The 72,089-nt window shown below is 41.9% G+C and overlaps 1 protein-coding gene across 1 annotated transcript; it reads left to right on the top strand.

Moving 5' to 3' along the window:
* The first annotated feature begins 14,051 nt into the window (after window positions 1-14,051).
* On the top strand, window positions 14,052-66,970 carry TMEM233 (transmembrane protein 233). Its single transcript, XM_063454605.1, has 3 exons — window positions 14,052-14,356; window positions 60,138-60,272; window positions 65,149-66,970. The coding sequence occupies exons 1-3, from the start codon at window positions 14,177-14,179 to the stop codon at window positions 65,158-65,160; spliced, it is 327 nt and encodes a 108-aa protein (XP_063310675.1). The 5' UTR covers window positions 14,052-14,176; the 3' UTR covers window positions 65,161-66,970.
* Window positions 66,971-72,089: the final 5,119 nt, after the last annotated feature.

The following is a 72,089-nucleotide window of genomic DNA, read 5'->3' as shown; positions in this document are numbered from 1 at the left end:
TTGCCACCTTTCTTGGAAAAAAACTACCAGCCTTAATCATTTGTATAATTAATTAGTTATGCATGACCTCACATGATGTAAATCACAAGGAGTGACATCAGAGAAATTCTGTAAAATCACCAACAAACTACTCACAGTCGGATTCTGCTCTATTGATGGATTGCTCCCATTGTCTCCTTGGCTCCCAGTGTCTCAGTCTCACAAGTCACCCAGTGTCTGTGTCCCTATGTATCACAGTGTCAGTGTCCCCATGTCTCCCAGTCCCCTAGTCTCCCAGTGTCTCCATTTCCCCCAGTGTCTCAATGTCTCAGTGTGTCCCCGAGAGACATGGGGACACTGAGAGACATGGGGAAACTGGGAGACATGGGGACACTGAGACATTTAGGGAAACTGGGAGAAATGGGGACACTGAGACACTAGGGACACAGACACTGGGAGACATGGGGACACAGAAACATTTGGAGACACTAGGGACACAGAGACATGGGAACACAGACACTGGGAGACTAGGGGACACTGGGACATGGGGACACTGGGAGACATGGGGACATAGTGTCTCCGTGTCCCAATGTCTAAGTGTCTCCTAATGTCCCTATGTCTCACAGTGTCCCTATGTCTCACAGTGTCCCCATGTGTCTCAGTGTCCCCATTTGTCTCAGCGTCCCCATGTTTTCCAGTGTCCCCATGTTTTCCAGTGTCCTCAAGTGTCTGTGTTCCCAGGTCTCCCAGTGTATGTGTCCCCATGTGTCCTATTGTCTCAGTGTCCCCTAGTGTGTGTCCCCTAGTGTCTGTGTCCCCTAGTGTCTCAGTGTCCCCATATGTCCCCATGTGTCTCAGTGTCCCCATATGTCCCCTAGTGTCTGTGTCCCCTAGTGTCTCAGTGTCCCCATATGTCCCCTAGTATCTGTGTCCCCATATGTCCCCTAGTGTCTCTGTCCCCTAGTGTCTCTGTGTCCCCTAGTGTCTCAGTGTCCCCATGTGTCCCTGCTGCCTTTCCCCCCCCCCCCCCCCCCCCATCCCTCACTTACCTGAGCTGTAGAGCTGCTGCCTGGACTCTGTGCTGTGTTGCTGCTCCCCCACAGATCAGTGAGTAGTAGAGAGAGGCAGGGATATGCTGTAACTTCCTATACCTGCCTCTCTCCACATACAGTGACCCCTACTGGCCGGTGCTGGTATTGCAGAGTAATCTACATTTATTCTGCTAAAAATACATGCATTTGTATTTGCATGGCCAGGCAGCCTCAAATACCGGCTGTGCCAGTAAAATAGCAGTCAGGTGGCAAACCCAAGAGTAGTGTGTGTAAAAAAAAAAAAAAAAAATGTGTGAATATAGATGAATGTGTGTTTATGAATTAAATATGTGTGAATGTTAATGTTTATTTAAATGATTGTGAATATTTATATGACTGTGTGTAATTTAACTACATTTTTTTTAGATATGTTCAATGTTGAATTAGGCAAAAAAGATTCTAGAGTTTCGGGGGGGGGGAACATTTCCATCCCAGGGGACATGTAACCTAGATATGACTCTGGGTAGGGGTTCTTAAGTATACCCTTTTCTGTTTTATTAGAGATTGGTTTTCTTTTTAGGTGAACACAGCACGGCGGCAGGTGAAGTTATCACTTTCATGGCCATTGGAGCGATACTCATGTTTTTTTTATAAATGCACATAGGGATTTGGAATAGTGTGCAGGTAAGTTTTGTTGTTTTTTTTTTTTTTCAATATCCAATCATGTTTCTCAAATCAGTTACTCTCACCTTTATCTAACATCTGTGTATGGCATCTTTATCCATACTGACTGACACTATTTTCAGTGCAGTATTGGAACATTGGAATATCAGGCTTCAGATAACATTTACAACCTATGCCATTTTAACCCTTTCTTTAGTGATAAGGCAGAAGAAGAAGTGGAGAGAGGGTAACAGAGTGTCTCAGTTGCCCTGCTCAGTTGCAGTATTTTGGCAATGACTGAAAAAAAGACAGCAACCACAAATACAACCTCCTGTCCAAGATTGTAACTCCCATCAATCTCAGGGCAGACCAAGACATGTATGTAAAGGTGTTGCCGTGATAGAAATCTTTGCCCTAATCCTAACCATAGCCTTAGATTTAACTTTAATCATAACGTCGCCTTAATTGTAACCATAGTCCTTAAATCTTACTTTTAACAAATTAAAAAAACACCTAATCTAAATCTGCACAACTGTTTGCAGAAACCTTAAAGGGACACTCCACTGTCAAAAAAATAATACAAAATGAACAGGGTTAATTTATTAAAGGGCCAATTTCTACTGAAATCTGCAGTTTTTCTAAAGTGGAACCAAGAGGACACACTCTTCATCCATAAAGCACTTCAGCAAACTGAATTACTTTAGTTGTTTGGAGTGTTCTTTGAACGAACACATAGAAATAGGAAATAGGAATACAAACCTGTAACATTGTTTTCTAAACGATTGTATCATAAAATATGAAAATAATTGTATTTTTTTAAATGCTAAATTATTAACAAAATGTAAAGGATTTTAAAATGCGAACCACATTAACAAAAATAAACTAAATATCTAATTATCATAAATGTTAACAAAAGTGACTAAACTAACAAAAACATATCTTCATAAAAAACAATCGTAGGAGAGATACTTTTCCAGACTAATAGGGAAGCCCTTATAGACAAATGCCCTCTCTCCGCCTGATGTAGTTCTCTCTCAGAGTCTAGTAAGGCCTATAATTCTTCAGCCTGGGCTCAGCTATTAATATCGGGAAGATCAGGCAATGTCGGAGAATGTAAGACCTAATCTAACAAATGGCCTAGTCGTTCTCTCACTCTCCTTAAAAGCCTGATGAATTCTAATTCGAGTATCTATGTGTATAAGGTAATCAAATAATAAAATTGCAAAAGTACTAGGAAAATAGATGACACAAAGGGTGGAAGAACCACAGAAGGTAACTAAAAGTTGGGTCCAGAGAATTTAAATAGCATCTATAAATTACACCATCAACTCGTGTCATCTCAATGCCAGAAGGTGCACATATGTAGACAAACATTTGATGCACAATCAGGTGTGGACATACGCAAAGGCAGGGTCTTGGCTTCAATAAAGGATATGTGTCTACAGTTTCAGGTGAGACTTCCAGGACGCCATGAATGATGCAGTGCACTGTTCCACGTACAATATCTGGAGTTCAACAAAGTGGATTATGATAAAAGAAGCCATGAGTTTCAAATTAGAGGGCCATTGTTTTTTTACTTTTTCCCTCTTCAGTTGTTTGGCTTCTAATGCGGCAATATGTCTAACAAGTAAGGATGTGGCACTGGGGTCTGACATTTAACATTTATCATATCTATTCACTGATCCTGAACTGGGCTTATTTTTCTACAAAGTTATCTGCATATTCAAATAATTTCAAATCATAGGAGTAAAACAAATGCTTTTGATACTACATGTACTAATTTAATGGAAAGCAATTATCTGTCTAGGACCATATCCTTCTCAAAACATATAATTGATTCAGATATGCTTACGACAGGATTTCTCTCTGCACATGTAATTGACTTAGACGCGATTAACAGCCAAGATAAGCCTGATATCCCCTAGGTTTTTGTGATTATTCTGATTTAACTCATAAATATTGTAATATGGATACTCCATTGTCTGCACAATATGATAATGATCATGGTGAAGTTATTAAGTTACTGAACTTCGATGAAATCCTTAACATACTTTTTATATGATGCATAAAGTATAAACTGTTATAAGTATTTCAGTTATGGAAACTTTGAATAGATATATTCCCATTAGTATTTGAAATATAAATAAGGCAGATATCATTTTTATAAGTCATTCTTATGAATTAAAGTTTCACATTTTATTTTCCGATGTGTTCAAAGATTTTATTTTCAAATGTGTTTAAAGATTTTCTGAGTATGAGGCAACTTAATAAATAGCTTTTTCATGAACAACACAATCAAAAAAACGTTAAACTACATTTTATTGAACAAAAGGCTGGGTTTTAGAAATAGTATTACATGTACTATTTCATCTAAAGCCTAAGGTCTTTTGTGGTCCCCATTTACAGCTACTGGTAGATGGATTTTATTGGAACTGATAAATAGAACATATTTGTTAGAATCATAGCATTTTTTAGAGATCTCTCACACAGTGACTCCTCCTAGATGCTCTTTGTCAATGAAGCTAAGAGCCAAATATGAGATTATCATGAAGGAGCAAAAAACATGATCATTGTTACTGGTCATCAGCAGAATATTGCCCAATTAAAGTTAAGGTGGAGTACTTCCTCAGGGCTAGAGTAAAATAAACCAAAGATAAAAGCCAAGGGTCCAGGGATTCGACTGCTGGCACAGAATCCAAAAATATTTAATCAAGGCCATAATGTTGTATAATACACTCCATCAATACTAAAACATATAATGAATTCCAAAGAGCTGTAATAGTTATGATACCAGGAGTACCCGAGAACAGTCGAATGGGAAGCAGTCAAACCATCTCTAGCTCTGTCAAGCACACGCTGTGATTCCATCCCAACTTTCCGTTATCATACCAACTCATACCAAGTTGGGACATTATTCATTGGTAGAGAGTTGCAAACGGTTTGACAATTTACTGTCAGACAACTCCAGGGAACTCCTGGCACCACAACCACTACAGGGTGTTGTAGTATTCATGGGGGTTAATATATCCATCTAAGGATTTCACAAAAAGTGAGAGAGCAGAAATATTCTTGTCCTGAGGCCCTACGCCATTGGTCATTCTGTCAGTAGCCTATATTAGATTATAACTGGCATTGCAATTGTTTAATTTCTTTATGTTTACAAGTCTGTTGAAGTCCTTTTTTTTGTTTTAAGCTATTTCTTTACTTTATAATTTACTTCATTGCTCTCAAAATATTATTCTTATTTCAGTTTCTTTTTACAACAGTAATTCTACTATTAACTGCTGACAGTTTATACTTTATTAAAGTTATCTATAGTTAATTGTAAAGTGAATGTACAAGAAAATACACTAGAGGGAGCCAAATATGTGGTTCCTAATTTGTTGCAAGTAATTTGAAATTCAAACATACTAAATCAAACTATGTTTTTATTAGTAGAAATGTTATATATATAAATATGGGAAGCAAACTCTATTGAATCATTAATTAGGTAACTGTTAAATTCTAGATGAAAGCATACGAGTTTAGAACACAATTTAACATAGTTGTCCTATCAAGTCTCCAGACCAGCACAATACTGGGGGTGAACAAGGAGAGTGTATTGGGAGTGAAATATCCATCATGTTTTATTATAGTTTAAAATAAAATGGAGAAAGTACTGGGAGATCTTGAACAATAGATTGTCTACTTTTTTTAATGCTGACACTTTTTTTTCACTCTGTGCTGTGCCGTGTGTGATATTATCCTGATGTTTTGCTTTTGTGCCTGTCCTGTATTCTCTGTGACTTTAAAATTAAAACTCTTTCAATAAATATATATAATAATACAAAAATAAAAAGGGCTAGACAGGCTTCAGTGACGCAATGAGCATCAGCCCAGTGTCCCCATGTCTCACAGTGTCTCAAAGTCTCCCCATGTCTCACATTTTTTCAAAGTGTCCCAATCAATGTTTCATTTTCCATTGTCTCTAAGTGTCCCTATGTCTCAAAGTATCTCTCAGTGTCCCAATGTCCCCCAGTGTCTCTGTGTCCCCATGTCTCACAATATCTCACAATGGACTCTTAATCCTGCACTGATAGTGGATGATGGGAGTGCTTCTGAAAGGATAACAGCCCTGAGTTAATTTCATGCAGCATGCCATATTTAATATTGAATGGACCTTGGGCAAGAATTAGCTTTGGACCCTGGACCCTGTCCCCCATCTTCCGCTCACTGGCATGAAATCACACCCTACATCCCACAGCAGTAGAGAGGGCCCTGGTGCAAGAATTTGTTGAGCTTCTTATCGCAAGGGTGGCCAAAAGGTAGATCCCCATCTGTTGTGCAGCTCCAACAATGCTTTGACTGCTGGCACTCTACATATTCCCATGCTTGCAGAGTTGTATTTAGCACTGAACAGTGTTTCTGTGTTTGAATGTAAGCATGTTTTTATATGGTGTATATTAGTGTGAATGTAGAAGTATGTTTGCATGTGTTGTTGGTGTTTGAATGCAAGTATGCATTTATGAGCATTGCTGCTATTTGAATGCAAGGATGTGTTTATATATAATTCTGATGTTTAACACAGAGGTGTTTTTGTATGTATTGTTGGAGCTTGTATGTATTTATTGACATTTCAATAAATGAGTGTGCTTGTATAACGTGTTCATGTTTGAATGCAGGAGTGTATTTGTGCGTCGTGCTCGTGTATGAATGCTGAGATGTATGCACATATGCACATACACTGCCACACAAACGCAGATACACACTCTAAAAAACATGCAGACACACACTGACACACATGCAAATACACAGATACACACTGAGACATACACACACAGATACACAAACTGACAACATACATATACACAGTGACAGCAAACAGATACTCAGACACATATGCTGACAGAGATACTGACTCATACACTGAGATATACTGACACATACTGACAGACACACTTACTCATACTGGCACATACATACACACTGACAGACATACTGACACATACAGACAGACAGACAGACATACTGACACACACAGATATACAGAGACACACAGACTCATACTGACACAGGCACACACACTGACAGACATACTGACACACACACTGACAGACACACACACTGACAGGCATACACACTGACAAGCATACAGACACACATTGACAGACACATATACTGACACACACACTGACAGGCATATTGACAGACACATATACTGACACACACACTGACAGGCATACTGACACACACTGACAGACATACTTACACACACACACACACACACATACTGACACACACACTGACAGACAGACATACTGCCACCCACACACACATACATACTGACAGACAGACATATTGACACACACACACAGACATACTGACGCCTACAAACACAGACATACTGACACACACACATGCTATACACACAACCACCCTCCAGGTTCTTACCTTTTTCTGGAGGGTGGTTTACCTGGGGTCCAGTGGTATGCTGAGGCAGCTGGGAGTTAGGCTATGGCACTCTCGGCCTGGCCCCCTCCTCACTGCCTTTCTCCTCCCGTGGGTCCACATGGCAGCTGCTCTGGGGCCCCCAGGAGTAACAGGGCCCGGGGCAGCAGCCCCATTTGCCCCGTGTTAAAGATGGACCTGTGATTATCAGATAGTGCAACAAGCAAATAAACAAGAAACCAATCAGTGTAAAATATACTGGTTAGCCACAACATTAAAACCACTGTCAGGTGAAGTGAATAATATTGATTATATTGTTACGTGTTAAGAGGTGGGATATATTAGGCAGCAATTGAGCAGTCAGTTCTTGAATTTCATGTGTTGCAAGCAGGAAAAATGGGTAGTAGTAAAAAGATCTGAGTGACTTTAACAAGAGTCAAATAGTGGCAGATTACCTGAGCAGATTACCTATTGACAGATTACCTGAGCAGGGTGAGAGAACAGATCCATCGGAATGGGCTCTCTCTTCCCAAGCATTCAAGTGCATAGTCCAGAAATGGGGCCTTCCACAGGTAGACTTGATGGCAACTTCTCAAAACAGCAAGGTGAGAAGGTTCTTCTCGCGCTTCTTCGACCCTTTGGCGGAAGACAGGGATGCACTATGCTGCGAGTAGAAGTTTCATCTGGGGTATATGTTTCCCCTAACACTTCTCATTTTTCCTCTGTTGAAGAGAATCTAACAAGAACCTGTGACCACTCTAGCAATAATTCTTTATTGGCATAGGCGACCATGGTTCCCTCTGCTTCAGAAATCCCAGGATCTCCCTCTAGATCTGTCATTTCAACACCAGTTACTCCTTAAAGGTCCAGTCTTTTATCCTGCACCCCAGACTTTGAAGTTGATCGCGTGGAAGTTGAGAGGCAACAACTCTTAAAGAAAGGCTTCTCAGTATCGGTTGTCGATACTTTGCTTAAAGCAAGAAAAAAATCAACATCTTTGGCATACAGGGAGTGCAGAATTATTAGGCAAGTTGTATTTTTGAGGATTAATTTTATTATTGAACAACAACCATGTTCTCAATGAACCCAAAAAACTCATTAATATCAAAGCTGAATATTTTTGGAAGTAGTTTTTAGTTTGTTTTTAGTTATAGCTATTTTAGGGGGATATCTGTGTGTGCAGGTGACTATTACTGTGCATAATTATTAGGCAACTTAACAAAAAACAAATATATACCCATTTCAATTATTTATTTTTACCAGTGAAACCAATATAACATCTCAACATTCACAAATATACATTTCTGACATTCAAAAACATAACAAAAACAAATCAGTGACCAATATAGCCACCTTTCTTTGCAAGGACACTCAAAAGCCTGCCATCCATGGATTCTGTCAGTGTTTTGATCTGTTCACCATCAACATTGCGTGCAGCAGCAACCACAGCCTCCCAGACACTGTTCAGAGAGGTGTACTGTTTTCCCTCCTTGTAAATCGCACATTTGATGATGGACCACAGGTTCTCAATGGGGTTCAGATCAGGTGAACAAGGAGGCCATGTCATTAGATTTTCTTCTTTTATACCCTTTCTTGCCAGCCACGCTGTGGAGTACTTGGACACGTTTGATGGAGCATTGTCCTGCATGAAAATCATGTTTTTCTTGAAGGATGCAGACTTCTTCCTGTACCACTGCTTGAAGAATGTGTCTTCCAGAAACTGGGAGTTGAGCTTGACTCCATCCTCAACCCGAAAAGGCCCCACAAGCTCATCTTTGATGATACCAGCCCAAACCAGTACTCCACCTCCACCTTGCTGGCATTTGAGTCAGACTGGAGCTCTCTGCCCTTTACCAATCCATCCATCTGGCCCATCAAGACTCACTCTCATTTCATCAGTCCATAAAACCTTAGAAAAATCAGTCTTGAGATATTTCTTGGCCCAGTCTTGACGTTTCAGCTTGTGTGTCTTGTTCAGTGGTGGTCGTCTTTCAGCCTTTCTTACCTTGGCCATGTCTCTGAGTATTGCACACCTTGTGCTTTTGGGCACTCCAGTGATGTTGCAGCTCTGAAATATGGCCAAACTGGTGGCAAGTGGCATCTTGGCAGCTGCACGCTTGACTTTTCTCAGTTCATGGGCAGTTATTTTGCGCCTTGGTTTCTCCACACGCTTCTTGCGACCCTGTTGACTATTTTGAATGAAACGCTTGATTGTTCGATGATCACGCTTCAGAAGCTTTGCAATTTTAAGAGTGCTGCATCCCTCTGCAAGATATCTCACTATTTTTGACTTTTCTGAGCCTGTCAAGTCCTTCTTTTGACCCATTTTGCCAAAGGAAAGGAGGTTGCCTAATAATTATGCACACCTGATATAGGGTGTTGATGTCATTAGACCACACCCCTTCTCATTACAGAGATGCACATCACCTAATATGCTTAATTGGTAGTAGGCTTTCGTGCCTATACAGCTTGGAGTAAGACAACATGCATAAAGAGGATGATGTGGTCAAAATACTCATTTGCCTAATAATTCTGCACGCAGTGTATTACCGTATTTGGAGTATTTTCTGCGGCTGGTGTCATATTAATGAAATGTCTCCTCTGCTTCCAGGTATAAGGAACATCCTTCAGGTCCTTCAGGAAGGATTTGATAAAGACCTTAGTCTTAACACCCTTAAAGTGCAAATCTCAGCTCTCTCCATACTCCTGGACCAAAAGTTGTTTTTTGAGCCAGATATATGTAGATATTTTCAGGCAGTACTGAAATTGCATCCTCCGGTAAGATCTTGCTCTCCTGCCTCTGACTTGCCTCTGGTATTGCAAGCTTTGTCGGGTACTCCATTTGAGCCCCTAGAGCTCATGGGCAGCTTCATGGGCAGCTGCAGCAAATATTCCTCCTTACCGCAATTGTTCAGCAGCAACCTGGTCTTCATTCAACAGCTTCATTCACCATTATCGGTTGGATGTTGCCAGATCTTCTACTTCTGAGTCCGGTAGAAGTCCTATCAGCGGCATTGTAATTATGTTCATAATAAATGAGTGTTTCTGGGCATCATATTTCAGTGTTGGTTGTTTTCTGTCCCTCCCTTATATCCTTAGCTTAGGTATAACCCATATGTAGTGCTGCCATGGATATATCTGGGAAAATAGAAAATGTACTTTATACTCACCGATATTTTCTTTTCCCGCATGTATGCCATGGCAGCACTACAGTCCCACCCTTTTTGGGGCGGTTTCTTGTTTGTGGCTTTGGACTCAGACTGAGGGATAGGAGGAGGCATCTCTCTTTTATTGTTTTAATTAGGAGGTATTCCTGTCCAGTTTGGAAGGGGGCAGAGCTATACCCATATGAAGTGCTGCCATGGCATACATCTGGGAAAAGAAAATATCGGTGAGTATGAAGTAAATGTTCTATTATCCCACATAAGGATAGCAAATAGGGGAGTTATCTGATAAACAAAGATTGAAGTTAAGAGGTGTCAGCCAGCCCACAACAAGAAATCTGGGTGGCTAATGTGAATTCTATGCAAATTTGTTGCCGGATGCCAACATGCACAGCTTCAATGTGGCAGCACATTATCCCACCCCCTAGTAAAAAGTTAGTCCCCCCCTAGTTTTGAATGTGGTATATTATGTGCCCCCCCCCCCCATATATTTTTCCTAGAGTCGCCACTCTGTCTGCAAGTGTGTCAGTGTGTGTCTATGTATCTGCATGAGTATATATGTCCCTGCATTTCAACATCAACACTACATACAAACTACACAATTATATATAACCACACCACTGCATTCAAAAACCACACTACACACAAATGCATGCCTGCATTCAAACGCCAACACCGCAAACAAACACACCCCTACATTCACTCAAACATACTCCATACAAAAAACATGCTAACATTCAAACACACAAACACTGCTCAGAGCTATATACATTTTTTTTAAATGGTGGTTGTTTTTTACATTTTAAATTGTGTGGGAAGGGTGGGTGGCAGGGGTGAGGGGGGCAATCACTAAACAAAAAATACAGTCACTAAAGCACAGCATTAAGCAATAGTCTAAAAGTAGTATCATCAAAACACAATCCAGAGGTATCAATACACATGAAACAGATGTTACAGGATTTATAGAGGAAATAAAGAAAAATAAAGAAATAGATTGGGTGTTATGCCAAGATAATTGAAATATATATATATATATATATATATATATATATATATTTCTACAACAAAATGTCTTTCAGTCACGTTTGTTTTTATAGACGATAAATCATGGAAATTCTTAGACATGTGCAATTCGTTTCGGTCCCAAAGTTCCGAAATTACCGAATTTCCAAAGTGTCGAAGTGCCAAAGTCCTGAAGTGCTGAAGTGCCGAAGTGTCGAAGTTCCGAAGCACAGTATTGCCTAAGAAGTAATATACTTACCCAGTGGAAGAATGAAGAATGTTACACTGTATACAATTTTAAATAAAACCTATACAAACGTAGCTAGGATTCAGCTGTAAGCATTTGCAACACTTACAACAATCAAGTAACATACATTCATATAAAATGTAAGTTACTTAGCCAGTCAATGTAATGACAGGAATGAATAAGTAGATAACTCCCTAATTCCCACGGTATTAGGGAGCTATCTACTAAAAGGCTGAAAGACCTAAATTGGACTTTCAGCCAAATTTCATAATACTAAGTCAAGATTACTTAGTATTAGTAAATTATGCCCCTACTCGCTATATTAAAAAAAAAAAAAAAAAGGTCCCCTAAAAGGACATATTGCCCCTCCCGGCCCCCACCCCTGAGCGGCGGGTGGGGGCCCTAAAGTAAAATAATTGGGGGGACCTATTGATCTCCCCCCGGTCCCCAACCCTGAGCAGCGGGTGAGGGCCCTAAATCAGAATAAGGGAGGGGACCTAATGTCCTCCCCCCTGACCCCCACTCCTGAGCGGTGGGTGGGGTCCCTAAATAAGAATAAGGGGGGACCTAATGTCCTCCCCCCTGGCCCCCACCCCTGAGCGGTGGGTGGGGGCCCTAAATATTAATAAGGGGGGACCTAATGTCCTCCCCCCTGGCCCCCACCCCTGAGCGGTGGGTGGGGGCCCTAAATATTAATAAGGGGGGACCTAATGTCCTCCCTCCTGGCCCCCACCCCTGAGCGGGGGGGTAAATTCTTTATTTAGGGCCCCCACCCGCCACTCAGGGGTGGGGACTAGGGGGGAGGACATTAGGTCCCCCCCTTATTAGTATTTAGGGCCCCCACCCACCACTCAGGGGTGGGAGCCAGGGGGGAGGACATTAGTTCCCCCCCTTATTAGTATTCAGGGCCCCCACCCACCGCTCAGGCTTAGGAGGGGGGACCTTTTTTTTTTTTTTTTTTTAACAGTGAGCAGCCACAGGCTGCGCAATGTTTAATAGACATTTTACTAATACTAAGTAATTTTTACTTAGTATTAGTAAATTTGGCTGAAAGACCAATTTAGGTCTTTCAGCCTTTTGGTAGATAACTCCCTAATAACATGGGAATAAGGGAGTTATCTACTAAGTGGCTGCAAGAGAAGTCCCGGAGTTCAGAAATTCCGAAGAGCCGAAGTTGGCGAAGTGTCAAAGTGCCGAAGTTGCCGAAGTGTCGAAGTCCCGAATTTCGGAATGCCGAGCCGAACCGAACCAAAAATTTTCCCCATGCACATGCCTAGAAATTCTGTTGATATTACAAAGCTCTTCCACAGATATTGACTGGGAATTGAGATGGCTTTCATTCAGGGAATGAATATTACAATATTTCCTGTTAATGTTGTTTTATTTTTTTCTTAGGAAACAAGGTTTAAAAGGTATATTTTGTTGATGGCAATATAAAGCATAGACAATAATAATAGTGATGATAACAATAATGTTAATGTAACTAGGCCATTTCCAGGGAAAGCCATTGCAGAAACATTGAAATGTGATAACATTTATAGATTCAATATTGAGGCATTTGAGCAATGTATTTCATATAAAATGTCAATGCATTCTAATAGCAGAAGGTAACATAAAAGTCATAGAGAATAGCAGAACACTATACCTCTACCTGAATACAATTTGCACAGCTAAAACACATCTAATAAGACACACAGAAGGCTGGTGGGGACAAATAAACACACAGCACGCTGAGGGGACAAAAAGACAAACAGAGGGCTTGGGGGACCAAGAGACTCAAACCTGGTTAACAAGTCCTGCCTACCCTGCGTAACACTTGATGGCTCCAGCAAATCTTTTATTATTTCATTTCTAGAATACATCTTGTTGCAGTGGGTCAAGCACAGTTATCAGGGGTAGGCAACCTATGGCACTCCAGATGTTTTGGACTACATCTTCCCTGATGCTTTAACAGCATTATGGCTGTCAGAGCATTATGGGCGATTTAGTCCACAACATCTGGAGTGCCGAAGGTTGCCTACGCCCTAGATCATGTTAATCCCTGCATGGTTGTATGCTCTTTTTAGCAATGGCAGCAAAGTAACAGATACACATCCATTTATATAATCATAATATCACCATAAAGACTAGGAGAGAAATGTATTAAAATGTTCTGAAAAGTGTCCTTCTTGGAAGTACTTTTCTGGCATGAAGTCATTAATAAAATAAATGGAATGCACTACTCAAATAGTCATGCAAAAAAGATATACATGACCGAAACGTGGCAGACAAATAGTGGAAGAGACCATCAGAACGCATCATTTTGAAAAATCCCAGAAAAGTGGCAGAATATTTACCAACACACTGATAAATCTATGTATCAAGAGCATTTTGTCTGCAGTTTTATAAAAGCAGAAACTAATGGAATGTTTCTGTGGATTGTTCCAGTTCTAAAATTTAGCCCCAGAATTACTCTTTCTCCGTGACCCTTCTGTAGCTTTGCAGTCAGCTTACACTGTACGACCAAGTATATAACCTGGCTACTGCTCTGCTGATCAGGCATCAGCAGAGATGAGATCACTCGTTCCTTAAACTCCTAACTTGGATTTCACAGCCGCCCCTCATCCTCAAACAAGACAGCTGAACTATCCTTCATAGTTCCCTTTCTGTGCACTGAATCTTCCATGTCTCAAACGCCATCCAATTCAGAAATCAAAAGGGCTCTAGAAGCTAGCCCGGAGACCAACATCGAAAATGAAGCCCCGGAGGCCCCAAGGCCCAGCAATTACCTGATTCTTACGATATTTGCCTGTTTCTGTCCTGCATACCCCGTAAACATTGTCGCATTTGTTTTCTCACTAATGGTAAGTACCGAACAACATTTTCATTTCCAGTTTTACTAATAAAAAAAATATATATAGTGTATATAGAAATGAAATGATTTCTTATTATAAATTTTAAATATACAAAAAAAAAAATCTGTACTTTTTTTTACATTTAGGCTTCTGGTATGTTGACATATTGCCATTTTCATTATTATGATCTGTTAAAAAAAAATACAAAAAGTCATAAAACTAATCTTGTGTACTCAACTTTTAAAAATAGTGGATTCCTCTTTGTGACATCACTGAGTCGAAGTTAGAAAAAGCTGGAATGCAGTTAGTAGTGTTCTTGTTGGTACTGGTTAAAAGACACTTTGTTGCTGCTGGTATAGGAAGATGTAAATGTAAACCAAATGCATTAGAATTGTTTTCTCAAGGTCTGCATGATATAGAAAGACATAAGGTTATGTACTTTAAATCATTTATTGTGTTGCATTTTAATGGAAGGGAGTTAATGCCATTTGGACAAGCATTAGTCGGATTGTAACAATAGTTATAAAAGTGAAAAAGCCACCATAACATGTTTATTAAGTGCATAAATCACGTTACTGTTATTTGCCCATTAGGCAAAGCAAGAGTGTTTGTAATAAAAATTAATCACAATCCCAAGGCAGTTGTGAATTATTTCAACCATAATAAGAAACACAATAATCTTGTAATTTTGATGCAAATTGCACATTAAAATAACATGTTTTTTTTTTTTAGTTAATCAAAATGAGTAATCATTAGATACATCCTGAATACATTTAAAAGAAGTGTGACATGTCAAGCAGTTATTTTTCACCCTTTGATATTTAGGTGACCGACATTTTGAATTGTTGACATAAATCATTTCAAACAAGTTGTAAGAGGGCTTAGTTATGTTTTGTTCCAAGCTATGATTGTGATCTGCATTTGGCAGTTAGCAACACAATCCCAGAGTCTCGATTTAAATCCCCAACTCTCATGTGGACATGCACATTAATTATACCTATCCCTGTCTCTCAGGAACAGAAATAGCCTAAAGGTAGATACATACTTAAACAATAATGCATACATTTGCTAGTTTTAATTGCCCACATTGCAAAGTCTATATTCTGTGCACATTGCATGTGCTAATTATTTTTAAATTAGAAATGGAATACACCATAATATTTTAATTCATTATAGGGTTGGGGTATTTAATACATCATAATATTTTAATTCATTATAGGAGTATGTAATACACCATATTACTGTGTTTTAATTTATTATAGGAGTATATAATACACCATATTATTTTAATTAATTATAGGGGTATTTAATACACCATAATATTTAAATTCATTATAGGGGTATTTAATACACCATATTATTTTAATTAATTATAGGGGTATTTAATACACCATAATATTTAAATAAGAGATAGAGATTCTGAATTTGAGTACAGTGATATTGTTTCCCCAGATCTTTTTCATTTGTGTTGGCATGCAGCGATGTGTTTATGTATAGGGATGGTGTTTGCATGCAGCGGTGTGTTTATGTACAGAGATGGTGTATGCATTCAGCTGTGTGTTTATGTATAGAGATGGTGTTTGCATTTAGCTGTGTGTTTATGTATAGAGATGATGTTTGAATGCAGCGGTGTGTTTATGTATAGGGATGGTGTTTGCATGCAGCGGTGTGTTTATGTACAGAGATGGTGTTTGCATTCAGCTGTGTGTTTATGTATAGAGATGGTGTTTGAATGCAGCGGTGTGTTTATGTATAGAGATGGTGTTTGAATGCAGCGGTGTATTTATGTATAGGGATGGTGTATGCATGCAGCGGTGTGTTTATGTATAGAGATGGTGTTTGAATGCAGCGGTGTGTTTATGTATAGAGATGGTGTTTGAATGCAGCGGTGTGTTTATGTATAGGTATGGTGTATGCATGCAGCGGTGTGTTTATGTACAGAGATGGTGTTTGCATTCAGCAGTGTGTTTATTTACAGAGATGGTGTTTGTATGCAGTGGTGTGTTTATGTACAGGGATGGTGTTTGGTTGCAGCGGTGTGTTTATGTACAGGGATGATATTTGCATGCAGGGGTGAGTTTATGTACAGGGATGGTGTATGCATTCAGCTGTGTGTTTATGTATAGAGATGGTGTTTGAATGCAGTGGTGTGTTTATGTACAGAGATGGTGTTTGTATGCAGCGGGTGTGTTTATGTACAGGGTAGTGTTTGGTTGCAGCGGTGTGTTTATGTACAGTGTTGGTGTTTGAATGCAGGGTTGTGTTTGTTGCAGGTGCGTGCAAATATTACTGTCGTCGGTGGGCCCATAAATAACTGGGACCCTGGTGAAGTCACACTGTCTGCACCGCCAGTAGTGTTGTGCCTGCCGGCAAGGGCTGATAATAAAGCCAAATCTAATTTTTAATGCACTTGGCCAGGACAAGGGCTAAACACCTAAATAGTTAGCAGAAAATTATAGCACTAGGAATTTATCTATGTTTTCCAAATACTATAGTGTTACTTTAATGTAAGTTCACAATTTAAGTATATGAATTCAAAATCAAAACATAACCATGTTCAAGTTGCCATGTTTAAAGTGTCATATATTAGAATTGAGCATTACTAGGCTGTGAGAATATGAGTTACAGTTAAAAACTCCAGGATTTACTCCAATCCATCTGTGCATGATAACGATAAAGGCTACAGCGCAATATACACTGATGTTCCCTGCTTTGTTACAATGTGCATCTTTGTGATCAGTGTGTAACCAGATGCAGCTTGAGCAGTCAGACTCTAATCATGGGGAGAATGTCCGGTGCTGTGGCAGCTACACCTAACTTTAGATAACATGAATAACAGCAATGGATGTAGAGATAATAGGGCCTCCTTTAAGAAGCACGGCATGGTTTAGCAGAGTGGATTTAGATGGTAAACATAACTTCAAGATGTTGCATCCAAGGTCTTTGCGCCATTCAGCCTTGGAGCACTGAGGGAATTGGCAAGTGTGTTGTCCTCCCAATGGAATACTAGTAATCAGCCCCTTCTTACACGATTACTTGCTACACAAGCATGAATGGTTAGCAGGTGACAGTAAAACATGCACGTGCTGCACATCAGCTAATTAGCTACCTCTGTCAATGAAGGTTCTAGTGTGTGGCAGAACCAACACCAAAGGGAAAGCTAATTGACACAATTACTGTCTGTAATTAGCCTGAGCTTTTAACGGCCAAACCCCTCCCTTCTACAAATAGAAATAAATAGCAAAAATAAAACAAACCCCAGGGTTCATTAATACCAAGAAAGACATAATACACTGGCTAAATTCGATCACAAAGCACTTCCTGGATGGTATAAGTATTTACATAATTGATTTGAAATAGATTGGTTGTTTAAAGTGTATTATCAGAAGGCATGACAATATAAAGAGAACGTACTGCATATTGTTAATTCACCTTAGCAGGGTCAAACTAAAAATATGCATACATTGTTTTAAAAATAAAATTCTAATAAAATAAAATAAAATAAAATTCTACTTGTTCTGCAAGTTCTGCCACTAAAATGATCCACCTCATTTTTGGCCAGCACTAACATCCTCGTTCGTGCTGAGCAGTGTCAAAATAAAATGCTTCTTATAGAGAAACATTATGGCGGGGAAAGCACATTTTCGGCGTTAGAAAACTCACACATCAAAATAGATATTTGTAAATAAAAAGTTATATAACATTTTTAAATAATTAAATGCTGTACTCTTACAAATGATATGACTAAACACTAACATTGTGCTGGAATAGCTTCCAAAAGTCTGTTAAAATAGGAACTTCTAAAGCAAGCACATTCTGCTACTGACTGGACATAAGATCCAGGTTCAAAATAAACACATTTTTTTCATGAAGTATCAAGGGAACATGTGTGAGTTACAGCCTGGGTGGTGTCACATGAACCTGTCATGCAGCATGTTATCATACTGCCAACCTGTTACATACCATCACCCAATCACATTCACCCAACCACACACAGAGTCACATGTAGTCACCATCTCAGTCACACTCACAGGACACACTCAGTTGCACATATTTTTACCAACAGAGTCATATTTAGCCATCCAGTCGCATGCCTTCCCACAGCCACACTTACCAGCACTGTCATATATAATTTACCTTAATCTCATCCATATACCCTACCCACCTAGTAACCTACACCTACTAGGAGAAGGAATCAGATAAGAAATGGTAGGGCAATTTAGCTATATCCATATAGGGCACTGAATTGGCTGGCACCCAGGGCTTCAGTAATTTAACTCCTAAACAGCATTGAGCAGTCAGAATGCATGGTTATGATCTATACAACATAACATTTTGTTATGTGGAAGTCATTAGACTTACCCTTTAAATAAATTAGATGTTTTTCTTTATTAAAAAGAAACGAAGCGCTTCACCACTACTCAAAATAGTCATAGTACTTTTAAGGTAAATAGAGTTTAAGTACTTTTAAGGTAAATAGGTTTTAGACGCAGCTACTCAGCAAAGAAATTTCAGACCTGTGTGAGATCTCTGAGTAAAGAACTTTAAGTTTTTTTAAATGGGGACTGTCACTTTCCTACAAGGGCATACTGATCACTTAGGCAAATCAGTCATGGACAGGGCAGTCAAGGTCCCAGATACAGAGCCATGGTATATCTGGAGAGATCAGAGGACATCTCCATCTGACGTAGCATCATTTAACATGTTTTACTTTGGTGATAGTTGCGGGTGTATGGCGGTGTGGGCCCTAAACCTATCACACTCCTATTAACTCCTTTCACCTCTTTCCTTTACCCCAGCAGTATGAGACCTTGCAGCATGCCTGCTCTCCCTCCTCCTCTTCACAATCCCGGTGCAAAGAGATTTTGCTTCAGGTATTGAACCTGGGAGACAGAATAAGGCAAAATGTAGGTTGTGGCCAAAAGTGGGGGTGAGATGGGGAACAGACATGTTGGGTTATGGGTAGAAACATGGTGTGATGGGGCAGACATACATTTTGGGTGAGTTAACTACATACTGAGCCTGATGTTATGAGAAGATAACCAAACCCTCTCACCCACTTGGTAAACAGGGTTGGCACCTCGACGTGTATCAGCAAAATGCATTAAACGGTCAGCAGCAGTACCCAGAGCAGATTGAACTTTAACCCAGGTTTCACGGATGGAAGCCAGACGGTCATCCAAAGCAGGAATAGCCGTATCAGAAAAAACAGCCGGTAGGACAGTAGGATGCCGGCCATTATTAACAGAAAAATGGACTATGCCCAGAGGAGTCATGGTCAGCATTGTTCCTGGCAAACTCAGCCCATGGTAATAATTCGGACCAATTGTCTTGAGTGCTATTAACGAAACAACGCAAGTATAACTCCAAAGACTGGTTATCCCTCTCAGCTGTACCATTAGTCTGGGGGTGGTAAGAGGATGAAAAAGACAATTCAATCCCCAATTGCTTATTGAAAGCCCTCCAAAACCGGGATACAAACTGAGAACCCCTATCAGATACAATATTGTGAGGAATGCCATGCAGACGGACAATCTCACGTATAAAGATCAGTACCAGGTCTTGAGATGATGGTAATTTCTTGAGAGGGATGAAGTGAGCCATTTTAGAAAAACGGTCAACAACCATGAGAATAGTGGTATAACCATTAGAACTAGGAAGTTCTACAATGAAATCCATAGACAAGTGGGACCATGGGACCTCAGGAACGGGAAGAGGTTGTCACAAGCGAGTTTATGAGGTACTTTGGAAACCGCCCGAAACTTTTGGATATCCTCCCTAATACACAAGTATGTCCCGTCGAGGCCCCTGCGCTCTGCCGAACACTAACGTCTATCCCCTGTCCGTACTCCCACATCTGATGCTTGCCTTGAAGACTTCTCCAGGGCTGCACCTTTTTTGTTGAACTCCCTTCCCTTCTCCGTTAGACTTTCACCCTGTCTCCACTCCTTCAAAAATTCTTTGAAAACACACTTCTTCAGGAAAGCATATTATTTGAACTGTGAGCATGTTTTTATCCCCCCCCCACTCATGACTCCTCTCCTGCAACTGTCAAAAATAACCTACTATGTTCTCAGTGATTTCTTTTCTAGCAACCTATGTCATTACCCCTACTTATATCCTTTGTGTCACTATACTCCACTCCCTCTAGCATGTAAGCTCATTGAGCAGCACCCTCAACCCCTCTGTTCCTGTGCGTCCATTTGTCTGGTTACAATTACGTGTCTGTTAGTCCAGCCATCGTACAGCGCTATGGAATTTGCTGGCGCTATATAAATAATAAAATAATAATATCGGTGACACATTGCATCTGTGTTTGCACACACTAATACTGACTGCTGAAATTCACACACAAACACTTTATCCCTGCATCCATACAAAGACTCTCCACACTAATACACACTGGCATTCACACACCAACAGTTACCTTTATACACACAGCTTATTCTACACAAATACATTTATGTACACATTCCTTAATTCATATAGACACAAACACTACACAAATAAACTCCTATTCACACAATGACACTTCATACAAAAATACTTGTGCATTCACACATCAATATTCAATACAAATGCAGCACTGCATTTACATAATTCCCTATAAATAGAATGTAGCATTCACACACATCTGCTCTACATTCTAATCGAGCACTGCATTCACACCATTTATACAACTTACAAATAAACACGTGCATTTTATACTTACTGGCACTACATGAAATATAATTTGGGTTTCAGACATATCAACATAACACACATACTTCCCTACACTAACACATACAGTGAAAATCTAAAATTACAAACATATACAAGACTGCATTAACATTCTTGCAGTAGACAGAATGCATCCCTCTATTCAGATACAGTTTCACTACACTCAAATATATCCTTGAAGACATTCATACTAGCATTATGTGCTCAAATACAAACATGCATTCAGAAAGTTATATTTAATATTTACTTAGTACATATACATTGAACTTGAAAGGGCCAAAAAAGCTGTCAATCTGTCTCTGCTTCCCTTGATTTTTAAAATTGTGTTTACGTCTCCCCTATAATTAAAAACATTATCAATCCAAACCACCAGCTCTGTCCTGCATAGTCATCCATCTTTGTACCTGGTCACTAATTGTTTTAAACTCTGTATTGTTCTGTCATTTAACATAGTATGTGGAGGTGTTAAATAGAAACACACTTAGCAAAGTGCTGCCAACAAGTTTGTGTCTAATTTTTTGGTACAATTTATTAAATCTGTTATGTAGTTTTTTTTTATGTGATGAGATTGATTTATTCATTTTTCCAGCACTTGATTTGACTGAGAAATTCCCTGTTTAACCTCTCTTTTTTAACATCACTGTACATTTGGCGTTATTCAGGAATAACTGGAGAAAACTGGTGGAATTTACTATCAAGGAAATCATTACTTTTTATTTGTAAATATCTTTTTTTATTTGACTTCCAATTAAATATAGCAGTGGGAAATGGCATCAATTGAGACACACAGGTCTCAAGATGAAGGTGATTGGTAAACATGTTAACGTAAAACATTCAAAGCCACATAGGTAAAACCATCACTTTTAAGACACTTTCATATTTGATCAAAATAATAAGGTAATATAGCCGTCACTTGTCAGAACACATTGTTAAATATCCATCATTATTGGTTTTCCTCCTCCAATACAAAAGGAGCAGCATATGGAAAAAGGTTAAAGCAAGTTACAAGTAATTATTCTTAATTCATATTTTTGACAGAAGTGATATTTCCATTTAAGGAATATTCTGAACATAGATTGGAATTGATCAGCAAATCATACTTATTTTGCAAATGCTAACATCATCTAATCAGTTTTGTGCAGTTTAGGGATGTATGGGCATAGCAGAGGTTTACAGGAAATGTCCAATAATGAAACTTGATTACTGAACGAAAAGTCTCATAAATCTATGCTTTACATCCTGATGACATGTACAACTGCCTTATTGGAGCAACATATAGGAACAACATTTGCCTCCCTCCATTCCTCCGGTACAATACCTGAAACAAAAGAATCTTAGAAAATTCAATACAGAGGTTCACTTATATCCCCACTTAGCTCCTTAAGTACTCATGGGTGGATACCGTCAGGCCCCAGAACTTTATTTATATTAATTTTCTTTAATAGCTGTAGCACCTTGTCTCGAGTTATCCACTCACAAGTTATCAGCAAGTTTGTTGCAGCAATTATTTGCATATCTCTTGCCATAGGATCCTCATTAATATATACTGAAGAAATATAGTTATTTCAAATTTCTGCCTTTTCCTGGTCTTCATTGACTAACCCATCTCTGTTTTCAGTGTACCTACACTTTCATTTTTAGTTTTTTTAGAATTAATGTACTTGAAAAAAATTTGGGGGTTGGTTTTGCATTCTTTGGCTATCAATTTCTAATTTTCTAGTTTAGCCACTTTAATTGCCTTTTACACCACTAAGCTCTTTTAATAACTTTGGGTGTATTCCATCAGGTCCCATTGACTTATTTGTCTTTACTTTTGACAGTTGAAATAGAACCTCTCCCTCTGTAAACTCACATGTAATAAATGACTAATGTGTCCTTTCATCTGTAAATACTGAACAAAAATATTCATTGAGGCAGTCAGCTAGACCTTTATCCTCTTCTACATACCTTCCTTCTTTTGTTTTTAATCTAACTAATGCTTGTTTTACTTTCCTTTTCTCATTTATGTATCTAAAAAATGTTTTGTCCCTTTTTTACTGACTGTGCTATTTTCTCTTCTGTGTGTGACTTGGAAGCTCTTATAACTTGCTTAGCCTCTTTCTGCCTGATCTTATAGATCATTCTGTCTTCCTCACTCTGTGTTTTTTTATAATTACTAAATGCTAACTTTTAGTTTTTTACTATTTTGGCCACATCTGCGGAGTACCACAGTGGTTTCTTGAATTTTTTGCTTTTACTGACAAGCCTAATGCAATTTTCTGTTGCCTTCAGCAGTGCAACTTTTAAATTATCCTATTTCTCTTGGACTCCATTTAAATTGCTCCAGTTTGATAATGACTCCTTTACACATATTCTAATTTTAGAAAAGTCTGTTTTTTGTAACCCCTTAAGGACCAAACTTCTGGAATAAAAGGGAATCATGACATGTCACACATGTCATGTGTCCTTAACGGGTTAAAGTCTAAAACATTTGTTTTTGTGTGGTGTGACTCAGTCACTGTTCTTATATTAAACCACACTGACTGGTGATTGCTGGATCCTAAACTTTCACCTACAGTAATATCTGATACCAAATCTCCATTTGTTAACACTAAATCTAGTATAGCCTCTTTACGAGTTGGCTCCTCAATGACTTGTTTTAGAGACAATCCCAGTAGGGAGTTTAGAATATGTGTGTTCCTGGCACAAGTAGCTATTTTTGTTTTCCAATTCACATCAGGAAGATTAAAGTCACCAATGATGATAATTTCCCCCTTCATTGTCATTTTAGCTATTTCCTCAACTAGTAGATTATCTAACTCTTCTATTTGTCCTGGGGGCCTATAAATCACACCTACATGAGTTACTGTGTGATTACCAAATTCTAACGTAACCCAAACAGACTCTATGTTCGGCTCACTAACTTTTATTAGGCTAGATTTTATGCTATCCTTCACATACAGGGCCAACCCTCCCCCTTTCTTGCCTTCCCTGTCTTTTCTATATAAAGAGTACCCTGGTATTGCTATGACCCAGTTCATTTTTCTCATTATACCACGTCCCAGTAACAGCGACTAAATCTACATTATCAGTTGCCATTATTGCCACAAGTTCATGCATCTTATTCCCTAAACTGCGAGCATTTGTAGACATGACTCTAAGCGTATCATTTTTTAGCACACTTGCTACAGGCACCTTCTGTCCTTGTTTTGGGGGACAATTGGGTTGATGTTTTATCACCCTTTTGCCCCCCTCTCCTAGTTTAAATACATCCTAGCAAAACCTCTGAACTGCTCACTGAGAACATTTGTTCCCTTTTGAGAAAGATGCAAACCATCTTTTTTGTACAGTTCATTTCCATTCCAAACAGAGCTACCATGAGAAATAAAGCCAAATCCTTGCTCCCGACACCATTCACCAAGCCACAAGTTAAAGTCCCTAAAACGCATCCGCCTGTCGTTCTGAGTGTTATGCACAGGCAGAACTTCAGAGAATGACAGTGTGGAAGCAACCTGCCGTATATTATCCTTTACCTCTGAAACCTCATTGCAAGCCAAGTCATTTGTCCCTAGATGGACAAGTACATCCAATTTCCCTTCCTGCTTTGCTCGCTTAACAATATTACAAATACGTCTCCTGTCCCTGTGAGCAGTAGCTCTGGGAAGACATCTCACAAGACCACCATTGTCCATCTCCACACCTCTTATGATGGAATCCCCCAACAACAACTGCTTTCTATTAGGCCTCACCATAGTCTCCAAGCCTGTCTCCACAACACCACTACTTAGGATAGAGTTCTTGCAGCGCTAGGCGTGTCTTCAACAGTTACCTGAAAGCCTGTAAAACATGTCAAATAACCTTCACATGACATACCACTAAAAGACCACTACCATAACCACTTCAAAACAGAAGTGGACATTGCAGTTGGAGTAACCTTTAAGTGACAATGGAAATTTTATACAAACACTGTGTACCATATATAGCTGAAATATTTGCTTATACATATATACAAGTGTACACCATGGTAGCGAATATAGGACATCACTAAAAATGGCAATGTGCTGATTGAAACTGGACTACAGTGCTGTATCCACCTTTTGTATCAACCTACTGTTAATGTGAGTAGTTAAAGCACTGAGCTGCATTGAAGCAGCAGGAAATGTAAACAAAGCCCCATCAGATTCTCGCCAGGGGCTCCCCCTTGATGTTTAACATGCCCTCCTGTAACACACATATACGGTATATAAAGGTATTGCCCCTTGGGGGGCCGTGAGCCGAAATGGCTGACTTGCTGTTGAAGGCTGTACAAGGGAAACGAGGTGAGCTTATTGGCCCCCCCTTCCATGGGTACCTCAGGACCCTAGAGCCAGGGACCCAGTCTTAGGTCCTAGAGCAAGGAGGCTCTATACTGCCCAACCTGGCCAAGGTGGTTGTGATGGTACAATCCGTTACTCCGTCAAGCATTCCCTTCTTCCCAAAAAAAAAATCACCAAGTAATCCATAGAGTAATAAATTGCTGGTCTCGCCAAATAATCCACACATGAGCCAAGGCTTAATGCTGGAACAAGACTGACTTTTAATGACACACACTCTGCTTTTATGCAATTCTCCCCTGCAAGAGAGACACCCACAGACAATTATGAATTACCCAATCACACAATGGTTACATCCCACACATATTCTCCTCTTAGCCTGAGAGGTAACCCAATTATACGAGTTTAAAACATACTTTTTACCTAACATTCATAACTCTAAAACCATACATCACATTCACATAAAAATTACATATTCACAATTAATCCATTCAGGGGAACAACATATAAAAAAAATGGCATGAATCCGACCAGGGGTTCAAAAGTTAGTAAAAGTATATTTTGGTCCCTGGCTGGCAGCATGGCAATCTGGTTTAAACTGGTTTTACAGAGGCCTCTATCCTGGAGACAATGGGGAAAGTAATCCAATTATCCAGGGCTAGAGGCAGACTCCATTGAGCACATGGTTGCAAAAAGACATAAAACACTTTAAAATACATAAAGTCACCTTTTCAACATAACACACAGACATTTATTTTATACATTTTAAACCGAACAGATACAGGTACTTAAATAGCAGGGAGAGGGTTTAACTGAGGGCCCACAGGCAAGTACATGGAAAATCCTTCACAATGGCCCCCCTTTTTCTCCCTGCTCCGGCAGACATGACTGGACCTTTCCGGGTCCAGTGGGGCTGACGGGACTGCCAGTCATTAGTCCCAGAATAAGTCTGTTTTGCGGGCCAGCACACATACAGCATTCAAAGGGCCAGACCTCCCCGGGTCCATAATCCCAAGGCAAGAGGCCGGCGAGTAGTCCTCTCCAGGCGCACAGACCCCTGACCTTCCGTCTGTCAGTACCCCGGTTAGTCAGGCAGCCCACCCACAAATAAAAATTAGCAGAGTAGCCCCCCCACGATAACCAGTACTGGCCTGTAGGTTCAAGTTTGTAGTGGGACAGCTCAACACTCTTGGTCTCCCTGGTGCAGCTAGGTAAACTGCTGGTGCTGCTTGGGGGGTAGAGGCCAGCGGCGCTCTGCCCTGTTGCCAGCTCTTCCGCTGGGGTACCCCGTGGTAAGCCAGGCTCTTGACCCGGGAAAAAGGGAGGGCAGAGGCTAACAGCGCTCTGTCCAGATGCCAGCTCTGCTGCTGGGGGAATTAGGGCATAGTCCTGCCCGGTGGCAAAGGGAACGTGGGGGGTCAGTGGGGGTTAACATCTCCACTGTTAACCCTGGGCTCAAGTTAGGAGTTAGCTGGGGAGGGGGGGATTGGCTTACCTCCTCCTCCTGATACTCCTGCGGCTGTTGGGAAGGGAGGTTGATGTTCTCCGCTCCCTGTGGAACATGGCTGGGGGGAGAGACCGGTTGTCTCCTCTCCCTGAAAGGCACACTCCGGCTGGGGAGGGAGGTCGATGCTCTCCCCTCCCTGTAGCTGGGTCTGTCGCTGGGGATCTGGGCCGCCTGCCCAGCATCCCTGTAGGGCCGGTAGAGAGACTGCGGTCCCATCTCCACCTGCCTGCTGGGGGTCCTCCCAGGACCATTCTATGAGGCCTGCTGCCTCGGGTACCCCTGGTTGGGGTTGGGGAAGGAGACCGGTTGTCTCTTCCCTCTGTACGGTGCACTGCCGCTGGGGAGGGAGGTCGCTGCTCTCCTCTCCCTGTAACTCAGGCTGCCGCTGGGGAGGGAGGTCGATGCTCTCCGCTCCCGGTAACTCACCCAGGGGTTGGGGATCTGGGCCGACTGCCCTGTAGGGCCGGTAGAGAGACTGCGGTCCCATCTCCACCTGCTATCTGTGTGCGTCCCCAGGACACATCTATGAGGTCCACTACCTCAGGTACCTCTGGTTGGTGAAGGAGAGGAAGGCCGGTTGCCTCCCCTCCCCAGGATGCTGGTTGCTGTACGGTGGAGGGATCTGCCATCCCCTCCTCCTGGAACTCAGGCCGCCGCTGGGAAGAGAGACCGGGTGTCTCCTCTCCCTGTGATATGCACTGCCACTGGGGATCTGGGCTGGGTACCCAGCATCCCTGTAGGGCCAGTGGAGAGACCTCGGTCCAATCTCCACCTGCCATCTGTGGGTCTCCACAGGACCACTCTATAAGGTCGCTCACCTCTGGGGCTGGTTGGACAGAAGGGGTACGGTGTCCAGGTGATCCTCTGGGCTGAGGGACAGTGGTTGGGCAAAGTCGAACAGTTGATGGTAATCCTGTTCTAGCTCCCATTCAATGGTGATCAGGCTGGTGATATCTGGTTCCAGGTCAGTAGCATCAGGGAGCTCCAGTGCATCCAATCGCCATTCCCTGATGTCCCAATACCGGGACTCCTTGGTGCTGCCAAAGTCACTGTCCTCCTCCAATGCCTCCCATAACAGACCAGGGCCATCGTAGTCACTGCCCTCTGGCCTCTCACTCTCAGCCATCCAGGGGCACCTCTGGACTGAGAACCACCGTAGCGCCCGGTATGCCTCATCCAGCCACAGTTCTTTTCTGATCAACCTCTGCAGTTCCAGCACCCCCTCGCTTGGGGGTAGACACCCCATGAAGGGTATCTTCTGCGCCGCTTGTTTCAGACTGCTCTGTGCTTCACTTGGGAGATTTTCTCCCCATGAACCTCGTGTCCGCTCCAAGGCCTCGTGCCAGAGATCTCGCCGTAACCCATCTCTCCAGGCCAGCTCCTCCTCGGCTGAAATAGGGCCACACTCCTGGGCCAAGGCATTTTGTAGCCTCCATAGGAACTCCTCCTCGTAGGTTGACGCTGCCCGGGGGCTAGCTTGCTCCATCCCTTTGAGTTCCTCCGAAGCCAGGGTTTCAGCTAGCTTCATTTGCAGCTCTATTTCCCTCTTTTGTTTCGCCTCTTTCGCTACAATGGTCATTACCTATAGAACAATGTCAGCTGTTGGGTTCGGACCGAACCACGCTAGTCTCTCCCGAATCTCCCAGTTGGCTGGCAATTCATTCTCCCGAATTGCTGGTGTCTCCATCTCCTGAATGGATGGTGTTGCTGCAACCAAGTTCTCCCGTTCTAGCTCCATTAACTCAGCCATAACGACCTGCTTGGTTTTGCTGCTAGCAATCCTTCCATGTTGCTGTGGATAGGGACGCTGCCCGTAGCTAGCTCTATCCCTTGAGTTCCTCCAAAGCCAGGGTCGCTGCACGAGTGCTAGCATTGCCCTCCATGCACTATACACCAGTGCTTTCCTTGAATCCTCTGTGCAGGGAAAAAGAAGGGAAAATGCCGCCGCTTGCCACCAGTTGTGACGGTACAATCCATTACTCCGTCAAGCATTCCCTTCTTCCCAAAAAATAAAATCACCAAGTAATCCACAGAGTAATAAATTGCTGGTCTCGCCAAATAATCCACACATGAGCCAAGGCTTAATGCTGGAACAAGACTGACTTTTAATGACACACACTCTGCTTTTATGCAATTCTCCCCTGCAAGAGAGACGCCCACAGACAATTATGAATTACCCAAACACAATGGTTACATCCCACACATCTCCTCCCCTTAGCCTGAGAGGTAACCCAATTATACATACAGTTTAAAACATACTTTTTACCTAATATTCATAACTCTAAAACCATACATCACATTCACATAAAAATTACATATTCACAATCAATCCATTCAGGGGAACAACATATTAAACCAGGGGTTCAAAAGTTAGTAAAAGTATATTTTGGTCCCTGGTTGGCAGCATGGCAATCTGGTTTAAACAGGTTTTACAGAGGCCTCTATCCTGGAGACAATGGGGAAAGTAATCCAATTATCCAGGGCTAGAGGCAGACTCCATTGAGCACATGGTTGCAAAAAGACATAAAACACTTTAAAATACATAAAGTCACCTTTTCAACATAACACACAGACATTTATTTTATACATTTTAAACCGAACAGATACAGGTACTTAAATAGCAGGGAGAGGGTTTAACTGAGGGCCCACAGGCAAGTACATGGAAAATCCTTCACAGTGGTCATGTGACTAAGCCCCCCCTCCTTCCTACCGTGGAAGTATGTGGAAACTGTATAACTGTATCGATGCTGGTGCGGCAGGGAGAACCGTGTGCTCGAGAGTGCTAGCTTTCTGTTTGGCCTGACCACGAGACGACCCGAGCAACGTCACTGGGGGGTGCCGCCATTTACCTGCAGCAGCCGTGAACATAGTAACAGCAAGCCGGGTGAGGAGTTTGAGCAGTTATTTCCACCACGGTTACCAGGATACTAGGGAAATCATAGCAGACCGTCGGCCAATCCTGGTAAGTTAGGAAAGGGGGGGGGTGCCTGTGGCAAACCTAGCCACTTCTGGACTATACTGTAGAAAGGTTGTCCGTAGGCTGTATGGGGTACTGTGTATATTTTGCTGTGTGTGTATTGTATTATGGTAGTTCGCATGCTGGCAGCCGTAAGCTACCAGCATGCAAACACTTCGTTCGACGAACCGCGGCTATCCGGGCTGTTCGTCAAACGAATACGGGCTCCCCAGGTAGACCACACACTTAGAGTTGTGTGGCGCTCATTAACCGATTGCAACAATGTTGCAATCGGTAATTAAAGGCTCTCCTAGGTGGCCGTCGTTCGACTACCGTCCAGGCGGCGGACGACCATCTTGGATCCTTTGTCTCTGCAGCGGTGTTCGGTCATCGAGTGCCTGGAACTGAAAACGGCTACTCGATGATACGAACACCGCTGGACTTCCAGAGCCTTCGAGAGTTCCCCTCTCATCACATTATGTTCCCCATCGGTGTTCGGTAGTTTCAAACCGAAGTCGATGGTTAAATGTATTTCGTGCGGCGTTCGGTTAGTTTAGCTGGGATCTGAGCTGTATTCTCACTAAATGTGCCCGCAGACCCCAGCTATCTACCGAATGGTTGTTCGTATAAAAGCGATGAATATTATGTGAAATACAGATTTTTATGTGAATTGTCAGTTTTGCTGCACGAGGGGATAATCTACTTAATCGTCCATTTTAGTGGGAGTATCCCTCTCGTGCAGCAGTGCCTGTTGGGATAATTACACTGCCTGATGGGAGAAATCCCCTGTAACATCTGTAAGGAAACCCCTTGCAAGGGGAACTGCATAAATATGGAAGTCTGTGAATAAAGCAAGTTAGTTGACTCCCAGACTGTGTTTCGTCCGGTTATTGGGAGGATTGGGATATTGCCTTGCTTTCTAGCGCTGACTGTGGATTTTCCTGTGATACCAGCGGAGATCGTGGTTAATAATACTGCATTCCGCTACAGTGCCTTTTATGCCCCTATATGCCCCTCCCACAACTTCAGGCCAAGCCTTCCAATATATAATAATTTAACACCAACATCCATTCCTTTAGCTTAGACATTGACAATGCCAAGGAAGTGAGCATGGGGTTAGTTGCACACGGTGGTAGACCCTGTTATGGAAGAGTATAGTAAGTACAAATGTCGCTGTAATTCATATTGAGTTCTAAGAATTTAGAGAAAGCCAAAGTATATTCATTGTTTTCTGGGCACAGAGCTCTACAGCAGTCTATTAAATAAATATCAGACAAAGCAGTGTGTACAAAGACTCACTTGGCTTGAGTCAGGTGCTTAGGACTGCCACCATTGATATCATTAATAGCAATTTTTGAGAAGATATGTACTATAACTTGATCCACCTGAGAACTAGATAAGTTGGCAGAAGACATAACTGCTGTATAGTGATGTCGCGAACATAACATTTTTGGTTCGCAAATGGCGAACGCGAATTTCCGCAAATGTTCGCGAACGGGCGAAACCGGCGAACCGCCATAGACTTCAATAGGCAGGCAAATTTTAAAACCCACAGGGACTCTTTCTGGTCACAATAGTGATGGAAAAGTTGTTTCAAGGTGTAAAGGATCCTGCTATCCGTGCAGCGCTGATCCTTGTAGCGTCTCCCGAAATCCAAGCTGAAAAGAGTGAAGTAGTGATTATAGCTACCAATTCCCCAAACATGAGTCGAGACTTCATGAAGGGGTAAAACGAATGTGTTTATTGATGGCCAAACTCAGCCCTTTTATGATGGTCTTCCAGCAAGGAAACTCCCACATGGGACCTTGTGGAAGACTGTAACAAAATATACAGAACCAATCACTGTACTTTACAAATATTACACACACCCATAGGAAGAGTGTAACCCCTCCTCTCTATCCTGGAGATAATTAACTTAAGTGGTGGAAGAGAACCTAATTATCTCCGGGCAGAGAGAAACATGTTCTTTTTATTCTATAACAAAACAGTATTAAAATATATACCGTATATACTCGAGTATAAGCCGAGTTTTTCAGCACATTTTTTGTGCTGAAAAACCCCAACTCGGCTTATACTCGAGTCAATTGTCTGTATTATGGCAATTTGCATTGCCATAATACAGACAGGGGCTGTGGGGGCTGCAGAGAAATGTTACTTACCTTTCCTGCAGCTCCTGTCAGCTCTCTCCTCCTCCGCCGGTCCGTTCAGCTCTTCTGTCAGCTCACAGTGTAAATCTCGCGAGAGCCGCGTCTCTCGCGAGATTTACACTGGGAGCTGACCGAGGTGCTGAACGGACCGGCGGAGGAGGAGAGAGCTGACAGGAGCTGCAGGAAAGGTAAGTAACATCTCTCTGCAGCCCCCACAGCCCCCTCCTACACAGTGCCCATCCACTGGACCACCAGGGAAGGAGAGCCCCCCTCCCTGGCCAGCTAGCAAGCAGGGAGGGGGGACGAAAAAAAATTATATATATTAATAATAATAAAAAAAATAAAAATAAAAAAATAATAAAATAAAAATAATAATAAAATAAAAAATAATAATAAAATAAAAAAATAATAATAAAAAAATTTAATGAAGCAAAAAAAAATATTAAAATAATAATTAAAAAATAAAAATGCCCACCCCCCGCCAAGGCTCTGCATCACACTCTGCATTACACACACACACACACACACTGCATTCATACACACACACACTGCATTCATACACACACACTGCATTCATACACACACACTGCATTCATACACACACACTGCATTCATACACACACACAGCACTCATACACACAGCATTCTCATACACACACACTGCACTCATACACACAGCATTCATACACACACACTGCATTCATACACACACTGCATTCATACACACACTGCATTCATACACACACTGCACTCATACACACACACTCTGCATTCATACACACAGCATTCTCATACACACACACTGCACTCATACACACTGCATTCATACACACACACTGCATTCATACACACACACTGCACTCATACACACACTGCACTCATACACACACTGCACTCATACACACCATTCTCATACACACACACTGCACTCATACACACAGCATTCTCATACACACACACTGCATTCATATACACACACTGCATTCATATACATACTGCACTCATATACACACTGCATTCTCATACACACACACTGCATTCTCATACACACACACTGCATTCTCATACACACACTGCATTCATTATATACACACTGTAAATAAATATTCAATTAATATAATTTTTTAAGGATCTAATTTTATTTAGAAATTTACCAGCAGCTGCTGCATTTCCCACCCTAGTCTTATACTCGAGTCAATAAGTTTTCCCAGTTTTTGGGGGTAAAATTAGGGGCCTCGGCTTATATTCGGGTCGGCTTATACTCGAGTATATACGGTAACTTATATTTCACCGAATATAATCCCCATATTCCACATACACCTAGATAGCTTGGATCTGAGCGCATATTATAGGCGAATAGCGCTCAGATCCCACGAACACAGTTCTCAAAAACGTCGAGCAAAGTCCAAGTTCACCAGTTGTTCATGCAATTCAATCCGAAGAGAGTTCCATAAATGTAGCTACCTGGGGTCGGTAGGTCTTTGGTGAAAGAAAGTCCCGAACTGCAAGGAGATTAATATGTTCGGGAGATATTACCCATATAGACGAAGACTTCGTACGTATCAGCGGTGGGTGGCGGAATAAGTGTCCGAGAATAGTTCCATAGGATTGTTGCCTTTCCACCGCTGAGCGTTTGACGGTTTTAAAATGGCGACCGCCACGTGTTCGTCAAACGAACGAGGGCCACCATGCTTTTTGTTAATTAACTTGCGGTTAACCGCAAGACCTGGGAGGTAAATGAGGGGCACACGACCTCAGGGGGAGGTCGGGTGCTTAGGTAGTTTTATTTGGTTATTAGTATTATACGAATTGAGCATAATACGTATGGTCAAACGAAATGCTGTTTCTGAGGCTGGTTAAACAGGGATTTCGTTACACAAGGGGACTAACACCTGGACTGTGGCATGCCGGAGGGGGATCCATGGCAAAACTTTCATGGAAAATTACATAGTTGATGCAGAGGCTGGTTTTAATCCATAAAGGGCATAAATCACCTAACATTCCTAAATTGTTTGGAATAACATGCTTTAAAACATCAGGTATGATGTTGTATCGATCAGGTAGTGTAAGGGTTACGCCCGCTTCACAGTGACAGACCAAACTCCCCATTTAACGCACCACAAACAACCGCAAACAGTCCATTTGCACAACCGCAAACTCCCCATTTGCACAAGGTTGGATACCAAGCTAGCCATGTCCCGTTCCTTGTCCTCACTGATGTCATTCAAGGTCTCTTCCTCCACCCAGCCACGTACAACACCAAGGGTCCCCGAAAGGTGACAACAAGCCCCCTGTATTTTGTTTTTAAATGTACACTACTGTTACACCAGATATGAGTTGCACTGGTGTGACACTGTGCCCTGGCAGGCCCTGAAACGCACACGTGTGAAGGAAACTGACTGCTATTATTTCACAGTCAAATTTCTAGTTTTTTTTTTTTTTTTAAATGTACACTACTGTTACACCAGTGATTGGCCCACGTCATGCCTACGCCCCCAAAAAGTTTGTGTGTGGGGGTGCTGGAATGACGTGGGCCAATGGGAGCCTTGTAGCGGAGCGGCAGGGGTTAATCCAAGGGCTCTCCGCTGGTACTCAGGATTCATCATACAGAAGGCAGGACACACAGCATAATTCCCATTGCCAAGGACCACACGACACATAGCCTGGGAGTCAACTGACAATTTTTATTCACGGCTCCAGGAGTTAACTGTCAACTGTCAACTGTCAACTTTGAAATGTTCTGCAATGCAGTAATAGCAAGACATACACAAGGGAAAACCATCACAGTACATATTGGAGACACAAAATATAAAACCAATTCTATTATATCACATTTACTGCCCCTCTACAATAGTCCTTGTATTACACACAGTATCTCTATATTACACAATGTATCTCTGTATTACACACAGTATCTCTGTATTACACACAGTATCCCTGTATTACACACTGTATCCCTGTATTACACTCAGTATCTCTGTATTACACACAGTATCCCTGTATTACACTCAGTATCTCTGTATTACACACTGTATCCCTGTATTACACACTGGATCCCTGTATTACACTCATTATCTCTATATTACACAGAGTATCCCTGTATTACACTCAGTATCTCTGTATTACACACAGTATCTCTATATTACACACAGTATCCCTGTATTACACTCTGTATCTCTGTATTACACACTGTATCCCTGTATTACACACTGTATCCCTGTATTACACTCAGTATCTCTATATTAAACACAGTATCTCTATATTACACACAGTATCCCTGTATTACACTCAGTATCTCTGTATAACACACAGTATCTCTATATTACACTCAGTATCCCTGTATTACACACATTATCCCTGTATTACACTCAGTATCTTTGTATTACACACTGTATCCCTGTATTACACCCAGTATCTCTGTATTACACACTGTATCCCTGTATCACACACTGTATCCCTGTATTACACTCAGTATCTCTATATTACACACAGTATCCCTGTATTACACTCAGTATCTCTGTATTACACACATTATCTCTATATTACACACTGTATCCCTGTATTACACACTGTATCCCTGTATTACACTCAGTGTCTCTGTATTTCACACAGTATCTCTATATTACACACAGTATCTCTGTATTACACTCAGTATCTCTGTATTACACACTGTATCCCTGTATTACACACTGTATCCCTGTATTACACTCAGTATCTCTATATTACACACAGTATCCCTGTATTGCACACAGTATCTCTGTATTACACTCAGTATCTCTGTATTACACACAATATCTCTATATTACACACAGTATCCCTGTATTACCATCAGTATCTCTGTATTACACACAGTATCTCTATATTACACTCAGTATCCCTGCATTACACACAGTATCCCTGTATTACACTCAGTATCTCTATATTACACACAGTATCCCCGTATTACACTCAGTATCTCTGTATTACACACTGTATCCCTGTATTACACACTATATCCCTGTATTACACTCAGTATCTCTATATTCCACACAGTATCCCTGTATTACGCTCAGTATCTCTGCATTACACACAGTATCTCTATATGACACACAGTATCCCTGTATTACACTCAGTATCTCTGTATTACACACTGTATCCCTGTATTACACACTATATTCCTGTATTACACTCAGTATCTCTATATTACACACAGTATCTCTATATTACACACAGTCTCTCTATATTACACACAGTATCCCTGTATTACACTCAGTATCTCTGTATTACACACAGTATCTCTATATTACACTCAGTATCCCTGTATTACACACAGTATCCCTGTATTACACTCAGTATATCTGTATTACACACAGTATCCCTGTATTACACTCAGTATCTCTGTATTACACACTGTATCCCTGTATTACACTCAGTATCTCTGTATTACACACTATTTCCCTGTATTACACACTGTATCCCTGTATTACACTCAGTATCTCTATATTACACACAGTATCCCTGTATTACACTCAGTATCTCTGTATTACACTAAGTATCTCTATATTACACACAGTATCTCTATATTACACACATTATCCCTGTATTACACTCAGTATCTCTATATTACACACAGTATCCATGTATTACACTCAGTATCTCTGTATTACACACAGTATCCCTGTATTACACTCAGTATCTCTGTATTACACACTGCATCCCTGTATTACACACTGTATCCCTGTATTACACTCAGTATCTCTTTATTACACACAGTATCTCTATATTACACACAGTATCCCTGTATTACACTCAGTATCTCTGTATTACACACTGTATCCCTGTATTACACACTGTATCCCTGTATTACACTCAGTATATCTATATTACACACAGTATACCTGTATTACACTCAGTATCTCTGTATTACACACAGTATCTCTATATTACACTCAGGTTACTGGCTATGGGAGGATAATGTATAATAAACACAGGTTACCGGATATGGGGGATAATGTATAATAAACACAGGTTACTGGCTATGGGGGATAATGTATAATAAACACAGGTTACTGGCTATGGGGGGATAATGTATAATAAACACAGGTTACTGGCTATGGGGGGTAATGTATAATAAACACAGGTTACTGGCTATGGAGGATAATGTATAATAAACACACAAAAAAAAAAAAAGAATGCAGCTTCAGAATTAATCTAAATTGTACGCTGTCTAGGAGGTGGGAGGGTCTGGGAGGGAGGGTCTGCTGCTGATTGGCTGGAATGTGTCTGCTGACTGTGAGGTACAGGGTCAAAGTTTACTCAATGATGACAAATAGGGGGCGGACCGAACATCGCATATGTTCGCCGTCCGTGGCGAACGCGAACAAGCTATGTTCACCGTTCGGGACATCACTACTGCTGTAGAAATAATTATTAGTATTTCAATATTGCTCATGATTTTAATACAATTTAGCATAAGACTCTACATAACTAAAACCAAACTGCATATTTTATGAATGCATTTACATGATGTATATTACATCATGTTCTCTATAATGGGCAAATGGAATGTAAAAAAAGCTCTAAATATTAGTAATTTTGACCTTTCAAAAATACACGATTGAAATGATATATAAAGTTTAAATTGTTTTTAAAGGGGCACGCTAAGTGCTGAACTTAATACAGCATCAAGGTATAGTCCAGCATTATATAAAAAAAAAACATTTACTTTTCATTTTACTTGATTTTTTTAACCTTTCAAATAGAGAGAGGGTTCAACAATTTGAAGGCACTAATAAACCTCTAACATTAGAAACACATAGAAGTATAATGTTCCAGATTTATTTATATAACATTAGAGTTTTCCTTTAAAATACTAAACACTATACTAAAATACTAAAATACTAAACTAAAAAAAGTGTTTGGATAAGTGCAATAGTGAATATCAAGTGCTGAAATAAAGTGCAGCCAAACAAACAGGATTACCTCCTTAACCCCTTAAGGACTGAGCCAAATGTACAAGTTGTGAACAAAACAAAACATAAACAAAACCTGGCATTTGCACTATATGTCTGTCCAACCGTAATTCACCTCTTTCATATTAAATGCACCCCCCCTTATTATATATCATTTTATTCAGGGGAAACAGGGCTTTCATTTAATATCAAATATTTAGCTATGAAACATAATTTAATATGAAAAAAAGGGGAGAAATTTTTTTTTATTTTCTTAGTTCTACACGACATTTTAACTGTCAATGTCATAATACTGTTTGCTTTTACTGCAATAAAATGCACATATTTGTAGTCAGAAAAGTCTCACGTGTAAAACAGTACCCCCTATGTACAGGTTTTATGGTGTTTTGGGAAGTTACAGGGTCAAATATAGCACGTTACATTTGAAATTGAAATTCGCCAGATTGGTTACGTTGCCTTTGAGACTGTATAGTAGCCCAGGAATTACATTTACACCCATAATGGCATACCATTTGCAATAGTAGACAACCCAAGGTATTGCAAATGGGGTATGTCCAGTCTTTTTTAGTAGCCATTTGGTCACAAACACTGGCCAAAGTTAGCGTTAGTATTTGTTTGTGTGTGAAAAATGCAAAAAACGCCAATTTTGGCCAGTGTTTGTGACTAAGTGGCTATTAAAGAAGACTGGACATACCCCATTTGCAATACCTTGGGTTGTCTACTATTGCAAATGGTATGCCATCATAGGGGTAATTTTCATTCTTGGGCTACCATAGGGTCACAAAGGCAACGTAAGCAATCTGGCGAATTTTAATGTGAAAAAAATGAAACACAAGCCTTATATTTGACGCTGTAACTTTTGAAAACACCATAAAACCTGTACATGAGGGGTACTGTTGTACTCGGGAGACTTGTGTTTCAAAACAGTAAAAAGTATTGCAATAATATCGTCCGTGTAAGTGCTGTTTGTGCGTGAAAAATGCAAAAAACTTCACTTTTACTGGCAATATCATCGTTGTAATACATTTTACTGTTTTGAAACACTAATATTTGTGTTCAGCGAAGTCTCCCGAGTAAAACAGTACCCCCCATGTACAGGTTTTATGGTGTCTTGGAAAGTTATAGGGTTAAATATAGTGCTAGCAAATTAAATTCCCTATACTTTCGGCATGGGTTGTCAGGCAAGTCCCGCTAATTGTAATTAATTAGGATACCTAATTATGTAAAAATATTACATAAATATATGTGTAGAATTAATATATGTATATATATACGTATATATATATATATACCGTATATACTCGAGTATAAGCCGAGTTTTTCAGCACATTTTTTGTGCTGAAAAACCCCAACTCGGCTTATACTCGAGTCAATAGTCTGTATTATGGCAATTTGCATTGCCATAATACAGACTGGGGCTGTGGGGGCTGGCAGAGAGTTTACTTACCTCTCCTGCAGCTCCTGTCAGCTTCCTCCTCCTCCGCGCCGTCCGTTCAGCACCTCGGTCAGCTCCAGTGTGAGCTGATAGAGGAGCTGACCGGACCGGCGCAGAGGAGGAGGAAGCTGACAGGAGCTGCAGGAGAAGTAAGTAAACTCTGTGACAGCCCCTTCCTCCCCCCCACTGAACTACCAATGCCACTAGACCACCAGGGAAGGAGCCCCCCTCCCTGCTATGTATAAAGCAGGTAGGGGGGACGAAAAAAAAAAAATATTACAAATAAAATAATAAAAAAATAAATATTAAAAAAAATAATAGTAATTAAATAAAATAAAATAATACAAATGAATCATAAAAAAATATTAAAATAATTTTAAAAAAAATAAAAAATTGCCCACTCCCCACCAAGGCTCTGCAACACACACACACACTGCATTCATACACACACTGCACACATACTCATACACACATACACACACGCACGCACACACACTGCACACATACACACACTGCACTCATACATACACACACACACACTGTACTCATACACACACTGCACTCATACACACATGCTGCATTCATACACACACTGCATTCATACACACACGCTGCATTCATACACACACTGCATTCATACACACACTGCATACACACACACACACACGCTGTACTCATACACACACGCTGCACTCATACACACACTGCACTCATACACACACTGCACTCATACACACGCTGCACTCATACACACACGCTGCACTCATACACACACGCTGCACTCATACACACACTGTAAATAAATATTCAATTAATATAATTTTTTTAGGATCTAATTTTATTTAGAAATTTACCAGTAGCTGCTGCATTTCCCACCCTAGTCTTATACTCGAGTCAATAAGTTTTCCCAGTTTGCTGGGGTAAAATTGGGGGCCTCGGCTTATATTCGGGTCGGCTTATACTCGAGTATATACGGTATATATATATATATAATTTTTTTAATATTTTTATTTATATATAGGTATATATATAGTGATATATACGTATATATTTATGTATATAGATATATATTATTTTCTTCTACGTGTATTTTGATATAAATATATATATATTAATTTCACAATACAGTTAGAACGATATAACATACATCTATATATTTTTAATTATTTATTTTTAATTATTTTTTTAATTTTATTTTTTTACGTATTTACATATTTATTTTTTTATATTATATATAAATATATATATATAACAATAATTATATATATATATATATATATATAATCAGTATCAGTCTACGTGTAATTTGATATTAATATATATATGTAACGGACCGTTTCAGCAGACAAGGGGTTAAAATCCGTTTAGGCGATATGCCCCTTTCTGAGAGACAGGCACAGCTACTGTAAAATCACCAAACCTCACAAATTGGATATAGGTGAATGCATCAAACTCCCGAACTGCATACAAGGGAATAATGTAGCACTCCAAACTGGAACCTCACGAATAGCTGCTAGCAGACGAACAGGAAAAGCATATATCAGCTTACACTCCTAGCAATCAATCTCCAACAGCATACAGTGAATCCCCCCAAGAACGAGACAAGGCTCCATGTTGAGGGTCAAGCAGTGGTCTGTTTATTCAGGGCTACCTGCCCCTGTATTTATGCAGGTCTCCCACCTGGTGGACACTCCCCTAGGGGACCAGATGGAAGACTGTAACAGCAGACAGACATGTATCATTTTCGTACACACAGCCACAATACTTTCCCACAATGCATCCTGGTTTCCTCCTCTCTGTCCTGGAGATAATTAATGAAGTAATTCAATTATCTCCCAGGACAAAGACTCCATTATGCACGTGGTGACACAGAAACAGACTATCACTTTAAAATACATAAAGACACATTTTATACACAAAACACAGACATGTAACATATCCCCAGATAGCTCAGGTCTGGGTGCACATTATTAGGTGAATGGCACCCAGACCACCCGAATACAGTTTAAGTGCCATGGAGCTAAAGTCTTTAATTATACGAACAGGCTCCATGGCATTGCTATCTGGGTTAAAGGATTCACATAAAACATAAAATACCGAATTTCCCTGCATTCACCAAATCCATACGAATTAGAACCAGGGGCTGGAGGTTCAGCGGTGCCTGCACGTAAAAGTGTCCGATTTCGGTGCATGAAAGCCGGGCAGAAAAGTGCTGGCTGCCCGGGGAGCTCCAGAACACCGCCACCTAGCGGCCGCAAAGTGTAACAGCAGGCACAAAGTTAACAAGCAATTAAGCTGCGGTTAACCGCAGCTTCAGGGAGGTAAATAGGAGGCACACTCCAGCTCCTGGGTGGCCAATTAACAACGCCGGCCGGCTTCCCACGGCTCTGGGAAGGTTGGTGAACAGCTGTTTGTTCGGTATATGAAATCTACCGAACTGCTGTGCAGAAAGGGAGAAATAAATCCTTCTGCACAGTAAAATTAACCCTTTAGCTGCCGGTCCATAATCCAAAGGCAGCAGGCGGGCAACCAGGCTCCTCCAATACAATGTGGCGAGATTGGTTTAGTCACATCTCTCCCCCTTTCCAAAAAGACTAACAGGGTACCTGACCTCCTGCCGGTCAGTGCCCTGGTTAGTCCAGCAGCCCACCCACAAAGCAGAAAAAACAGTACAACCCACCCACAATAAATGGTTACTACACCTGGGTAGCGGAGAATCTTGTCCATGTCCAGGTGCCTCACCACGGCTGTGTGGGGGACTGGTAGGCTGCCTTGGTGGGTTGCTGAGTGGGCAGAGACCAGCGGTACTCTGTCCTGGTGCCAGCCCTACCACCGGAGTAGTCTGGTTGGAGCCTGGTTGCTGGAGACGGACTGTCTCCCCCTTGGATACACAGCTCTGTCGTGGGGGGGTAGGACCGACCGTCCCTACCCCCTTTGTGGTGAGTGCAGAGACCACGGTCCCATCTGCACCGGTGGGGGGTTTACAGTCTCCCCCTGGTACATTAAGCTGCCGCTGGGGAGAGGGGGTAACAAGCTCCTCTCCCGATATAACACTCTGCCCATTAATGATCCGCCGCTGGGGAGAGGTGGTAACAATCTCCTCTCCCATACATACTTCCAGTCTTTGCGGAGGGAGACCGACTGTCTCTCCTCCCAATACAGAGTCCTGCTGCTGGGGAAAGGAGACTGGACTCTCTATTCCCTGCTGGATACTCTGCCGCTGGGGACTGGAGACTGGGCTCCCAATTCCCGGCAAATAACACTGCCGCTGGAGAATGGAGACTGGGCTCCCAAGTCCCGGCACATCACACTGCCGCTGGGGAATGGAGACTGGGCTCCCAATTCCCGAAAAATCACGCTGCCGCTGGGGAGGGAGGACACTGCTCTCCTCTCCCTGTATTTCCCACTGCCTTCCTGGCATACCACTCTGCTGCTGGGGGGCAGGAACAACTACCTCTGCCCCCTGTAACTCAGCCTGCCGCTGGGGAGGGAGGACGCTGCTCTCCTCTCCCTGCACTTCACATTGCCCTCCTGGCATATCACTCTGCTGCTGGGGGGCAGGAACAACTACCTCTGCCCCCTGTAACTCAGCCTGCCACTGGGGAGGGAGGACACTGCTCTCCTCTCCCTGTACTTCACACTGCCTTCCTGGCATATCACTCTGCTGCTGGGGGGCAGGAACAACTACCTCTGCCCCCTGTAACTCAGCCTGCCGCTGGGGAGGGAGGACGCTGCTCTCCTCTCCCTGCACTTCACACTGCCGCTGGGGAATGGAGACTGGGCTCCCAATTCCCTGCAGGACCGATGGAGAGACCTCGGTCCCATCTCCACTGGCCACCTGGGGTTCTTCCCAGTAAAACTGTACAATATCTTCCCAGCTGAAGGGGTCTGGATCTGGGTCTGCACTTCCCTGCTGAGCCTTCTCACTGGAGTGGAACAGATTTTGGTAGCCCTGTTCCAGCTCCATCTCCCGGGTCACCAGGTGGACCAGGTCTTGCTCAATCTTATGAGTGTCGTCCCAGTCATACCTGCTCTCCCTCCACTCAAAGAGATCCTGGAACCGGGCTTGTGTAGCGCTCCCAAACTCAGGCTCTGCAAAAGTCTCCCATAACAAGCCAGGACCATCAAATTCCTCTCCCTCTGGCTTGTCATGCTCGGCTGTCCAGGGCAGGTACTGTGCAACATACCACCAAAGCGCCTGGTAGGCATCCTCCAGCCACATCTCCTGCCATACTAGGTGTTCCAATTCTCTCACCCATTCCTCCAGGGGCTGCTCTCCCAGGAAGGGCATCCGCAGGGCTACTCGCTTCTGCAACCGCTGCTCTTCCTTGGGGAATCTCCCGTCCTGCTGGTATTCCACAATACCCAGTGCCTGGTACCAGATGCCTTTGCGTACTGCATCTCGGTCATCCATGTCACCCTCATCGAACTTCACTGCTGGTTCCATGCTGGTGCTGTCAGGGTCGCTGTACTGAGACATGCGTTGCCCTCAAATTGTAAAATCCAGAGCAATGGTGTCTCCTGTAGCTGTCCTTCTGGCTGTAGGAACGATCCCGCCGCTTGCCACCAATTGTAACGGACCGTTTCAGCAGACAAGGGGTTAAAATCTGTTTAGGCGATATGCCCCTTTCTGAGAGACAGGCACAGCTACTGTAAAATCACCAAACCTCACAAATTGGATATAGGTGAATGCATCAAACTCCCGAACTGCATACAAGGGAATAAGGTAGCACTCCAAACTGGAACCTCACGAATAGCTGCTAGCAGACGAACAGGAAAAGCATATATCAGCTTACACTCCTAGCAATCAATCTCCAACAGCATACAGTGAATCCCCCCAAGAACGAGACAAGGCTCCGTGTTGAGGGTCAAGCAGTGGTCTGTTTATTCAGGGCTACCTGCCCCTGTATTTATGCAGGTCTCCCACCTGGTGGACACTCCGCTAGGGGACCAGATGGAAGACTGTAACAGCAGACAGACATGTATCATTTTCGTACACACAGCCACAATACTTTCCCACAATGCATCCTGGTTTCCTCCTCTCTGTCCTGGAGATAATTAATGAAGTAATTCAATTATCTCCCAGGACAAAGGCAAGACTCCATTATGCACGTGGTGACACAGAAACAGACTATCACTTTAAAATACATAAAGACACATTTTATACACAAAACACAGACATGTAACATATCCCCAGATAGCTCAGGTCTGGGTGCACATTATTAGGTGAATGGCACCCAGACCACCCGAATACAGTTTAAGTGCCATGGAGCTAAAGTCTTTAATTATACGAACAGGCTCCATGGCATTGCTATCTGGGTTAAAGGATTCACATAAAACATAAAATACCGAATTTCCCTGCATTCACCAAATCCATCCGAATTAGAACCAGGGGCTGGAGGTTCAGCGATGCCTGCACGTAAAAGTGTCCGATTTCGGTGCATGAAAGCCGGGCAGAAAAGTGCTGGCTGCCCGGGGAGCTCCAGAACACCGCCACCTAGCGGCCGCAAAGTGTAACAGCAGGCACAAAGTTAACAAGCAATTAAGCTGCGGTTAACCGCAGCTTCAGGGAGGTAAATAGGAGGCACACTCCAGCTCCTGGGTGGCCAATTAACAACGCCGGCCGACTTCCCACGGCTCTGGGAAGGTTGGTGAACGGCTGTTTGTTCGGTATATGAAATCTACCGAACTGCTGTGCAGAAAGGGAGAAATAAATCCTTCTGCACAGTAAAATTAACCCTTTAGCTGCCGGTCCATAATCCAAAGGCAGCAGGCGGGCAACCAGGCTCCTCCAATACAATGTGGCGAGATTGGTTTCGTCACAATATATATATAGTTATATATATATTAATAGTAAAATACACCTTGACAGTGTATGTGTGTGTATGTATATGTGTATATATATACTTAGATCATATATATATAATATATGTTAAGACACCCTCAGTGTCTGTAAGTAAAAGCGCCGTTTAGTTCACCTTCCCCTCTCACCATATCAATTCTCCGTTCGTATAAATTGTAATCCACGAACCATAACCAGGGGAAGCGGTAATCTCCCGAACGGGATCCGTGAAAGTACTCCAACTCCCGAACAGAACTCCATGAACCGCCGCTAATAGCCGAACCACGACATCCACCAAGCGGCATACGTTTCCAATAAGCAGTCTCTAAGCGTAAATAATAAATCCCCCCAATAACGAGACAGAAGCTCCGCATTGAGGGTCAAACAGGATCTTGCTTTACTGTGGGCTACCTGCCCGTATTTATGCCGGTCTCCCACTTGGTGGACACTCCCCTAGGGGACCAAATGGAAGACTGAAATTACAGTAGTACAGGAGGACATTTCAGACATACAGTCACAGGCTTTTCCCACAACGCAATATGGTTCCCTCCCCTCTGCCCTGGAGATAATTGGGAAGTAATACAATTATCTCCAGGACAAAGACCCATCGCCATTTTAAATCCAAAACTAGAAAGTGCATAAAAATACATAACTTTATAATAACTGTACATTTCACATCCACATCACATATCCCCAGATATCCGAGATCTGAGGGCATATTATTGGCGAATAGCGCTCAGATCCCATACGCATAGTTCAATCGCCATGGAGTCAAAGTTCTTACAGTCTTCCGGTATGCGATTGACTCCATGGGAAGGCTATCTGGGTTAAAAGTCCTTTCGTCGATGGTAAAGCTCCCGAACAGCCGGTGTTCGTACGCGTTCGTCGAGACAGCCAGGCGACCCGTTGTTTCAGCGGTGTTCGGCAGAAAGAATGTCCGTTTTTAGTTCCATGAAATCAGAGCCGAACACCGCTGGGCTTTCGTGCGTTTTAAAATGGCCGCTGCCTCGTGGTCGACATACGAACGACGGCCACCCTGAAGTCGGTTTAATTGAGAAGTGTCTGCGGTTAACCACAACGTTCTAATTGGGATCAAGAGGTTAACCAGCAGCACACTTCCATCCTGGGTGGCCATCCGTTCGGTAGCTTAATTCGTTGAAAACAGTCATTCGTATGGCTGTGCTATTGGAAACAGCCATTTACACGGACGTGCAGGAAATAGACGAATCCACCACAATAGACAGACGGATGGTTCTGTCACACGGCTCCCTCCTTGTGGGACACTCCAGCAGACCCGGCTTGACCCTGTGGTGGGTCAACTTGGGGATGCCCGGACTAGGAGGTGGTGGAGACGTCAGTTTGCCGGGATAATCCGTCCGCATTCCCGTTCAGCTTACCGGGTCTGTAGCTGATAGTAAAATTGTAGGGCTGCAGTGCCAAGCTCCATCTTAGTAGTCTCCCATTGTCTCCTGAGACCCGGTTAAGCCAAACGAGAGGGTTATGATCAGTCACCAGGGAGAACTCTTGCCCATATAAGTAGGGACTTAACTTTTTCAATGCCCAGACCAAGGCCAAACATTCTTTCTCAACTGCCGCATAGCTCACTTCTCTGGGTAGTAATTTTCGACTGAGGTATGCGACAGGGTCCCCGACTTGGCTCAACACAGCCCCCAAGACAGGGGCATTCACGAGGGCCTGTTTCAGTGCCTGGAATGCAGCTTCACAAGCCGGAGACCACAGGACCTGCTGTGGCGAAACCAGCTTCGCCACTGTGAACTGGAGAGGCCTGGTTGCTAGCCTCCTGCCCGCTGACTATGGCCCCTGGACATGTTGCACTTTAAAAACTATATTTGGGCATGTAATAATTTATATTGCTGCTACTGGCCCTTTAAAATCAGCGATGGACATTTTGGGACTACTGTCCCTTTAAGACTGTGAAGCATATTCTATTGTACTGCCTGTATATTGTATATGTATTCATGTGTTAAGTTTAACCTGGGTGATATGTATGCAGCATTCAACTGATTGTTCGGTAGAATCACTCCATTCATTATATTGAGTGAAACTACCGAACAACCAGACCACCCAGGAATAAGTGCAATCAGTGTAATGTATTCTTTGTCCTCTGGGTGGCCGCCATTCGGGAAACAAACACGTGGCGGCGGCCATCTTAAACTACCGAACAGCGGTGTTTTGCCGTCGAGTGTATGGAACTGAAATCGGACACTTGACTAGGCAAACACCGCTGAGACCTCCATACTCCCAGAAATTCGTATAGAAACTACCGAATGACCCGCCGTTCGGTAGAAAGAAACATACGAACTAGGGGATTCATGCGAATCCTCCTTAGTCTCTATAACCCAAGTAATTCGTCTGTAAAATCACCAAACCTCACAAATTGGATATAGGTGAATGCATCAAACTCCCGAACTGCATACAAGGGAATAAGGTAGCACTCCAAACTGGAACCTCACGAATAGCTGCTAGCAGACGAACAGGAAAAGCATATATCAGCTTACACTCCTAGCAATCAATCTCCAACAGCATACAGTGAATCCCCCCAAGAACGAGACAAGGCTCCGTGTTGAGGGTCAAGCAGTGGTCTGTTTATTCAGGGCTACCTGCCCCTGTATTTATGCAGGTCTCCCACCTGGTGGACACTCCCCTAGGGGACCAGATGGAAGACTGTAACAGCAGACAGACATGTATCATTTTCGTACACACAGCCACAATACTTTCCCACAATGCATCCTGGTTTCCTCCTCTCTGTCCTGGAGATAATTAATGAAGTAATTCAATTATCTCCCAGGACAAAGGCAAGACTCCATTATGCACGTGGTGACACAGAAACAGACTATCACTTTAAAATACATAAAGACACATTTTATACACAAAACACAGACATGTAACATATCCCCAGATAGCTCAGGTCTGGGTGCACATTATTAGGTGAATGGCACCCAGACCACCCGAATACAGTTTAAGTGCCATGGAGCTAAAGTCTTTAATTATACGAACAGGCTCCATGGCATTGCTATCTGGGTTAAAGGATTCACATAAAACATAAAATACCGAATTTCCCTGCATTCACCAAATCCATACGAATTAGAACCAGGGGCTGGAGGTTCAGCGATGCCTGCACGTAAAAGTGTCCGATTTCGGTGCATGAAAGCCGGGCAGAAAAGTGCTGGCTGCCCGGGGAGCTCCAGAACACCGCCACCTAGCGGCCGCAAAGTGTAACAGCAGGCACAAAGTTAACAAGCAATTAAGCTGCGGTTAACCGCAGCTTCAGGGAGGTAAATAGGAGGCACACTCCAGCTCCTGGGTGGCCAATTAACAACGCCGGCCGACTTCCCACGGCTCTGGGAAGGTTGGTGAACGGCTGTTTGTTCGGTATATGAAATCTACCGAACTGCTGTGCAGAAAGGGAGAAATAAATCCTTCTGCACAGTAAAATTAACCCTTTAGCTGCCGGTCCATAATCCAAAGGCAGCAGGCGGGCAACCAGGCTCCTCCAATACAATGTGGCGAGATTGGTTTCGTCACAATATATATATAGTTATATATATATTAATAGTAAAATACACCTTGACAGTGTATGTGTGTGTATGTATATGTGTATATATATACTTAGATCATATATATATAATATATGTTAAGACACCCTCAGTGTCTGTAAGTAAAAGCGCCGTTTAGTTCACCTTCCCCTCTCACCATATCAATTCTCCGTTCGTATAAATTGTAATCCACGAACCATAACCAGGGGAAGCGGTAATCTCCCGAACGGGATCCGTGAAAGTACTCCAACTCCCGAACAGAACTCCATGAACCGCCGCTAATAGCCGAACCACGACATCCACCAAGCGGCATACGTTTCCAATAAGCAGTCTCTAAGCGTAAATAATAAATCCCCCCAATAACGAGACAGAAGCTCCGCATTGAGGGTCAAACAGGATCTTGCTTTACTGTGGGCTACCTGCCCGTATTTATGCCGGTCTCCCACTTGGTGGACACTCCCCTAGGGGACCAAATGGAAGACTGAAATTACAGTAGTACAGGAGGACATTTCAGACATACAGTCACAGGCTTTTCCCACAACGCAATATGGTTCCCTCCCCTCTGCCCTGGAGATAATTGGGAAGTAATACAATTATCTCCAGGACAAAGACCCATCGCCATTTTAAATCCAAAACTAGAAAGTGCATAAAAATACATAACTTTATAATAACTGTACATTTCACATCCACATCACATATCCCCAGATATCCGAGATCTGAGGGCATATTATTGGCGAATAGCGCTCAGATCCCATACGCATAGTTCAATCGCCATGGAGTCAAAGTTCTTACAGTCTTCCGGTATGCGATTGACTCCATGGGAAGGCTATCTGGGTTAAAAGTCCTTTCGTCGATGGTAAAGCTCCCGAACAGCCGGTGTTCGTACGCGTTCGTCGAGACAGCCAGGCGACCCGTTGTTTCAGCGGTGTTCGGCAGAAAGAATGTCCGTTTTTAGTTCCATGAAATCAGAGCCGAACACCGCTGGGCTTTCGTGTGTTTTAAAATGGCCGCTGCCTCGTGGTCGACATACGAACGACGGCCACCCTGAAGTCGGTTTAATTGAGAAGTGTCTGCGGTTAACCACAACGTTCTAATTGGGATCAAGAGGTTAACCAGCAGCACACTTCCATCCTGGGTGGCCATCCGTTCGGTAGCTTAATTCGTTGAAAACAGTCATTCGTATGGCTGTGCTATTGGAAACAGCCATTTACACGGACGTGCAGGAAATAGACGAATCCACCACAATAGACAGACGGATGGTTCTGTCACACGGCTCCCTCCTTGTGGGACACTCCAGCAGACCCGGCTTGACCCTGTGGTGGGTCAACTTGGGGATGCCCGGACTAGGAGGTGGTGGAGACGTCAGTTTGCCGGGATAATCCGTCCGCATTCCCGTTCAGCTTACCGGGTCTGTAGCTGATAGTAAAATTGTAGGGCTGCAGTGCCAAGCTCCATCTTAGTAGTCTCCCATTGTCTCCTGAGACCCGGTTAAGCCAAACGAGAGGGTTATGATCAGTCACCAGGGAGAACTCTTGCCCATATAAGTAGGGACTTAACTTTTTCAATGCCCAGACCAAGGCCAAACATTCTTTCTCAACTGCCGCATAGCTCACTTCTCTGGGTAGTAATTTTCGACTGAGGTATGCGACAGGGTCCCCGACTTGGCTCAACACAGCCCCCAAGACAGGGGCATTCACGAGGGCCTGTTTCAGTGCCTGGAATGCAGCTTCACAAGCCGGAGACCACAGGACCTGCTGTGGCGAAACCAGCTTCGCCACTGTGAACTGGAGAGGCCTGGTTGCTAGCCTCCTGCCCGCTGACTATGGCCCCTGGACATGTTGCACTTTAAAAACTATATTTGGGCATGTAATAATTTATATTGCTGCTACTGGCCCTTTAAAATCAGCGATGGACATTTTGGGACTACTGTCCCTTTAAGACTGTGAAGCATATTCTATTGTACTGCCTGTATATTGTATATGTATTCATGTGTTAAGTTTAACCTGGGTGATATGTATGCAGCATTCAACTGATTGTTCGGTAGAATCACTCCATTCATTATATTGAGTGAAACTACCGAACAACCAGACCACCCAGGAATAAGTGTGCCTCCAATTACAGTTTGCAACAATGTTGCAAACGGGTAATTGGCAATCAGTGTAATGTATTCTTTGTCCTCTGGGTGGCCGCCATTCGGGAAACAAACACGTGGCGGCGGCCATCTTAAACTACCGAACAGCGGTGTTTTGCCGTCGAGTGTCTGGAACTGAAATCGGACACTTGACTAGGCAAACACCGCTGAGACCTCCATACTCCCAGAAATTCGTATAGAAACTACCGAATGACCCGCCGTTCGGTAGAAAGAAACATACGAACTAGGGGATTCATGCGAATCCCCCTTAGTCTCTATAACCCAAGTAATTCGTCTGTTTCATTCACTTGTTTGTGACCGACCGCAGGGCCAAAATGCATGGAACTGTTTTCGGATACTTTACCCATGCGGTCGGTCAAATCTTTGGAACCTCATATCTCCCGAACCATTCATCCGAATGACCTGATTCTTGAATATGTTGTCCCCCTGAATTAGGGCTATCAGGGGATACCTGTTTTGGAGGTGTAGCATATGTATTTGGGGTACATCCAGGAATTGGGGAAAAAGGTGTACGGTATAATTATGTTAAGTGCTAATCTAAGGGGAGGAAATGTGTGGGAGGTACATCCATGTGATTGGTTAAATTCATCCTCCCCCTGGGAGTGTCCTGTATGTACTTGGTTGTAATAAAAGCCAGACTGGGTGTCCCAGTCCAGAGTTCTTGCTTAACCCTCAAAGCGATGTGTCGTCTCGGTCTTTGGGGGAATGGGATTGTATGCTGACTGCCAAGAGTGTAAGCCGATGTCTGCTTTTCTTGTTCAGCTGTCCCAGTGTTCGTGTGGTTCCAGTCGGGAGAATGGTGTTTGCCGTAGCTGCCTGTGCATCTAGAAAGGGGATTATCGCCTAAACTGGGTTTTATCCTCTTGTAAGTGAAACGGTCCGTTACACCTGCTTAGGCAAGTTCTTCTTCGTCAGGTCTTGTCAGGGGCTTAGCAATAGTGCTGTAGTCAGGGACAAAACGTCGGTAGTACCCTGCTGTCCCCAAGAAGGCCAATACCTGGGTCTTAGTAGTGGGTGTGGGCCAGTTAGCCACTGCCTCTACCTTGGCTGGCTCTGGTCTCTGGCTCCCACATCCCACTCTGTGACCCAGGTACTGTACTTCTGCCATACCTAGATGGCACTTTTCTGGCTTCAATGTCAGGCCAGCGGCACAAATCTTATCCAGTACCACCCCTATATGCACCAGGTGTTCCTCCCAGGATCCACTGTAGATCGCAATGTCATCCAAGTATGCACAGGCAAATTCTTGGAAGCCATCCAGGAGTCTATCCACCATCCGTTGGAAGGTAGCCGGGGCATTCTTCATCCCAAAAGGCATGACCTTAAATTGGTACAGGCCAAATGGGGTGATGAATGCCGACTTGGGGATAGCATCCTCGGCCAGGGGGATCTGCCAGTAGCCCTTACACAGGTCTGTGGTGGTCAGGTAACGCCCCCTGGCAATACGATCTAGTAACTCGTCTACCCGGGGCATCGGGTAGGCGTCAGTGGTGGTCCGCTCGTTGAGTCGCCTGTAGTCCACACAGAACCGGGTGGTCCCGTCCTTCTTGGGCACCAGGACTACAGGTGAAGCCCAAGGGCTGTCGGGAATGCTCGATGACCCCAAGCTGGGTCATCTCTTGTATCTCCTTCCGCATTCCTTCTCGGACTGCTTCAGGGATACGATAGGGTGGTTGTCGTAAGGGGGTCTGTCCAGGGGTCTCTACCTTGTGTACAGCGAGATGGGTATAACCTGGCTCCTGGGAGAACGTTGCCTGCTTCTCCCACAACAGCTGCTTTGCTTGTACCCTTTCCGTGGGGTTTAACCTGTCTCCTAGCTGTATGAGGGCAGTGAGGTCAGTCTGGGGGTCCTTTTCTAACAGATCGGGAAGAGGCAAATTCTCAGTATCATCTGTAGCTGGGGCACATACTGCTGCAATATTCTCAGGTCTTTCTTGGTACTCTTTCAGCATGTTCACATGAAAGGATCTCTGAACCTTTTTATCTGTACAGCTGGCTATCAAATAAGTAGTATCGCAGATCTGCGCTACTACCCTGTACGGGCCCTGCCAAGATGCTTGCATCTTGTTGGCCTTCACAGGTTTGAGCACTAATACCTTTTGCCCAACCTGGAAGACCCGCTGTCGGGCACCCTGATCGTACCATCTTTTCTGCCTCCCCTGAGCCGCCTGGAGACTCTCCCTTACCATCAGGGACAGTTTCTCCATGCGGTCCCGGAGTTCCAGAACATATGGTACTATGGGGGTCCCTTCCTGCTCCGTCTCCCCCTCCCAGTGGTCCCGGATGAGATCCAGGGGTCCGCGGACCCTTCTCCCATACAGTCACTCAAAGGGGGAGAACCCAGTAGATTCCTGGGGCACCTCTCTGTACGAAAACAACAAATGAGGCAGGAACCTCTCCCAGTCTCTGCAAGTATCTGAAAAGGTCCTCGGCATCTGCTTGAGGGTACCGTTGAAACGCTCGCAGAGACCATTAGTCTGTGGATGGTAAGGTGAGCTAAGCAACGGTTTAATGCCACACACTTTCCACAGCTGCTGGGTGAGCACAGCGGTAAATTGGGTTCCCTGGTCGGAGAGGATCTCCTTAGGGAACCCGACCATAGTAAAAATTCTAACCAGGGCATCAGCAACCGTCTCTGCCTCTATATTAGACAGCGCTACTGCCTCTGGGTAGCGAGTGGCATAGTCCACCACGGTGAGAATATACTTCTTACCTGATGGACTAGCCCTGGCCAGTGGACCCACAATGTCAACAGCTATGCGGGAAAAGGGCTCCCCTATAATAGGCATTGATAATAGCCTAGCCTTGGGGTGGTCCCCCTGCTTTCCTACCCGTTGACATGTGTCACAAGTACTGCAATACATCCGCACAGCCTGGTTAAATTTGGGCCAAAATAAATTCTGTGAGATCCTATAGGCTGTGCGGCGGGACCCTAGATGTCCTGCTAGTGGAACATCATGCCCTATCCGCAGAATCTCCTGCCGGTATTTCGCGGGCACCACCAGCTGTCGATTCGGCGGAGGGGCTACACTCTTTTGGGAAGGTTTCGGGATCCTGTATAGTCTGTCCCCCACCCACTAATATCGCTCCCCATCTATTCCTTCCTCTCCAGCATCTGCTCTATCCCTGTACTTTTGGAGGGTCGGACCTGCCCGGGTTTCCCTCCCAAACTCCTCTGGGGAATCCCAGCTTAAGGGGGCCTGATCTAAGGTACCAGTCGGAGAAAAGGGTCTTACCTGGGTCTCATCAGCAGGTGGGCTGGCTCCAGAAGCACGGGTCTGAGCACGGGTAGTCACTGGGTTAACGTCCATGGGGCCCATTGGGGCATAGGCCAAAACCAAAGGGGCCATGTAAAGGATCCTGCTATCCGTGCAGCGCTGATCCTTGAAGCATCTCCCGAAATCCAAGCTGAAAAGAGTGAAGTAGTGATTATAGCTCCCAATTCCCCAAACATGAGTCAAGACTTCATGAAGGGGTAAAACGAATGTGTTTATTGATGGCCAAACTCAGCCCTTTTATGATGGTCTTCCAGCAAGGACACTCCCACATGGGACCTTGTGGAAGACTGAAACAGAATATACAGAACCAATCACTGTACTTTACAAATATTACACACACCCACAGGAAGAGTGTAACTCCTCCTCTCTATCCTGGAGATAATTAACTTAAGTGGTTGCAGAGAACCTAATTATCTCCGGGCAGAGAGAAACATGTGCTTTTTACCTTTTAACAAAACTGTATTAAAATCAATAACTCATGTTTCGCTGAACGAAGTCCCCATGTTCCACACCCCCCCAGATAGCTTGGATCTGAGCGCATATTATAGGCGAATAGCACTCAGATCCCACGAACACAGTTCTCAAAAACGTCGACTGAAGTTTGGCTTTCACCGGCTGTTCGCGTGTTTGTAGCCGACAGCATTATCCTGGCTGTACTGGAAGTTAAACTGCACGAACCAACATACGAATGCACCAGGGGAAATGTAAAATCCAAGCAACTAAGGCAAATGGTGTGATCCAGGGACAAAGGGCTCTGTCCCAAGTGCCTTAAGACTCCATAACTTAAAGGGCCAGCATCCCAGGGTAAGAGGCTAACAATCCGGCTCCTCCAAGCGATAGGGGGGTAGAGCAGTATGTCACATGCAGACCCAGTGACAAAAGCCATTTTGTCACAGGCCAAATCATTCCCAAGAAGAACATCAGCGGGCAAGTCTTTCATAACTCCTACATCCACGTGTCTAGCGCCCACTCCCCAATTTGAGTGAACATGGGCAACAGGTAAGCGGAATATGGCTCCCCCTGCTACCCTCACTGCCACAGTGTCTCCTGTGTGCTGGTGTTCCGAGATTAAGTTCTTTTGGAGCAGTGTCATAGTGGCTCCTGTGTCTCTAAGTCCATTTACCACTCGGCCATTCAGCTTCACAGTCTGCCGGTGTTGCTGGCGATTATCCTGATGGGCTGCCTGCACCGGGTCGGCTTCGTGCAGGATGCCCCAGAATTCCTCCTGCTCTACACAGTGAGCAGCAGGCTGCGGTGATCGCTGATTCCCGTTGGCTGGTCTCCTCCAGGACTGAGCTTGATTGGCGCTGTTCAGTGGGCACTCTGGACGCTTGTGCCCCAACTGTTTGCACCCAAAGCACCTAATGGGTTGTGAATAATCCCGGGCATTGAATTTGGACGGCTGCACGTAATTATTTGTTGGTGGTACCGCTGGGGTGCGATGCACTGGAGGTTGGTAGGCTGTCGGAGTTGGAGTTGCTGCTGGTTGGTACTCCATTCTGGCAGGGACTTTGGTGACTGTACTGTCCAATTTGCGAGCGTCGGTATATTCGTCTGCCAGATGGGCCGCCTCGGGTAGGGTAGAGGGTTTTCTATCTCTGACCCACTCCCGGACCCCGGTAGGCAATCTATCGAAGCAGTGTTCCAGTAAAAACACCTGCAGCACCTCTTCCCCAGTTACTGCTTGGCATCCTGCCATCCAGTGGGCTGCGGTACGGTGAACCCTGCAGGCCCATTCTACATAAGAATCACCAACCTGCTTGTTGGTTTCCCTGAAGCGTCGTCTGTAACCTTCCGGGGTCACCGCATACCTGGCTAGGAGCGCATCCTTCACGGCCCGGTAGCTGGTGATCTCCTCTTCTGGGATGGCCCGAAATGCTTCACAAGCCCGGCGGGATAATTTCCCAGAGTGGATGGGTACCTGGTGGGTACCTTTGTGGGTACCTGGTGTAGGGCACACTGCCTTTCAAAGTCGGCCAGGAACCCATCAATTTCTCCTTCGTTTTCAATAAAAGTTTTAAATGCAGCAAAGGGTACCTTTTTACTTGCGAAATTGTTCCACAATGTCTGCTGAGGGGTTGGGGCCAAAGTGTGCCAGCCTTATTTGTACTGCCCGGTTAAATTGTATCTCCTCGGGTGTTAAATCCAAACTGCTGGGCACATTAGCTCTCTCCATTCCCTGTGTTGCATCCATTTCCACTAGCAAAGCAATAATTTCACGTTTCTTCAAATTGCTTGCTGATCGTCCTCGGCGTTCTAGTATGTCCTTAAGAGTAGCACGTCTTAACTCTTCATACTGCATTTCTTTCCTTCAATTGGGCTGTGTAGCTGACCTTCTGTGCTGTGGGATTCATCCCGTCGCTTGCCACCAATTGTTAAGACACCCTCAGTATCTGTAAGTAAAAGCGCCGTTTAGTTCACCTTCCCCTCTCACCATATCAATTCTCCATTCGTATAAATTGTAATCCACGAACCATAACCAGGGGAAGCGGTAATCTCCCGAACGGGATCCGTGAAAGGACTCCAACTCCCGAACAGAACTCCACGAACCGCCGCTAATAGCCGAACCACGACATCCACCAAGCGGCATACGTTTCCAATAAGCACTCTCTAAGCGTAAATAATAAATCCCCCCAATAACAAGACAGAAGCTCCGCAGTGAGGGTCAAACAGGATCTCGCTTTACTGTGGGCTACCTGCCCGTATTTATGCCGGTCTCCCACTTGGTGGACACTCCCCTAGGGGACCAAATGGAAGACTGAAATTACAGTAGTACAGGAGGACATTCCAGACATACAGTCACAGGCTTTTCCCACAATGCAATATGGTTCCCTCCCCTCTGCCCTGGAGATAATTGGGAAGTAATACAATTATCTCCAGGACAAAGACCCATCGCCATTTTAAATCCAAAACTAGAAAGTGCATAAAAATACATAACTTTATAATAACTGTACATTTCACATCCACATCACATATCCCCAGATATCCGGTATATGAGGGCATATTATTGGCGAATAGCGCTCAGATCCCATACGCATAGTTCAATCGCCATGGAGTCAAAGTTCTTACAGTCTTCCGGTATGCGATTGACTCCATGGGAAGGGTTAAGTCCTTTCGTCAATGGTAAAGCTCCCGAACAGCCGGTGTTCGTACGCATTCGGCGAGACAGCCAGGCGACCCGTTGATTCAGCGGTGTTCGGCAGAAAGAATGTCCGTTTTTAGTTCCATGAAATCAGAGCCGAACACCGCTGGGCTTTCGTGCATTTTAAAATGGCCGCTGCCTCGTGGTCGACATACGAACGATGGCCACCCTGAAGTCGGTTTAATTGAGAAGTGTCTGCGGTTAACCACAACGTTCTAATTGGGATCAAGAGGTTAACCAGCAGCACACTTCCATCCTGGGTGGCCATCCGTTCGGTAGCTTAATTCATTGAAAACAGTCATTCGTATGGCTGTGCTATTGGAAACAGCCATTTACACGGACGTGCAGGAAATAGACGAATCCACCACAATAGACAGACGGATGGTTCTGTCACAATATATATATATATGATCTAAGTATATATATTTTTTTTACACTTATTTTAATTTGATTTCCAGCCAGCAGGGGGACTAACTGTCATTGCAGTTAGTCCCCCTGCTGGCAATGCCTGAGCCAGCTATACCAGCCATGTGATTGTGAGGTCCTCGCAAGGACCTCACTCTCACATGGCCCAGGGGGGCTGAAGAGGGTGGACGTGCCGCGGGGGGCTCCCTGGGAGTCCCCCCAACCGCGACCGGGTAAGTAAAAAAAAAACGGAGGGCGAACAATCTCACCCGTCGGCGTTTAGAGCCACTTAAAAAAGGACGTAATTGTACGCCCTCCGGTCTTAAGGGGTTAAATCCAGAAAATAAAATCAAAAAGTGTCCTAGCGCAATACACGTGCAAAACAATGGTATGGTGTAATGTGTAAAACCCAAATATACTCAATACCTTAGAATGTAATATAGTCTCACAAGAAGCATGAAAAAGAGAATATATATAGAGAGAGAGGGATAGGTGGAATATCAATACTTGTAATTATAGTATATGGCTGCTGACACTTCCCAAAAACAGAGTCTCTTCTTTTCTGGTGGTACGATGGGTGTAAATAGTAGGATCAGGGAGCAGTGCCTGTGATGGAATTCCCACGCTCAGAGCGATATGGAGAAAATAAGGAAAAAGACACGGATATAGTGTAGTATGTTATGATCTTAAGTGATAGTAAATGAAGGGAAAGGAATTGCACTTACAATTTTCTGGAGCTTATACTCAGCTCCAGATATGTGTGTCTGGACAGTATAATCCCCGTCTATGGATATGTAGATGGTCCTTGGATGTCTTTAAAAGGAGGTCTCCAGAGGTAGTAGGGTATATCTCCTTTCCAATAGCAGTGGGCCGGTATTCGAATAGTTGGTGATATTTTAAAAAGAGGATAGAAACACAAAACAGTGCTCTCTGAATGATACAGAATAAAATGATAAAAGATGGACGTATACTCACAAGTGAAGAGCAAATGGGATATTGCTCAATATATGTAGGCGTAGGCGGTATGATCCCCACCAAGGATATCACTCCTCGAGTCCTCCAGTGTGGGTGTTGGAGAGATTTGAAAGGAATTATATATATAAAAAAAAATAGAATAAAATGGAATAAAAGGATAGGCTTGGAGGCTCCAATAGCATAAATGGGCTATCTTTATTGGAGACAAAAAAACATGTTACATAAAACAGCTTTAAAAACACTAACGCGTTTCTCCTGCAAAGAGGCTTTATCAAAGTGTTACAGCATTAGAGGCCTATCCTGTTTAAATAGCAGTTACAATTGATTACATCATTACAATTAGTGACATCATCAATCATGTGATACAAAAAACATATTAAAAAGTATTAAAACAAACAATAATACAGTGCAGGTGGGAGGGGGGCATAAAATAGGTATAAATTATCAAATGGATAAACATAAATCTTAAAATTGGGGAAGATAAAATAAGAGGATGTGGTAGTTTTAAGAAGGGCACCAAGATGGCTGCCAAATTATGTTATACCGTCCAGGCGCACATGGAGCTGAGTATAAGCTCCAGAAAATTGTAAGTGCAATTCCTTTCCCTTCATATACTATCACTTAAGATCATAACATACTACACTATATCTGTGTCTTTTTCCTTCCCTCCTCCATATCGCTCTGAGCGTGGGAATTCCAAAACAGGCGCCGCTCCCTGATCCTACTATTTACAACCACACACACACATATATATATATATATATATATATATATATATATATATATATATATATATATATATAGATATAGATATAGATATATATATATATTATCTCACAAAAGTGAGTACACCCCTCACATTTTTGTAAATAATTTATTATATCTTTCCATGTGACAACACTGAAGAAATGACACTCTGCTACAATGTAAAGTTGTGAGTGTATAGCCTGTATAACAGTGTGAATTTGCTGTCCCCTCAAAATAACTCAACACACAGTCATAAATGCCTAAATAGTTGGCAACAAAAGTGAGTACACACATGAAAAGATATAATAAAATATTTACAAAAATGTGAGGGGTTTACTCACTTTTGTGAGATACTGTATATATATATGTACACACACACACACACAAATATCGTATACTGTTTAATGACAGAGAAATGCTATGAGTATATTCTTTAGGCCAATAGTTTTTAGGTTGTTTTCTTTTTTTGTATTAACACTATTTCTGTCCAAGAAATTGATACAGTAATAATCTCTAGGTTGTTATGCAGCAGTAAAACAAGCTAAGTTTCCAAGAACAAGATGTATCAATGACTGTTTATGAAATACAAGATTTCTAATAAAAATATGCCAATTTCTGTTCTCTATATTCAAACCTTTACTGGAGTATCAGAAATTGCTCAATCTTTCTATTTTAATATTGCAGGCTTTAAACAGCTATAATGATGGAGACATAGAAGGATCTAGGAGACTGGGACGAAATGCACTGTATGTTGCAATTGCATCAATCATCATTGGTCTTCTGGTTATCGCAACGTATTGTGTGGTCCATTTCACAACGGTATGTCACTTTTCTTTTTTACAAAAACAACTAAATGATGGGATGTAACACCTGGGTGGCTTATCATGTGTTATTTACACATAACGTTCCCAGCCCCTACATATGCTGCCAACACAACCAAGTAACACTGCATACAGCTAGCAGAGAATTCTAAGTAATGTAGTCTCTTGCACTTTGTTCATGACACCTGTCGACTCCTGCCTGTCCTTGACCCTTGCTAGAATTTTGACTATTCCCTTGTCTGTTTTTGCATTAAGTCAAACCACCCTAAAGACCGCTAATACTCCCTCTGTTGTCTGGTATAGTAGGTTTGGTGTTGGTTCAAATACTGCGTGTTGATTGCCTTCCCCACCAAGACAGTTCATGACAAAATATTTGCACATTCTTTCTTCCTAAATCCAACATCTGTACACGGTACAGATATTGACCCTTGCTCATTGTGCCTAGAAGAATATCAGGTGACAAAGCTGAAACAACCATCTGATGTTGCTGTATTTTCATGCAGAAGTGCAAATAGTATGCATTTCTTTACAAAAGGTTTTCCTAAAATAATACATTAAAATCACTATTTTTCTCAAATATATTTGGAATGCACAAGCAATACAGTGATTAGCAGAGATACATATTTAAAACATATGATATGAGTGAAGGTGTGAAGACTGCCAGGAGTTACATGGTTTGATTCCACATATAAGTGGAAGTTCTTTTTTGGAGTTGTCAAACTGGTAGAAGATCTCGTCTTTTTAGAAAGTTATTCCACAGTTGCAGAGTTCTGTAAGAAAAGGCTTCTTAACCTGCATCTTTGTTATATTAAATTGACAGTAAAGTGCAAGAAATAAACCAGAGATAAGAAGGATTTGATGAATGGGGTGTGCCAAGATGGAATAAACATACTGATCAAGTAGGGAAGCAGTGAATTATGAAGAAGGAATACATGGTGCATCTGGCTTTGAGTGATGGCCAGTTGACTTGTTTAAATTAATCAAAATTATTTGTATTCTGATCACACTGCAAATAGTCACAATGCAGATTTGTCCTACAGAATATTTTTATTTGTGATCCAGATGCATATAATATACTTACATGATCCTCATTATAATAGCACAAGAGAGCTAAAATGTCTTTAAAACCTCCTGAGTGGGTACTAGTCACAGGTCATTAATTCTAAGTACAAGTCTCTATTTTTTCCTTATTTGCAACTCACTAGATTCTCCCTAAGTCTATTATGTAATGCAGGTGTGCACAAGCATACTTCACTAATGAGGCCTATAAAATCCTTATTTCCTGGGGTTGCTGTACTTCTTGTGCAGAGAAAACCTGTCTACAATTGTGATTCTTTTGATGGAATATGTAATCTCATATGTTATATGTTCCCTTGGTAATTGCTCAGGTGAGATAAAATCTGTATCAATGGAAAAATGATTTAGGTAAACTAGAAAAATGGTCAGAGTTGTGGCAACTGACATTTAATGTGGATAAGTGCAAGATAATGCATCTTGGACGTAAAAACCCAAGGGCAGAGTACAGAATATCTGATAGTCCTATCCTCAACATCTCAGGAAAGGGATTTAGGGGTAATTATTTCTGATGACTTAAAGGTAGGCAGACAATGTAATAGAGCAGCAGGAAATGCTAGCAGAATGCTTGGTTGTATAGGGAGAGGTATTAGCAGTAGAAAGAGGGAAGTGTTCATGCCATTGTACAGAACACTGGTGAGACCTCACTTTGAGTATTGTACGCAGTACTAGAGACCGTATCTTCAGAAGGATATTGATACTTTAGAGAGAGTTCAGAGAAGGGCTACTAAACTGGTTCATGGATTGCAGGATAAAACTTACCAGGAAAGGTTAAAGGATCTTAACATGTATAGCTTGGAGGAAAGACAAGACAGGGGGGATATGATAGAAACATTTAAATACATAAAGGGAATCAACACAGTAAAGGAGGAGACTATATTTAAAAGAAGAAAAACTACCACAACAAGAGGACATAGTCTTAAATTAGAAGGACAAAGGTTTAAAAATAATATCAGGAGGTATTACTTTACTGAGAGGGTAGTGGATGCATGGAATAGCCTTCCAGCTGAGTGGTAGAGGTTAACACAGTGAAGGAGTTTAAGCATGCATGGGATGGGCATAAGGCTATCCTAGCTATAAGTTAAGGCCAGCGACTAATTAAATTATTTAGAAACTTGGGAAGACTAGATGGACTGAATGGTTCTTATCTGCCGTCACATTCTATGTTTCTGTGTTTCAATGCTGAATGGGAGCTAAAGACTGTGTACACTTTTCAGTTTTTTATCTATTGCAGTTACGGTATATCTTTAAATTAGTTGATTTTCAGAACTACACCTCTAAACGGTCCTTCACCCTCATTGACCTTCAAAACCCCACCTACCCCAGTATGACTTATACTTGATTGCCCTACACCAATCTCAACAGTACATGTTCCTTCTCTACAAGATTCTCATGAAGATTTGGTGATCCACTGTTTCTATAAACAAGCAGGTTGCAACGATTTTCCCAAAAATCAGACATTAAGCACAGCCTGTTGGCCTGCCCCGAGTTATAAAATTTCTAGGAACAGGTTCACTTATTTACAGACACAGTTTGAGGGCTCAAGTTCAGCCTAGTCCCAGTGTAGACAGTCTTTGGCTTATTTGAGTAAGCAGAGCGGAAGAAGCCTTTAAATGAAGTGCAGAACATCAAAACTATCCAATGGACCTTCAACACTGATCCACACTATATACTATAATTTACACTTAGCTAATTCAATAAAGGCAAAATTTTATAAACACGTCTCTTTGCAGCCGATATAACTATGTAACTATTCGCAAACACTTGCACTTTCATTTCCAACATATCCTATCACATATCACCAATACATAAAGATTTTACTGCATTATGTAACAAAGGCACTTATTACATATATTTTGATTGATTCTACTTATTTTATTGGCTGTGAAGATATGTCACTTGCTCTGTTGTCTCATTAAAAAAAAAAAGCCACTAAAAACTGCAATTGGAGAACACATAACTTGTTCATTTCATGTAATGAAGTCATAACTCTTTGTACTGTATTACAGCAATCTCCAATAACAATTTTATACAAAGAAAATGCAAATGTATTTCACTTATATTACATGTTGTATGCCAGGTGATAGTTACTCAGTGAATATCTATCACATGGTTATGGAAGCTTAGTGATTTTCATTAGGTGACTTTAATCATTCATTCATTATTAGAGTCACTATTGCCATCTTTATCGGTATTGTATATGTTTGCTGTGTCATGAATACAATATAACACACACATTTCATCCAACAACAGCTGTACACTTCACAGGAACCTCACTTTCTATAGAATATTTTACATTTCACAACAATCAGTTAAATAGAAGATGTACAGGTTCCAGGTATAACTTGGTGGGCAAGCAGCTGGATTCAACTTTTATCCAGGACCCACCTAGTGTGTCCATGTGCTCCTCCATGTGGATATCCTATTCTGTAGTTGCTAAAAGGAAGAATGCAACCTCTCTTTTTTTTTTGCTACCAGGGTGAATATGGCAGCTCCATCACTACGCGCAAAAAGACTACTTTTTGTGTCTCTAAAAAAATGAACTAATAAAAGAGCCCCGGAATTATATGAAATTATGAATAATATGAATTATATGAAATAAAACAAATATGAACTAAAAGAGAAATGTTACTTACTGGGATTTTATTTATTATGCTCACTTATCCCCCTTTATTTAACATATGAGTACTTGTAAAATGTGAACTATGAAATTACAATTCCACCTCTTTAACCTGCAACAGGGAGCTGTCAGTCACTGTTATAAGCTCTGCCCTTTGCACTTGGCAGTCAATGTAGAGAAGGTATAATGGAACAGTATAGCATTAGGAAAACAAATGTGTGTTCCCAAAACGATAGTGCCTTGTTAAAAGTTTAGGTCCCGACACACTTCAGAACCCCATTTTAATGAAGTTAAAAATAAGTTTATTTTACATTTTCTCCCTCTCACCACAGGTTGATGATCTCAGCCAATTCAATGGTTTTCCAAAGGAAAGCATCAGGAAGCGAGTGCACATTCGTGGCAAACGGCCACGCTGCTCCAATCAGATGGTTTATGTGAGACTGTCTGGTTACAATAAGCTCCTGTTACATTTTATTTTATATTACAAACCAATGGAAAACTAAATATTGCCCACATGCTCCAACATATTTTCCCTTTTGCTCCAGTGTTCTTCTTTACATTATATAAAATCCAATTTATCTTCAGTCTGGTTCTACATCCATGCAGTGGTAATGGCACCCCTTCTTTCTTGTACACTCAACAGCTACTTTTGAAGGTCCAAGGCTGTTCTAAAGGAGTAAAGAGGATAAAGGCACATTGAATATACTACAGGAATTATGCGCAAGTTACAAGAAAAGCTGTTCCTTGCCCATAATCCAATTTTATTTTTATTTTTTTTAATTTTATTCTTGTGACCTCATGAGAAAGTTACATTTCCAAAATGCAATCAGATCATTATAATTAGTATAATTACCAATTAGGAGGATTAACATTTTTATTCAGCAATTTTCGTCACACTACTGCATGTGTTTAATGGTAATTGTGCGATAATATTTCACAGAGGAATGTCTCATAATCTCTAAAATGTTTTACCTCTACAATATCTCTGTAAAGCAGGAACATCCTGCATTTTATCCTTCTGTTTATTTTATTTATACACTAAGTTACTGTTTTATACAACATCTATGATGCGGTTCTGCATCACATGCTATAAGTACAATGTTAATAATACAAATTAAATTGGTTTGACAGTGATATATTTGTTCTAATTTGTGTCATTTATATTGTTTTTCATTTTCAGCATACAGTTTGACCATTAGAAAATGATAAGAAGACAATATTTAAATCAGACTCTTCATCTCTTCAAATAGGAAGAGGCGAGATATACTAAACACGAGAGATGACGATGGATTCTCTACATCCACATGTGTATGTGTGTGTACGCAGGCATATATTTGGTCTGCACAATATGTTTATGTCTGGTCAGATACATTATCCAAAAATGTAAAAAAAATTATATTGCTGGAGATATTTAGCCTGAAACGTTTACATCAAATTGATTATTACAAGAAACTATTAATCTCCTTCAAACTGATTGTTACAAGAAATTGTTATTTGTCAAACAAACATGCTTTTTTAGCCAACTTCACGTTCTCGTATTTGTAATGGAACATAGAATATGAGACATTAAAACATCTTCAAATTTCCTGTATGGAAACCCAACTCTACAGCGACAATAAAAATGTCAAGTTGTTCCAGAACTGCAGATTTCTCATATCTCCTCCAGGAGCAGGAATTAATTTCAATTCAAGGCTACATGGCAGTATATCCTGTCGTACAATAATATTGAAGCAATAGTAGCCTTCAACAATTCCCTTATTAATGTTCACATAGACACCAGCGGGAATGTGCAGTTTAGATGTGAAGACGCACATCCTCATTTAGTGTTCTGTTTTGGGGGGATACTAGTGAAAATAGATGGATGGTTTATGCATGAATGGTAATAATATATGCACACATATGTTACACACTGCATACATGCAGAGATGGTTGGCAAACCGGCTGCTAAGAGTATCCATGCCCATATTGTTGGTGGATACGTGTTGAACTTTTAATTCTTAATAAATCAAGTTTTGTAAATTAAAAAAGTATTCATAACTTAGAAGTTAAAAAAGTAGATTTCTTTTCTTGTTGTTACTGGTTTTATGACTTATTGACCTTTGGTAGCCTCAAACAATTCAAGAAGGAACAAAATCATTGATTAGGCTGAAGCTAGCTGCATGTCCTATTGCTATTCTAAGGACAGAAGGCAGTCTATGCCGTCAACAGAACCCGACGCTACTGTTTGGAACTCAGTGTCTTCTTAATTACCACTTATAGATCCCTGCACATTCATCAATAGTAAATAAGTAGAGCACTCTTTAAAGTAGCACGATAATCTCTTGTAGGTCTGCCAATGTTATGCTTTGATCATTCGTAAATCTGTTTTGCAGTTTATTTCGATAAAAATAAAAAAGCGAAATTTGCTTCTCATCAGGCATGTTGGGCATACAGCACCATCAAGTTATTTAATATGTTACTTATTGTCACTGAGGATTTTAAAATGTTATTGCAATTCCAAAATGGCCACCTACACACTGGACAGGAAAATATATTTAGTGATAGTGCCACTTTAAAACTTTAATTAAGAATTAAGATTATAGCATGGAACATGAACTCCCCCCTTCCTCTCTCCCCCCCAACATCAAAAGATGTTGAAAAGACATTGGAAAATATTATGGATACAAAATACTGATTGAAAAATCAATAAAATATAACAATAAAGCTACTTCAATGAAACATAAAAAATAACAGCTCATTAACTATATGCCTGTATAATGTTCTTTGTACATGGGGTCAACAGAATATTGTATTTATTTTCATAAATATGTTGTATTATACTAAGACTGTTCAATTTATAGATTTTCTTAACTTTGTACTTCAGAAAAATAAATGTACGCTTATTCTTTATTCTGTTTTTGCATTACTTTTGAGATCAAGCAGTGCTTTAAATGTTCCACTTGTCAACCTTTCTATTTTGGTGAAACAAATATGTGAGTAATATATTCCTTTTTTTTTTTTTTTTTTTTTCAAAACCGATGAAAGACACTACAAAATGGATTTTAATGGTGGGAACAAACGAGAAATATATGTGAAATCTCGGAAATAATACAAACAATGAAACAATCGGCTACCTGACAAACAATTTAATGAGAGACCTGCTTATATAACCATGGGGAAAGCACTCAAGATGACAGCTTTTAACAGCAGATAGACACGGTAGAATTCCAAATCACACTTAAGTTGTTTTCATCTTTACACACCACCATGCCGGTTTATTAATGATCTTGAAAATATAGCTTATAGAAAAGACAGTTTCTCTGTTACTGGAAAAAAAATATTAAACAAGTAAAATTAATCATAAAGACTTAGTAACTTAAAATTGAATTATTGACTAAAAAGTGGGTGGCACAAGACTGAATTTGCTAAATGATTTAAAAATCAGGCAAATTGGAAATTCTCCAACACCGAATTTGATTATTGAGACATTTTCATATTTTCACCACACATCACATTGCCACAAACAGGAATGAAATCCCAACATTCAGTACTTAGTCAGTAAGACAGAGAAGAAAAGAAAGCAGGTTGTACCAGTCCCTAGAGTGGTCAGGCTAAGAATAAATGTAATTCCAAGTCGATTTAAGGGGTACTAGAAGCCAAAATCACCAATAACTAGCCAAAATTAGTAACAGGTAACTAAAGGAACATGGACAATAGTAAGGCCCAACTGGCCGTTTATAGTGATTGACAAGTGTCAGATATAGCCATCATTCTGTTGGACTCAATGACAGTCGTTGCATGGGCAGGGGTTCCAATCAGCACTTGGTCTGGCAGGTAGTTATGAAGCAAACTCTTCAGGAGTCACCAGTGTTGGAGAGACTGCATGCTGTACATGACTGAGAATTCATGAGGTGAGTAATCCAGACAGCAGTGACACAAATAATTTTCTTTGTGACATATTAACTAAAACATTTAACTCACATTCTAGCACACGCGCCTAGGTGATGCAAAAGCAAGGATCAAACATATTCTATTTTGCCTTTAAATTCCTCCTCAACCATAGAAAAAGGCAGTGTTTACATTGCCCCTAGGGACACCTCCAAGTGGCCACTCCTTAGATGGCCACTGGAGGGGCTTCCTGCCATTCAGCGTCCCCACACTCTGCACGAGACACTGAATTTTTCACATAGAGATGCATTAGTTCAATGCATCCCTACGAGGAGGTCCTGATTGGCCAAAATGGCATTTGGCCCTGCCCCGTGCCAATTTTTGCCAATCCAATGCTTTCCCTATGGGAAAGCATTGGATTCACTAAAAATCTGCCATTTTTTATGATGTCACAAAGGGGCAGAGCCAGCGCGGGGAGAGTTTTAAACTTTTATAGGGGGGCTAAGGGTGGGTTTAACACTATAGGGTCAGGAATACATGTTTGTGTTCCTGACCCTATAGTGATCCTTTAAATACTCCATGCTCTACAAGTAAATAATGGTATAAAACCACAAAAACTAGTTTGATAAGCTCTAAATGAAACAGAATAGTAAAATTGTGTTAATGTTTACCATATGGCAAAAACCTTGTTGCAATGTTAGACATTAAAGCAACAAGTTATGAGTCGACATTAATTCACTAAACGTACAGTTGGAAGTGTTCTTGCAGGCTAGTCCAATATAGCACCTGTTGTCTTAATTAATTATATGACCCCCCCAACAGCAATAAGTTAATTTACTTAGGACTCTATTTACAGTGTTTCAGTCCTCTAAATAGCCTTAAACAGCCAACCTGAATGCACAAGATGATGATCACTATAGTATCCAGAGGCATAACTAGAAACCACGGGGCCCCCGTGCGAAAATTTCCTTTGGGCCTTCCCCGTACATCTACCCACCACCACCCTCTCCCCATACGTTCCCCTTACCCCCACACATGCAAACAGATACACATGTAGACACACAAACACACACATACACACACAGAAACACATACATACAGACACAGACATACACGTATAAACACACACACACATACATACAGACATACACAGGCACACATACGTACACATAGACAGACACACACACAGACAGACACAGACATACACATACATACAGACACACAGATATACATATAGACAGACACACACACAGACAGACACACACACACATACAGACACATACATACATAGACACACTGACAGACATACACACACACATAAAGACACACATATCTTTCCCTAGGGTCCAGTGGTGGCTCAGCCTGATGGGAGTCAGAGTTCCCACTCTGACTCCCTCTCCTTCCTCCTGCACGGCTCCCAGTGGTTGCTGGGAGGAGTGACTGGGCAGTCACTTCCTCCTAGCCTCTGATGTCATCACAGGGGGCTCCCTGGAATTACATAGCATCGGGTGGCCCTAACAGCATGGGCCACCTGATAGGCTCCTTCAATGCGGCCCCGGCGGTTCTACCGCGCGGGCCAGGGCCGCATTACTGGCGGTACCCATGGTCGCAGGGGTCTGAAGGGCGGTCCAGGACCCTGGAGTGACGGGCCCGTCCGCAGCTGCAACCCCTGTGACTGCGGTAGTTCCGCAAGTGATAGTACAATTTATATACATTTTCATTACATAATGGCTAGGAGAGGAAGAGAGACTGCCCTAACTTATTTTCATTAAATATTCGTTACATTGACTGTGAAACAAACCATTTTACATGTTTTGTCAGCGTTGTTTCAGGGGTTGTTTGTACTTCCTCGGTTGTTGCTTCTTTGTGTCATATTATAATATAGTCTATTGATTAAGTAAAGGATCCCATGGTCAGAGGGCTTCCGATCTCATCTGACTTACCATAAACCCATACATGATTGACCAGAGAAAAAAACTTTTTGCTAGGGAAATTTAAGCAAAAATAGCCCAAATGGGAAAAAAAAAACTTAGAAATTTGCTTTAAGTGAATTCCCAGTTTAGCAAAAATACCTCTGGCAAATATGTTTTTTTTCCATTTGAAAAATGAAGAATTTGCAACATGAACATGCAAATAAAACAAAACAAATCCCTAAAACATGATTGGACTTTTATTTGGGGTACTTTAGGTATTTGGTGAAATTGCTAAATTAGATATCTAGTAGATTGAATTTCCTAACCCAATATTACAAATTGTTATTTTATATTATTGCAGGATTTCACCTTTATAGAGCACTGCTTTTAATATGGTTTAGTAACTGTTATCAGTTAAGAGTTTCTGAAGCACAGTCACAGACAGAATCTTGTATTCTTTCCTGTTTGTTATAAGCGTGGACAGATGGTCAGGTTAAAGTGCTGGTCTCAGCTTCTGTACTCAGATTAGCACTTGCCAGTTGGATGGGAACAGCTGCATTTCGCAAGACTGCAGTGTATCTGTATTCTGATACGTAACTCTAGAGTAATGACTTCTAAATATAAGTTTTTTCTTCTTCAAATTTTACTTGTAAATTGTTTATGCTTGAATGGTGGCACACAAAAATTTGTATGGATACAATTATTTAAAAAATAAAAATAAAAAAGTGTAAACTACATACGGTATACTTAAAAACATTAAATTCACATCAATGAGACAATGGCTACATGGGTTTCCTGACAATTAAACATCAGTTAAAAGACGGCATTTAAGTTTGAATTCTCATCAAAGTGATTAATTACTAAGATTTTATACATTTGATTGTTTAAAATCAGTAAAAGAAAATAGCTTATATTATTATCAGGGTATTTTATTACTAAATTCAAAATTTTAGATATCATTTATTATATCTACAATATTTACCTTTTAGATATAATTTATTATATCTACAATATTCCATTGTGTGCGCAACTACCCTTTTTCCTTTGATTCAGCTATCTAAAATGAAAATTTGCTGGTTTTATAGGATAAGATTATATTTTTAAAGCATTATCAACAAAGTTTTCTTATCCAAGTATATTTGTCCAGGACCTTCCACTACAAGAGGTGTACAGCTGGTGCGCATGAAAGAAACTGGTTGAAATTGTGCCAATGATGGACCTCTATTAAAGGGTTGTGCCTAACACACAAATTCGCTCTTCCTAGGCCAGACAGTAATAGCCAACATATGACCCAATGTGCAAGGTGAAAGAATACAATGACTTAACTTGAATCCAGCTACCCAAAGTTACCATTCCAGTTGGTAACCACTTCAGACAATGTATATATACAGTCAAATGGGATGTAGGTGTTAACCTAAACATAAAAAAATCAACAATACATAGTGTAACACTGTTAAATGAATTTGAAATAAACCATTAATTGTTTGCACTCACATTTTTTGGGGGGTGTAAAATTACTCTTGGGTGTCTCCCCTGATAGTACTTGCGGGCTAAATTCTCCTTTCCTCTGGACTCTCAAAACAAGGACTGAATTCTGGGAACAAGGTAAGTGTTAAATAAAATCCTTTGAAAGTTCTCCATCAACAGAGAAAATTAAAACAAATTTAAAAATGAAAATAAATATTAGATCCAACGCGTTTTATTATTGTTATAAAACTTCTTCAGGGACCAGTAAAATAAAATCAACATCAAATAAAAAATTAATGCCAAAAAAAAAAAATCCAGACTACCCCCTCCCTCCTATAGTTCCCTTATAAAGGGCTATGCCCCGATGTACAATAATAGCACCTAGGTTAAATATGGGTATAGAACAATATACTGACCACCAGACATGTTTCATATATTTATATTAATAAACTAAACCACTGAAGCCCTACGAGTGACTTCTTTTTAATAGTGACACAGAGATATAGGAAGAGAGAATGAGAATGTAGATTGTTTTAGCACTCTTCTTGGTGCTTGGTGATCTCTAGAATCTGTGCGCATGTGCACCCTTAAGTATCTTCATTCATGAATAAACAGGAATGATACTACTTGGTAAACTAGTACAAGCACAAGCAAATTAAACTACTCGAGACTAAATAATAAAGGCCTCACTGCAGGAGCTATAGAATCCCAGGATTTTGAAGGTGTGCATATTTTAATAGTTTTTATTTATTTATAAAAGTAAATATATGCTAAGAGTGGCCTTGGATGGGATAACTAAGAATAAAAGAGTCTAGGATGTACATGACTTATATGTATAATGAATGAAACTAGATCATGCATTCATAAATACATA

Source organism: Pelobates fuscus, chromosome 5 (assembly GCF_036172605.1).
Source record: "Pelobates fuscus isolate aPelFus1 chromosome 5, aPelFus1.pri, whole genome shotgun sequence".
NCBI lineage: Eukaryota > Metazoa > Chordata > Amphibia > Anura > Pelobatidae > Pelobates > Pelobates fuscus.
This window is presented reverse-complemented; position numbering and strand designations above follow the sequence as displayed.

Coding starts and splice junctions, on each gene's coding strand:
- TMEM233 (XM_063454605.1), top strand. CDS start 14,177: ATGTCTCAAACGCCATCCAATTCAGAAATCAAAAGGGCTCTAGAAGCT. Junction 14,357..60,137: donor CATTTGTTTTCTCACTAATG/GTAAGTACCGAA, acceptor TTAATATTGCAG/GCTTTAAACAGCTATAATGA.